Below are 72,089 nucleotides of genomic sequence, written 5' to 3'. Positions count from 1 at the left end.
ACGCATGTCCAAAAGTATGATGAGTCGTAGACATGATAATATGGACAAGAACACTCTTGTCATCCTTGAGACTGTGTCATGGGGAAAAAAGTGTTCTCCTCTGAGGACTGATGATGCTGATTCTGGGCCCTCGAGAACCTGGCTGGAAGCAAGGGTAGAGAAGAGAATCACGCCCTGCTGGCAAACGAGGTTTCTGTTTCTTAGCTTGTCAAGATCTGCTGAACGGCAGGTACTGTGAGCGAAGGGGCAGAGGTCAGGTGCAGAGGGGCACATCGGAAGGGGCTCACCATCACCAGGAGGGGAAGCTGGGAGCAGGGCAGGTGTGCCTGGCAGCCTCCCTGTTAGCGTGGTCTTGATGTGAAATAAACATGAGTGTGTTCGCGTGGCCCACTCTCTTTATTTTCAGGAAAGCGGATTAGGAAATGGTGTTCTTCAAACTCTACCAGCATATTGGTCTTCCCTTTGGAAAGAGTTGGCTCTCGATGAATTGGGCAGGGAGCGCCCAATGGCTTCTTCGTTCTGTGTTAATCAGGAGCTTTGCATTTGCCAGGCCTTTCTGCAGAAGAGTTTTAATTGCATTTCCTTTTATTCTTCAGAGGGAGTTTTCTAGTTCTCTGATTTACACTAAGGTCGAGAGAAGGTTTGCGAGTGGCTGCAGAAGTGACACAGCCCCTGACGTCATTGCGGGGCCAGAAAAGTAATGTGGAATGGATTAATATGCCTTTAAGTGCTAATTTATTTCTCAAATGTGCAGCTTGAAGTCTCTCTCTCTTACTGCTCATTAGGCCCGAGGCCGAGCTTTTCCATCTTCATCACCAGGCTGAGCAGCAGATCTAGCATGGGGGGGGGCATGGTGCCTTGGCAGGGGGTGTTGCACTATGGGTGAATTCTGCAGCAGGCAGGAGTCGGAGCCAGTATCAAGGGCACCCATGCGGAGCATGAAGCCCGCTCGCCCAGCCTTCCCCGGTGTGTTTTGTGCTATGAGGAGTGCACACATCTCCAGGGTTGGCCATCCTGCTGGGAGAGGAGGCTCTGACATCAGCAGGAGGCAGTCAGTCCGTGGCTGACGGCCTGCTGGAGGGAGAAAGGCCCTGGGTGTGAGATTGTTCTAGAAGGGGCGTCTCAAGCCAGACCCTGACGGAGGAAGCCCATGGTGGCTGGCAGGATGGGGAAGAGTCGGGGAAGGAGCACTAGGAATGAAGGGTGGCTGACGGCGCGTGCAGAGTCTGGGGTAGAGTGAGCTCCACGGGGATGTGGTGGGTGCCAGGGGTGGGGACAGCGCGGGGACGGACAGTGGGTGCTGCCCGGGTCTCCTCTCCCTGAGGGGCCTGGATCCTCACTGCAGTTCCATGCTCCACCCTCTGCACCCGCACCGCTCCTGTCAGGGCTTGCACTCCCAGGGGCAGCACGCACGGATGTCACACCTCTCTAGAGTCGTGGTGGCCACAGCACAGACCCCAGGAACGGAGAGCAATGTAGCAACATTGTGATTAACAGCTCTTACCTCGGCTTTTCTGGGCCCATGGGACTAAGTAATGGAGATTCAGAGGCATGAACCCCAGTTAGCCTCATGAACTTGCGGTCTAGTTGGAAAGAGAACCACATGCAAGGGTTTGGGCTACAGGTCAGAGAGCTTCAGAGGAGGGAGGGGTGAGGACATGGAGCTGGACCGCGCAGGCTAATGAAAGCATCAAGGCCTACCAGGCTCGCAGAGCACCTGCGCACCTTTGTTCCTTGGTTCATCTACCCAACAAAGAGTGAGCCAGCAAGTGCACTCTGCTGGGTGCTAGGTGGACGGCAGCGAGGGACGAGGGATGCAGTAAGAAGCCAATCTCAGGAAATCCCAAGTCCACAAGTATTTAAAGAATGACTGATTTCAGATGCTAATGAAGAAAATAGTGCCATGTAGTGGGATGAGGAGTGGTGGGAGAGGGGAAGAGCCAGACTGGACCATCCGAGAAGCTCTGTCAGGGGCACAGCCTTTGAGAGGAGATCCGCATGGTCAGATGGGGTCAGGCTGCCAAGAGATTTCTCCAGAGATGATGGGTACATGCGTGGGAATGCAGACGGTGTGCGGAAGAAGCGAGAGCAGTTTGCTGGGTGCCCTGTGCCATTCTAAGCCTTCCACGTGCTGGGTGGGAGCAGGGATGTATTACAGGTTGGGAAACTGAGGCTCAGAGAGATACCACTACCACTCCCAGATCATGGCCAGGAGTTAGTGAGGCTGGAACACGAGCGTCCATGCCCTGACCAGGGCTGATTTGCTCTCCGCTTGCTCAATGTATGCCTCAAAACGGCCTCATCAGGGAGCCAGCTGGTCCTGGAGAAGTTAGCTCCATGGCCACACTGAGCCCCAAGCACAGCCATCAAAGAGAAGAGCCAAGAACAGAAGCCAGGGTGTACAAAGCCCGTGGACTTCCTACAATAGCCATTCTTCCTGGAGCAGCTGGCAAGGTCACGGGCGGGAACTGGAGATGCCAGGGCTGAGGCGTTGGCTTATTCTTAATGTCTTAAGAACCACCCAAGCTTTCTGATGGGGACTCACGTGTACAGAGTGGAATCAGACAGCAGGGGCTGAGGGTGTGAAGTGATCCCACAGAGAGGGCCAGTCTCAAGGTCATGGTGCTATGGGTTGAATGGGGTCCCCCTGAATTCGAATGTTGCAGTTCTAATCCCCAGCACCTCAAAATGCAATCTTATGTGGAATAGGGCCTTTGCAGATGATCGTGTTACAATGAGGTCATTGGGACAGGCCCTAATCCAACGTGGCTGGCGTCCATAGAAGAAGAAAGAACTTGGGATACAGACACAAGGAGCACGCCCTGTGAACAGGGAGGCAGAGGTCGCAGTATGCTGACACAGGCAAGGAAGGCCCAAGACTACCAATCGATATGGGCTGAATTGGGTCGCCTCCAAATTCATGTATTGAAGCCCTAACCCCTAATGAGACTGTATTTGGAGACGGAGCCTGGAAGGAGGGAATAAAGTCTAATGAGCTCATAAGAGTTGACCTTCCTCTGAAAGCACAGCTGTTCTCATAAGATGAGCAAGAGACACAAGGCTCTCTCTGCCACGCAAGCCCACAGCGGGAAGGCCACGCTCCACCGTCTGGGAAGAATGATCTGGCCAGAAACTGCCTTTGCAATCACCTCATCGCGGCTCTCCAGCCCCTAGGACCGTGAGAAATTACGTCTGCTGGGGAAGCCCCCCAGTCTGTGGCATTTTGCTATGGCCACCTGAGCTGGCCAAGTCACCCACAAACCACAAGAAAGGAGGGCAGAGCGGCTAGAGCAGGGGAGCCCACCCTGCCCACACCTCGGGCTAGGACAGCCAGCCCCCAGGTCTGTGAGCCGGTGACGTTCTGCTGTGACATGCAGGTGTGGGTCTTTGCCACGGCGGTCCCGGTGACCTCAGACAGACAGACAGCCAGGAAACGAGATCCTTTCCGGGCGGGAAAATGCCAAGCCATTTCAGGAGTAACACATGGAAGACTCCTTATTTTTTTTCCCTCAAAACTTACTGAAAATACCAGTTTCGGAACTAATGTGATAAATAAAGAACCTTTGAATTTCTACCAATGGTGAGAGTGCGAGGCCAGATTATGGTGCAGTACTCACCCCACTTCTTTGGGATTTCCTGCGGAAAAGCTCAAACACGAGGAAGTTTTAGGTTTTACAATCGCACATATTTTAGAAATTAAATTCCAAAAGTTATGAAACAGATCTCTGAATATTTGTTAAAACATAGCACAGCTTGTTTAAAATAGGCCGTGAGACCTATATTTACGCATCTTAGAATAAATCAGTTTGCCTAAGAAAGAGAATATTCTTCACTTCCGTCTACTGTCACCATGTCCATTTTGGGTCTAAAAATAGTTCTTTCTCTGTATCTTATGTAAATTTGTTTGGTTTCGTCCTGGACGTGCCAGCCTTCGGGGAGCCCTGCAGAGCTTCACCTGTGAGCTCCCAGACACTGACACTTGCCTTCCCCTCTCCTTGTTCTTGCTCCTTGCCTCTGGTGAGAAGGAGGTCACTCTGCTGGGGCCTCGCATCTAGAAGGGCCTGTCTGTTGCACCCTCCGGAGCTCCCAGGGTGTATTTGGAATTTCAGGAGCAGTCTGTTTTATCCTGCATGCTCTTTCCCAGCAGCAGGGGCTTTGTTTGGAAATGAGATAGATCTTAAAGTCATGGAAATGAACAGAGACAGGCTACTTCTCCTGTGTTTCCATCCGAATGCCAACTCGAAATCGTGCTGCGGGGGTGGTGATGTGCTTTGCCTGGGCTGGCTTGTGTGGAGAGCCGGCCCCGGACCGGCAGATCATTTCCTTCTGTAGAGCCGCTGGAGGCCCGTGTCCTGTGAGTGGAGCCCCCAGCGTCCCATCCCGCACACAAGGGAACGTTTGCTGTGGGAGGCGCAGAGACACGAGGGTGGAAGAGGGAACAGAGTCAGGCCCTGGAGGTGATAGGCGGGAGGAGCCCTGGGGCTTTGCTTCTTTGCTAGCCTTGCTCCCCTACCACGGATTCCCCAGGATTCATTCATTCATTCAGTGGGTCACTATTTCCATGGTGCCCTGCGGTTTTAGCCAGCTCTGCAGGTGATTCTTCTGCACCCACAGTCTGTGAGTGGCCGGCTGACGAGTTTTAGAAACCCTCCCTCGTTGCTGCTTGTCGCAATCTTAATGTCACCCCAGCTCGGCAGTGCTCCCACTGGCCCCTTCGAGTGAGGTGCCGACACCGCTGTGGGAGGGTCCTGGGGCGCTTGCCTCCTCTGCTGCCCAGCCCCTTCCTGGGTGCTGAGGCTGGAAAGCTAGCCACGTTCCCCTCAAACCCTTCCTTCCAGAACCTGCCTGTCACCTGGTTCTGCCTCGCCATCCTTTGAGCTCGGACTTGGTTGGTCGTGCTAGGGACAGATGGGAAGGGCCTCCGTGCTGCTGGTGTGGCCCAAGGCAGCTGCCATGGAAGTTTCTGGAATCTGCAGGTGACTCCCTGGTCCTGCAGCCTCCCGGTCATAACAGGGCAGGGCTCTCCTGGTGACCGGGTTCCCTGCAGCTCTGGGAGCTTTTCCCCGGAATTGCATCCCAGAATCTGATTCTTGACTCTTACCAGTCAGCATTTAATAATTGATAAACATTCTAACAAGTGTAGTGGGTTGAATGTCTCTCTTCCCAAAAGATGTCACCTGTGGGTGTGACTATTTGGTAAGAGGTCTTTGCAGATGTGATTAAGTTAGGATTTTGAGATGAGGAGGTCATCCTGAATTATCGGGTCAGATCTCCACCCATGGGAGGTTCTTATAAGAGGAGAGACGACTCAGACAAGAGGAGGAGGCACTTGAGGGCCGAGGCAGACCTAGCAGCCATGTGGCCACAAGTCCGGGAAATCTGGGAGGCCCCGGGAGCTGGAAAGGGTGAGGATGAAGGGCACTCTGGAGACTGCAGGGAGCGTGGCCCTGCTGGCACCTTGATCTTGGACTTGCAGCCTACAGAATGATGAGAGAATAGGCCCTCCTTGTTTAAAGCAAAATGTTCAGCCAAAATGAACAGTCCCCCACTCCACCCAAACTAATGGCTCAGCATTTCTCCCAAAATAAATTCCCATCCCTTCCTTAAAGCCATAGGCAATAAGCAGGCAACTTGAAAAAAACAGTGCTGTCTTTTCTTTTTTGTTAAAGATTTTATTTACTTATTTGAGAGAGAGAGAGAGAGAGAGAGAGAGGGAGAGAGAACACAAGCAGGGGGAGGAGCAGAGGGAGAGGGAGAAGCAGATTCCTCACTGAGCAGGGAGCCCGACCCTCAGATCATGACCTGAGCAAAAGGCAGATGCTTAACCGGCTGAGCCACTCAGGCACCCCAAAATAGTACTTTCCCACCTTGTGTCCATTATTGTTCTTCAAGGTTTCAAAAGGAGGAGACTCTGGGGATGCTGGTTGTCCTTTCTGCTCCCCCACCCCTGCCACCCCACCTCTCACTCTAGCCAGGCAGACCCTCCCTGGCTCCTTCCCCGGATTCCTTGTGTGTGCTCCCAAACCTTTTGCCTAAAGTCCTTTTGTACAGCAAGCAAATGAGTGCCCCAGGTTTGATAATGTTTGAAAAAAGACCTCTCTAGAAGATCCTCAAGTGTCTTAAAATGCGTGATGCTTTGCTCAGACCTGTGGGAGTATAGGCCGCGAAGCCCTTCGTCTTTCCTCGCGAATTCCATCTTTAACGACAGATTCTTAATTTTGTGCAGGGTCTCTCTTTTCTGAGCAGAGTCTGTGCACAGCCTGGTCACGCTACGTCAGCCTAAATCATCGAAGGCAGTGCCAGCTTTTTCCACTTACATGATCTGTTTTATTAGTTTGCCAATATGCCATCTGGTAGAAATTGCTGCTGACGATGGTGCAAAGCGTACCCAGGCAAGCAGCACGGCTAGCAGGACAGCAGCCGTAGCCAAGGGTGCCTGGTGAGCCTGCCTCCAGCATTTTGTCCTTTTGGGCTTGTGTTCTGTTTGCATCAAGAAACCGAGAAGACCCCCACTTGGCCGAGGCTCAAAGGGCTACAGGAGGCGTAGTCACCTCTGGAGACAGATGAGAGAAGCAGGTCACCTTACTGTCACAAGGACATGAGCAAGCAACAGAGAGTCCCAGTGAGCGTCCTGGGCACAGAGGTGGTGGGGGGTAGATGGGGGGGAGGTGCGGAGACAAGCACCCTCCCCTTTTTTGGACTTTCTCCTCTGCCTGTCCTCAAACCCAAGTTGGCCAACCAGACAGAAATTCTGGAAGGCGGAAGCCCAGTTCTTGTTGGGGTGAGCCATGGCTAGGAGAGCCCACGAGTACGGGGGTGACAGTAGTGCGGGGTTTCAGATGGCAGCATGAAGCAGGTTCTCAGAGCCTGCCCAGAGCTGCCTGCCTGGAGACAGACCCCATGATAATCATGTTATCAATTCAGCAAATGTTTACCTTGGGCCAGCCACGTACTGAACGCTCTTCTGTACAGTTCATAGGTTGTAACCCACCTGGTGCTTGACAATCCCAAGAGATATGTGTGCTTATCACTCCATTTTGCAGATGGGACAACTGAGGCACGGAAAAGTTAGGTACCTGTCCCGGGTCAGGCTAGTGAGCTGCAGACCCAGGCAGTCTGACCCCGGAATCCTAGTCTCCACTGAGATACTTGCGGCTCGGGGTTGCTCTGGACTGCTCCCGGGTGCGTTTGTGATGCTTGTTCGAGTTCAGCCTGAGGACCGTTTGGGAAGCTAAATTCTCAAGCGATGCAAGAAAGCCCACTACTTGATTCATTAACCTTGGTCTGAAAGCTCTGAGGCTGAATTAGCTGTCTTGATCCTGTTCGAGCTCTAGGTGAAAGAGCAGGAGACACACAGATGGCCCGTGTCTCCGGCGGGACGTGAGGACTCTCCCTGCAGCGGGCGCTGCCCTCCGCCGGGTAACCACGCTCCACGAGGGCAGAGCTCACCATCAGCGGAGAGGCCGCATAGGGAGTGAGGCAAGGGGCTTTGCGGTCACGGTGGAGCTCTGAGGGCAGGTCACTCCAGGTGCCTTGATCTTCTCGGTGAAATGGAAATAATAACAGTTTTCACCCTATAATGTTGTAATGAGTGTCATGAAATGAGCCAATATCTGTAACCCTGGTAGGAGAGAGTCAGGCCCATAGTTAGTGCTTCACTAAATAAAAATCCCTGCCGGTCCCGTCGGTACACTTGGGACTGTTTTGGCTTTCTTCTCCAATGATGACGTTTGTTTGTGTTAGACATCTTTTGGCCAAACAAATGCATAATCAAGTTGCCCACGGACACACAGAGATTCTGAAATGTACAGGTGTCCGCACTGTATTATCGTGTGTCAGCCTCTGCCTGTCCCCAGATCGGCTTGGCCTCCCTGTGTCCTGGGCCCAGACCCTTGCTCGTGGAGCATCCCCATGACTCCCGGGCTATGGTCACCCTGCAGCTGCCACCAAGGACCGCAGGCCTTCTGTCGGCCCGCCCTTCTGTGGACTCCCCTAGGTGAGCAGGGCTCCATCCATCACTTCCTGACTTTGGGGAGGCCTCGCACCCTGGTAAAGGCTCTTGTGTTTGCACAGCTGCCTGGAAGCTGGGCAGCCCCATCCCCTGGGTACACCTGACCAGCGAGAGGCTGGAGGAGGCAGGAACCTGCAGACAAACTCCTCTCCTGTGGGGCCCCCGGGACTGCGCGGAGGATGGCTGCTCTATCCCTCAAGGTCCCTGATGGCTGTGCCTCTGTGCCATGGCAGGGCCAGCCCCATCGTGTGCCATCCTGGGGGAGCTCCTCCTCTCACCTGGCCTCTCCTCCCTTTCCTGTGCTCTAACCACCCTGGGTTTTGACCCCCCAAAGCCAGTCTGGCTTCGGGGTGGCCTTGGTTCTGTTTCCTGGGAAACCTGATCTAACACCTCTCTAACTGCAGTAGTCTCCTTTCCTTGTTTTGCCAAACTTGATCTGTGCTTCCAGACCCTGGGATCCCCTATGGACATGTCCTCCCTCCTCCCTCCGCCATCCAGCCTGGTCCGGGGTATCATCCCAAAGATGATCCTTAATTTATTGACATTTGCAAAGACCCTATTTCCAATCAGGTCACGTTCACAGCTACCAGGGTTTAGGACTTGGACTTATCTTTTTGGAGGGGACACAATTCAACCCTCTGCAGGCAGAATATGACTTTCAGTTCGCTGTCCCCATCCTGCCCCACAGCTGGAAGGGTACTTCCCCTCTGACCCCTGCAGTCCGTCAAGGCACAGGTCACGTACTGTCCCCTCCACAAAGGCCCGCCACCCGGGTCATTCCCTTCTCTGCTTGTGGACATCAGGAGTGCTCTAGGGATGCCTGCCTGAGATTTCACTCCCGGGACCTGCTTCAGGACGCGGGTGTCTGTGGCACAGCCTCTCTTAGCTGGCAGGTGCTCAGCGCATGCTGAATGGAATGGGGACTCTGTCTTGAGGGCGATGCTCTTTGAAGTTCTTCCATGTAGATTTTTCTCCCCCTAAAAATGAAGTCTAGATGTTGGTTAAAAATAGTTGCATGAATGATACTCACTTTCTCAACCCTGAAGCTTTTGGAGAAAGATAAAGTCCTATTATAGTTTGTTACTAAGTAACAGATCAGGTTTCCATTTTAAAGCTAATCCATCTGTGATCTTAAATATCCAACTTCATCCATTAATAAAGTTTTGAATGCAATACATCCTAAATGTTTCTTCTTTCTTCAGCTTAATAACGTTGATGAAGAACAGCCCCGAAGGGAATATAAATGAAAATATATTCTGGTTCATGCTTCTCGCTGCCTGGTTTCTATTTATTTAAAGGAACCCTCTGCAGGTGTAATGACCCACATGTTATCATGATGTGCAAACACAGGCAGCAGTTTACCCCATAATTTTTTATATATCGAGAAAGTTTCCTGCTGTCTTGTAAGTTGCACCTGTTGCTACAAATTTTACTGAAGCATTTATTGCTTCTTTCATGGGTTACTAAGTCCTTGGCGTGGTTAGCACGGCTGTGCTCACTTATGGATAGCTCCCCTGTGCCTCTGTCTGGAGAAACAGCCAGAGATCTCCCCGCCTTCCAGCTGTCCACGGGGCGCTGAGCTCAGTGGGTGTCACCTCCCCGGCCCCGAGACAAGCAGAAGGGAAGCAAGAGCTCACGTGATTGCTCTTTGTAGAAGCAATTGAAGGTTGAAATTGAAAATACCTCAAGTGTGTTATCTTTGATGCATATCGTCTTTTGGGGGTTACTGAATGCAGGTGGCACAACATCGCTGTTACTGAATTCTCTTCTATCCTTCTGGAGATATTCTGTCTCACAACTAAATTGGTGGCACACAACCTTGTATTTAGACTTTGCTGTATTCTCTGAGCGTACTTCTTGAGCCTTTTCGAAGTTCTACGCAAATACAGAACTGCCACATTATCTTTTAAACCTGTCTGGGTCTCTTACCTTTATTTAACAGCGACATACTGAAGAACATCTGGGTTTGAATCTTCTGTTCATACAGAGGGGTGCTGCTGTGAATATCTTTGTAGAGACACTCACCATTGCACATACGCATGGGCAGTTCTGTAGGCTATATTCTCAAGTAACGGATTTGCTGGGTCCGAGTTGATGTGCACCTTAAGTTTTAGATCACGTTGCCGATTGTTCCCCGAAGAATTTGCCAGTTTATACTCCCGCCAGCCAGTGACGGTGCCTGTTTTTCCCACGTGCTCACCAGCACAGTGCTTTACCAAACGGTTGGTTTTGCCAATCTGATAGAGAAAGAAAAATCACGTCACTGAAATTTTAATTGGCAGCTCTCTTTGGGTGAGGTTTGTTCATTCATTCATGTGCTTATCCATGTGTTACTATTCGTTGAGCACCTACTGTGTGTGGGCAGCGTTCTCGGTGCTGGTGATGCAGCACTGAACAGAGCAAACCCCACACCCCAGTTCTCACGGAGTGGATGTTCTGGTCAGAGGAGGCAGGCGAGGATAAGTAAGCAAGGAAGCGACATGCCCCAGGATGGTGGTTAAGTTCTATGAAGACACAGAGAGCAGGGGAGGGAGCTATAGTAAGCGGGGCAGAGGCTGTAGTTTTATGGGGGTGAGGACAGGCTCCTGAGTGGTTGGCACCCACACAAAGACCTGCTGGGGGTGAGGGAGAGAGCCGTGCATGTGCCCAGGAGGGATCTCCAGGATGGCATCGCGGGCATAACGACCTGGAGACGTGGCTGGCACTGTGCTGCTTATCAGCTGCTGTGTAACCAGCCCCAGACGAAGTGCAGGGAAGCAGCAATCACTCTAGTATGCTTGCGGATCCTGTGAGTCAGGAATTCGGACAGACGCAGGGGGAACATTCCTGTCACTGCTTGGGGTTTGGGGCCTCAGACTTGAGGATCTCAATAGCTAGGCTGCCTTGAGGTCAGGTCAGAGATCACCCAGAGGCTTCTTTGCTCACATGCTGACACCTGGGCTGGGATGACCTGACCACTGGGCTCCGCTGGGATGCCCCAGCAGAGTGTCTGCACGTGGCCCTGGCATGGCACTTGGGCTTCTTTCAGCCTGGCAGGCAGTTTCTCAGGGAGAGCATTCTGAGAGCAAATGTTCCTAGAGCACCAGGTGGAAGCTGCAGACCTTTTATGACCCAATCTCAGAAATCGTACTCTGTTGGTGAAAGTAGGGACACCCCCAGGGGAGGGACATGGATGCTACTTCTTCATGGGAGGGATGAGAAGGTCACACTGTTGGGTGATGCGTTAGGGTTCTCCAGAGAAACCGAACCAACAGATGTGTAGATAGGTAGGTCACTAGGTATCTATCTACCTATCTATCTATATCTATCTATCTATCTATCTATCTATCTATCTATCTATCTATCACCTATCTATCTATCATCATCTATCTATATATAGTGAGAGAGAGAGAGGGAGAGACAAATTCATTTTCAGGAATTGGCTCACACAATTTTGAGATTGGGAAGTCTGAAATCCACAAGATACGTTGGCAGGCTAGAGACCCAGGAAAGAGCTGATGTTTTAGCTTGAGTCTAAAGGCAGTCTGGAAGCAGAACTCCTTCTTCCTTAGGAGAACCTCAGTCTTTTTTCTTTGAAGGCCCTCGACTGATTAGATGAGGCCCACCCACTAATAGAGGATAATCTGCTTTACTCAAAGTCCACTGATTTAAACATTAATCTTATCGAAAAAATACATTCACAGCAACATGTAGACAGGTATATCAGTAAACATCTGGGTACTGTGGCCTAGTCAAGTTGACACACATAATTAACCATCCCAGGTGAGAATGTTGCTGTCATCTTTGGGAAATAGAATCTTCCACATAGTGGAAGGGGGAACAAGGAGGCCAGGATCATTGGAGTGGGGAGTGAGGAGGGAATGTGATAGGAAAGGAAGCTAGAGAGGCCGTGGGGACCAGAGGCATGGGCTTTGGAGCCCCTGGGCTTTGGTTTTGACTCTGAGAGGGAAGCCAATGTAGGGTTGCATATGGAAAGAGTCACCCTGGAAGTCCTGCGGAGAGCAGTGGAGAAGAGCCAGTACAGGAAGAGGGAGCTCAGGTGAACGTCGCAATAATCCAGGCAAGAGGCAACAGTCGTGAGCAGCCAGTGGTTCCGGACCTTTCAGAAGACGGAGCCAGCAGGATGCATTAACCTGCTAGATTCGAGAGGAAAGAGAGAGACAAGTCAGGAAGATTTCAAGTTTCGGGAAAGAAGTGGAAGGTCCAATTCAAGAATCTTTCCCCACAGGGGTACCTGGGTGGCGCAGTCGTTAAGCGTCTGCCTTCAGCTCAGGGCGTGATCCCAGCATTCTGGGATCGAGCCCCACATCAGGCTCCTCCGCTATAAGCCTGCTTCTTCCTCTCCCACTCCCCCTGCTGTGTTCCCTCTCTCGCTGGCTGTCTCTCTCTCTCTGTCAAATAAATAAATAAAATCTTTAAAAAAAAAAAAAGAATCTTTCCCCACATTTCAGAGTCATTTTTACTTCTTATTCTGCAAATTTCCTTACTATATACTGTCTATTTTTTTCTATTGCATTGTTGGGCTTCTTCTTATGGATTTACTGGAGCTCATTATGTGTTAAGAAGATAAGCTCTTGTCTGTGAAAGGAATTGCAAACATTTTTTCTAGTTCTCCATTTGTTTTATAACTTTGGCTTTTTTTACTTCTTAGAATTAATTTCTTTGCTCTCTGCAGTCGAATGTATTTATCTTTTTTTTATGTCTTCTGGGTTGAAGTTCTCTTATTTTTTATGGGAATGAACAAATGAACAAGGCAGGTGGCCAATTTCTTTGCACAAAAACATTTTTTTTTTTTCCAACAGGCTTGGAAAACAAGCCAGTGGTCATGATTATCAATTCACAAGTTTATAAACACAGTTTAAACCTGTATCTTCACCGTGTCTTCTGAAACCCCATAAACGAAAAAACTCTGATTCTTAGCTTCCCTATCACTGGCTTGGCTATCACTTCTGAGAGCGATTTTGGCCAGAAAATGAAGCAGGCCGCGGAGCAGTGGGCTGACGGAGAAGGCGGTCTGGAAGTGGTTGGTTGGTTCTTCAACAGTTAGGTCGAAATCGCTTTTCTCTCTTTATTTTGTGATTCTCAATATTCTAACCTTAGCCTCCAGCATCATTTGATTGGCCTGTAGTCAGTGCTACTTGACATGAACTACCCACTGCTGAGAATTTGTGAATTCAGCTTTAGGAGACAAAACATTCACTTGGGAACATACACTCTTCAAAACCAAACACTGCCTGGGCCTTTACTTTGGAAGAACCAGGTGTTATTTACCTGCCGATTGCTTATTTCTCTCTGGTTCTGCATTGTATAAAAACAGATCTGCTTTTTTTTTTTTTTTTTTTTATCGGTTTGGTAAGGATTAAGTGCCACTCTTATTCATAATACGTGACATTCAGGATTTCCATGAGCAGCTCGTAAGGCACACGATCCCGAGTCGTGGAAGCTGGGAAATGCTTCTTAGGCACAGTGTTCCAACTCGATACGACAGGTTCGAGTTTGACGGGTAATAAACACACGCTTACCTGTACCACGGTCTTCACAACTGCAGTCCTTAGCGCTAGACTCCCTGTCTCTCTCAGCCATTCTCCAGGGTAAGTAGAAGCTTCCTGCTGTTTCCACATTAGGGCTGACCGTGCAGCAGCTCACAACCCTTTCCTATTTCCTCTGGGAACGACCTCCTGACCGAAGGCTGGATTCCCAAGGGACCATGACTTCCATCTTGCTGTCTCAGGCTCTGGCTACTTGCTTTGACCAAGCCAGCTGCCATGTTGTGAGCTGCCCACTGCAAGGGCCTGGGGGATGAGAGCCTGAGAGCAGCCTCTGCTCCACGGCCAACGAGGAAATGAATCAGGCCAACAGTCCTGTGAGGGGCAGACCCCTTGACCCTGTGGCTGCAGCCTTTGAGACCCTGAAGCACAGGACTCAGCCAAGCTGCACCTGGACTCCCGACCCATAAAAACTGGGAGACAATAAATGTTTTTGCGTTAAGTTGCTAAGTTTGGGGCAGTTTGTTATGCAGCAATAGGTAGCTAATACACCTTCACCACCCAACATACAACTCGTGCATCCTTCTGCTGGGCGACTCTTCCTGCTCCGTCAAGCACAGTCTAGCCATTACCTTCCCAGGAAGCTTCATGTCTGGGGCTCGGTTGCGTGTGGCTCTCCGTGCTCCCCAGCACCCTGGCGGAGTGTTTCGGGATGCACATCGCAGTGTAGATGCCTGAGTACTTGTATGTCCCAGGGCCAAGGGCTTCATGAAGGGGGTCTCTTCTCTGCTGTGGCTTATTCCTCTCCCTCCCCTTCATGGGCCCAAATAGTAAAAGCAGATGTCTGCTTAATAAAGAAAACACCACACTGTGTTCTGGGTGTATAGCTGTTGTTCCAAGACGGGACAATGACAGTGGAGCTTCCCTGAGGTGTGGCCGGGGTGGGAATGAGGGGCATTGTCAGTGTAAATCCTCAAAATAACCTTCCCCAAACGCGAGACTTCTCACCGGGGTCTTGGGGAAGCATAACATGGAACTGTGGTCACGGCTGCCATGGGGTGACCTTAGGGAAGTAATGGGACAGAGCCTGCAGAAACACCAATGGTTCATCACAAGAAGGTGGCTAAGGGTGGCCCTTTCTAACTTTCTGTGTGTCCCCCCCACCCCCTGCTGGTGCGGGCTCTGTGTCCACGGCCTCCACACCCCACCTTCCGGCCACAACGTCCACCCGTGGTCTGTGATAGATGACCTTGGCCAGCAGCCATAGCTGATTTACCAGAGACTGACAGCAGTGCTAATGAGATTCTCTCAAGAGGGAGCTTGTAATTTCGGGTGTAAAGGCTCAAGCCCTGGGGCTGAGTCGGTGTGTGATACTGACACAGGGCCCGTCTCCTCCTTTTGGCTGGAGTATAGAGCAGACGCCAGTAAGTTCTTCTACGAGAAGCAATTTCCTGAGATTTGGGTGTGAGAATATGCTAGAGACATTTGAAATGGATGAATGCAGCCAGGAAGTACACACGGAATCTAAGCTGTGTGTTGAATTCCGCCCTCGAGTGCAGCGACGCCAGAATGGGATTAATCCACTTGCAGTGTGGATGCCTTAATGAAGCCTATAGCATGGTTTCTGCTCCTGGAAATCTTCTGAACCCCTTAGACCTCCTCTGTCTGTTTCTCTAGGATGTTCTTGGCTGTTGTAAGTTTCTCTGCATTCTCCCTGTCACCAGGCTGGTTCCACGCCTCCAGGAGGAATTATTTATTGGGTAGCAGGTGGATTTCACTGGACCTTTTCCATCTTGATGGGGTAATTCTGTCTCCTGATTGGATGGACACTTATTCTGAATTTGAAATTTGTTCTCTGCTCGGTCTGGCTCCGTTAGCATGAGCGCAGGTGGAATCAGTGAATACCTTCTAGGTGGTCGTGCAAGCCTACAAGATGACTGCATCTATCAGAGATTGCTTGGGCTGCAGGAGGCAGACCACTGAGTACAACGGCTTAACCAAATTGGGGTTTATTTTTTCTCCATGTAGCAAGAAGCCTGAGCCAGCCAGGGCTAGTGCCAGGTGTCATGGCCTCAGTGGCCCCAGCTCCTTCTGTGTTTCTTCTCCTCCACCCTTAGTATGTAGCTTGCTTTCTCTGATCTCAGATGATACTACAGTCGTACTCCAGGCAGGGAGAAGGCGAAAGGCTAAAGGCCTTTGCCAGCTGAGTCTGTCCCTTTTTTTTTTTGGGAAAACAGTTGGTTTGCTAGATGTCCTGGGTTTACGTGATTATTTAGTGATGTCTGTGTCCTCTGCCGGAAGTTATGTGACACTGGGCCAGGGACACTGTGTGCTCAGAGCCTTCCAGAGGGACTGGGGCACCGAAGGCATTCAGTACATGCATTAAAGGTAGAAGAGGTCAGTGGTTCCTCATCATTATGCTTCTGCGGTTTGTGCCGGAGCCGTGGCCTGGGAGGCTGGAAACGTGGGCTGTCATCCTGATTCCTCGGATTCACCCTCATTCAGTCAATTGCTGGAAACTTCCTGGCTTCAGTCTTCTCGCGCACGTGCGTGTGTGTGTGTGTGTGTGTGCTCGTGCGTGCATGTGAGAGTGTGTGCACGTGAGTGTGTGTGAATTTGTGTGAGCGTGTGTGTTCCATGTGTATACGTGTCTGAGTGTGAGTGTGTGTGTGCACACATGCATGTGCGTGGGCTGTGTGTGCACGTGTACCAGTGAGTGTGTGAGTGTGTGTCTGCACTCTGACTCTGCCTGAGTTGGAAAGTGCTGGGAAGTGACTCACCCTTCCAGGTAGCTTATGCGGGGTCTGGCACAGGCGGCTTGGTGCTCAGAAGCTTCGTGGGGTCGTGAGTGGAGGCTTTGCCCGCATCGCTGGAGTGGGCAGAGTGCTGGCTCGGATGCTGCGGCCCAGCCGGCTCTCTCCCTGACCCTGTGCCCAGCGCTGCTGGCCCTGGCTGTGGGCGGAGGTGGCCGCCGGGGGCCTGCCCCACTTGCAGGCACTGCTCTTTGCTGGGGTGCGAGGCTGGCTCAGAGCCTCTGCCTGGGCTGAGCTGCCCATTGCTGACCGTGGTTTCCCACGTAGGCGGAGGGTGGCTTCCTCCCCTGTGTGCGGCCCTGGCCCCTTCTTGTCCGGCGGCAAACACAGGGCAGCTGCTGTGGACTTGCTAAGTGTCGGATTTCAGGGATCACAGCAGGACTGGCCTAAGTCGGCTCCAGGGTGTGCGCGTGCGTGTGTGTGTGTGAGTGTGTGTGTGTGTGTGTGTGTGTGTGTGTGTTACTATTTTTTATTTTAGGAGCCTTGCCGGTCACCTCCCTGTAGCCTATAGGGGCAGGGTGGAGGGTGTATGTCTTCCTTGCACAGGTCATGACCACCGCCCCCAGTCCTGGTGCTGGTGCCACATGCTACAGGGAGGCTGCCAGGAGGGCTGGACAGCCCAGGGGGTCAGCTGTGGTGGGAGACGGGGGACGGACGCTTGCTAGGTCTGCAGAAGGTCACCGATGTGTCTCCTGCTGGTGGTCTGGATCCGGAGGAAGGGCCATTCTTTTATCCAGCGCTCGGGAGACACTTGGCCTGTCATTAGTTCCTGCCAATGAGTTCATTTTGTCTTATGTCATATTTTGAAATAAAAAAACGTTCTGATGCCCAGTTTTGGGGAAAAAGTGCAGGAAGCTGGGAGGCTCCATTGGTGACTTTCCAAGTCACCTGCTGGTCACAGGAAGTGTTTTGGACGTTTATCTGACGTGGACCCAAGTGCAGAGGTTTTGCTTCTTTCCCTTATCAGTTTTAAGCTTAATACAGAGTATCTGCAGTGTTTTCCTTGGACCGGGACACAAAATATCATTCTAAAAATAAAAATAATGTGTATACTTCAAGTGGGAGATGAAGCAAGATTGTGTGGGACAGTCTGGATTGACGCGAGCAAGCAGACTGTCCCAGCCCCTCCACTCGGGTGACCGCAGCTGACCTAAGTCCTAGGATCCGAAACTCCGGGGCTGCGAGCCCGACCTGCCAAAGTGGCTCTGGTCCCTCAGACGCCCATGTTGGGGGTCCTCAGAGTCGTAGAAGACCCCGCAGAGGTGAGCAAAGCTGGCTGGTGTCCTCTGGTGACCACATCTGGGCTCTAATGCAGGAGGACTTGGAGACACCAGTGTCAGAACCCACCCGGGGGGCCTTCTCCCGGCTCAGGCACCTGCAGCCCATGGCAGTGTGGGCATTGCCCCAGACACCTTCTGTATTCAAAGTCATGGGGTCATCTGGGGTTCTGGCTCCTCGTCCCCCACACCCAGATTGCCACAAACGTTCTCTTCCCAGTTCCCTGGAATGGTCTCCTTGCTGTCAGCCCGTCCCCAGCCTGTTCGCAGCCACCTCATGCAGACATTCCAGAGACTTCCTTTCTCCTTGGAAGGCTCCACTAGCTCGAGTTCTGTCAGATTCTCCTGTCACCTTCAACTTCTCCCTCAAGCTTCTAGTTCACTTTTGCTGAAACCCATTAAGTTCTCAGTGTGACGCTAGAACTTTCCACATCATTTTTTTTTTTTAATCCTCAGAACCCCTGGGGGCCCGCAGTGGTATTTTTATTGAAGGAAGGCGAGGAGCTGAGACCGGTTGGTGGGAGGCAACACTGGGTGTGGGGACCAAGCGCCCCCCCAGCCACTGGGGCTGCTCCCCACTGTCGTCGCGGCCCGCCTTCCCCCTCGGCGGACTGCCTGCTCTTTCTGGTGGAGTGTCAGTGCTTTCTACGTGCAAGGCGCTGGGGGCAACTTTCATCTGCCTTCACTTGTCTGAATTACCTTGGTTTCTATCTCCGGGGGCAAAATGACTGCATTTTACAACTTTGGAAGAAGTCGGCTTTTTTTGCAATAAAGTTAGATTTTGGTAAAATATTTACATCATAAAAAGCTACAAATGTGAGGGAGGAAAACAATTCACAGAAACTTCGGCTATCTTCTAGATAATTGGGCACTGAATATTCACACTGTTTCGTATGTACGCCTTTCCCCTGCTTCTAAAAATAGTTTAAAACACTTTTCTTCTAGAGATTCATGTCTTTACTACTTTGCTGTGAAGTGGGTGGGCAGGTTGGCGATACTTACATTTCCTAATTATGTAGTAATTTACCATTATGAACTATTTTCACACACATTCTAATGTTGAGAATGTGAGATCAAGAGGGATCAGGCACTGAAGTGACTCACTCAGGAGAAATGAATCTCAGGTGTCTTAATGTTCCTTACAACAGTATTCATTTGTTATGTTTTTAAATTAGCTATCATTTTTACCATATAAATGACTCAAACCTAAAACAAAGGGGGTAGATTCTGTCTGTTCTCAACAACTTGCACACGTTACACGCATGTGATTCTCTGTATATCAGTTATACCTCAAAACTGCCAAAAGTATCAGAAATAATTCCCGAGGTTAGTGATTGCAAAGACGATCCTTTGACCTGAAGTTTGTTTGTGGTCTAGATTCCTTCTTTTTGTAAGTGTGTTAATGGTTCAGTAACTATTTCTCAATTCTTGGAATTTGGAACTGAACGAGCACTACTTATATTGAAATAGATCACTGTCTATGCCTTTATTTTGGTGAAGTCTTGACTGCTGGTTTTTGGAGTAAGTCAGATTTCAGAAAAAGAAATTGATTCCTTGAAATCATTAGCTGAGGTCCATGTCGGCAGGGAGACTGCTGCTAATGGAATATTGAACACATCAGAAAAAGGGTGAAGAAGTTGTTTTTTCTTGCAACAAACTTTCCAGACTGCCTATTCTTTCCTGATCTTGAGTGATCCGTCACACTTACAGGCTGTGCTTTCCCAGGGCATTGATTTCATACTTTCGGGAGAGTTGAATGGTCACATCAAAGTGGTCAAAACTGTTAGAATGTCTGAGACTTACACCTGCCTTTGGATAGAAGAAATCCTCAAAGGTTTTGTGTTTCTTTGTTTCCTCAAGGTCACGTGCACACGCGTGATCAGAGGTTGCCGTGAGCCCGGGTCGTCGTGCAGGGTTAACAGACAAATCTGGTTGGTCCCTCTCTCACTACCCCTATGATATTCCTGCAACATACGGTCGTTCATAATTCTTTTTTGGCGTGGCTTCTCCCATAAGACCCTCCCCTGCTCTGTTTCTGTCTTCTGCTGTTGCCTGAATTCTTCTGTCTCTCTTTGGCCCTTGGCCATCTTCATAGTGTCTATCTGGTATCACTCATTTCTTTGTAAACAGGTATTTTGTATTTTCTGTTGATTTTTTTCCTAGTATATTTTCTAACAGGTTATGGGCAATACAAAGTAAAGTTGTAGCATTTCATATTGATGTTGACCCTGAAAAACGTCCCACACTGTATTGATTCTGATGCATTTTTCAGAATAGGTCCTTTTGTTTTTTTCCCTAGAAGGACAATGATGTCTTTTTAAAAATATGATGCTTTTGCCTCTTCTCCCTTGGGGTTCCTCTTCTTCCTAATGCTCACCTTATAATAGGTTATGCTCAACTTCCAGAAACACAATAAACACTAGTGAACTTATGAGGCATCATGGTCTTATTTCTCACTTCACTGGGAATGCCACTTGTGTTTTAGATATGATGTTGCCCATTAATTAAAATAGCCATTTTTTTAATCCTGCTAACCAACTATAATTTTTTAAATTTGTTTTGTTAAAAATGTTAATCTGTATTACATATTGAATTATATCAAGAGCCATTTAAAGTGTCTATTGAAATATTTGTTTGCTTATTTGGTCTTTTGAAGTGATAGATTGATACTGAAGTAATGTAGTTCAATATTAAACTCCATATTTATTTGGAATGTTCTCTTGATACATGTTTAATTCAATTAGCCAACATTTTAGACTTTCCTATGTGTCTATATCATGCAACCTCTGTCGAATTTGGTATCAGATTATTTTAGCTACTTCAAGTGAATAAAAGCTTTGCATGTTCTCCTGTGCTTTCTGGCATTGCCATCGACGATCATTTCCTTAAAGCGATAACAAATTACCTGAATATTTATTAACATATATTTGTAGAACAGTTTCAGATTTACAGAAGAAAGTCAAGGGCTAACACAGTGTCCCAGTACACCTCACGCCCACCTTCCCCTTATTGTTAACGTGTTGCATGGAAATAGTACCCTTGTTACAAGGGATGAACCAATATTGTACGCTGCTGTTAACAATGCTCCATTCTTGGTTCCAGTTTCTTCAGTTCTCACCTGTCCTTTCTCTGTCCCAGGACCCCATTCTGGACACCACGTTACATCTGGGCATCATATCTCCTGAGGCTCCTCTTGGCTGTGGCACGTACTCAGATTGTCCTTGTTTTCGATGATCTTGGTAGTTTTGAGGGGTACTGCTCAGGTATTTTGTTGAATGTCCCGTTGGGATTTGCCAGAAGTTTTTCTCATGCTTTGACAAGGATCAGGGGTTTTGGAAAGAAGGAGCACAGGGGTAAAGTGCATCTCTCACCACATCCTATCAAGAATACACACTTATCTACAGGACATCCCTACTGACGCCGGCCTTGGTTATCTGGCTGAGGCCTTGCTCATTCAGTTTCTTCACCATAAAACTACCCCCTCCTTCCATTCTTCAGTCTTCAGAAGGAAGTCACTCTGCAGCTCCCACTTAATGGGTGGGGAGCCATGGCCATCTCCTCGAGGGCAGAGTACCTACATAATTTATTTGGAATTCTACATGGGAGATTTGTCTCTTCTCCCCCTTTTATTTAGTTATTCAATTATTTATTTATATCTATATGGACTTGTAGATATCGATCTTTTATTTTGGGTTGTGGTCCAATAGTACCTTATTTCTTTTGTTGTTCAAATTGTCCCAGTTTCTGGCCATTGGGAGTGATTTTAGTTGGCTTCCATATCCCTTGACATTGTGGGTTGCCTTCTCCGCCCCCCTCCCCCCCCCCTCCCGGAGCATTTCCTTACTTTCTGGCCTTATAAGATGCGCCAGGCTCATTCTGTCCTTGAATTTGTCATTTCTCTAGGGAGCCTTGATTCCTTTTACAGGAGAAAAATACTGGCAACCAAGATATGGGTTTCAGATTTGTGGTCTTTTTTGGAGGAAACTTTTGACCACAAATATTTTGTATTTTTTCTCAAGTTGATTTTGATGATTTAATTTTTTTTTTTGAAAACCATCTTTTTTTCCTGACATTTTAAATTTGGTAGCTTTCCTTATATAAAGTATTTAAAAATTATTTTTAAAGTGTTATTTCTAGCTGTTTCAAAAATCAGCTTTGGGATTATTTTAGCTATTCTACTGATTTCTTCCTTTTCATTCATTAGCTTCTGATTTGCTCTTCACTACTGCATTCCTCCAGCTTCCTCGGGACCATATTTTTTCAACTTCTAAAGTTTATAACTGTTTTGAGTAAATGCTTAGTTCATGTAGACTTATGCTTCTTCTTCTAATAGTGAAAGCATTTAAAGAAAAAGATTTGCTTTTAAATACAGGTTTAACCATATGCGCTAAGACGGATGTCCTATAGCCCTAATGAAAAGGACATTTTTTTTTTAAAGATTTTTTTTTTTTTAATTTGACAGAAAGAGAGACACAGTGAGAGAAGGAGCACAAGCAGGGGGAGTGGGAGAGGGAGAAGCAGGCATCCCGCTGAGCAGGGAACCCAATGCGGGGCTCGATCCCAGGACCCTGGGATCATGCCCTGAGCCGAAGGCAGACGCTTAAGGGCTGAGCCACCCAGGCGCCCCAAAAGGGCAGACATTTTTAAGAAAGTGTATTCGTGTTTACATTTTAATCAAAAGTTATTTGTGGGGATGTTTTAAAATCTCTGGAAGGAAGTATTTTATTGAAGCTGTTATTAATAAGTAACTTCTTCCTGTCTTTAGTTAAGGTCATGTTTTTGGTAGTAACCCTGTGGACACACGTCAGCAGATCACCTTCCCCGTGAGTCCGCCAGATAGGGTGTACTCCTAAGTTCCCCGTGATGTTGTTCACACTTCCTGTTCCGTGTCCGGGCTTCACGTGCGTGGTCTGGTTCACACTGAATCTCACGTTCGACTCCATTTCTGTTGTTTTCAGTCAAATGTTCTTTTTATTTCAATCTCCTCTGCTTTACCGATTTTGAGGATATGTTTTTGTCTGTTGAGGATTTCATGACTGTTTGCCTTTTAGTTTGAATTACCCCTTAAATTGATATCAGTGCTCCTCATTGTCGCATGGAATTCATTTTGTCTTGAATTCTGCTTGGTCTGGTATTCATTGTGCTCTGATTTCCTTTTTGCATGTGTTTCCCTGACTGATCTTCATTCATCTTTTTATTTGTAACCTGGCTGCATGATTTTATTTTTTCGTCTGTCTTTTGCAAGCAGCACATAGGCTGATAGAGTTTATTAACGCAATTGGAGAGTTTTTGTCCTATAAGTAGGGGGGTTTGCCTGATTAAATATGTCGTTGCTAAGAGTATGTTTAAATTATCTTCGGTCTTCTGCTTCTCCTTCTCCTTCTTCTCCTTTGAAAGAGGAGGTGCTCCCACAAAGGAAGTGTGATCGTTATTTGCCATTTTCTGTTCCAACTCCCCATGCTAGAAGCCAGAAAAACACATTCCCAGCGGCCCTTGGGCCAGGATGCAGAAACATGACCTGGGCCTGCTGACCGGATGTGTCTGTGTGACTCTGCTTCTGAGGACATGGGGGTCTGGTAAGTGTGCTTTCTGTAAGGGGAGCAGCCGAGCGTTCTTGTTTGGGCGTGACAGTGGTGGAGGGCTGGTCTGAGGCACCGGGGCTCAGCAGCTGGGGTCTGCGTCCTGTGGCTAGTGCTAGGATCTTCATAGGGCCTGACCCTCAGGGTGGCCTCAGCCATCGTTCCTGCTCTCAAGTCCATGCGTGGGTGTCTATCTGGACCCCTGACATCCTCTCACAAATCCCTTTCTAGCTTAAACTGGCTAGCGGGGCAGGTGGTCTGTTATAAGTAAGAGCAGGCTGATAGCAGGTACAAAGAGTTAAAGCTCTTCAAGCCTGTAACCCATGGCCTGTGAACTGAGCAGGGAAGGAAGCAGGTTGTCCTGCTGGGGGCCACCCTGGGATCTCAGGAGGTACAGTGGCATCAGCACGGGACAGGTAGGAAGGTGTGAAGCCTTTGTGACTTCAGAAGCTCTCTACTGGCCATCCACCGGTCCCTTAGAAATAGAATACAAAATGCCAATGACACATTTACATTTTCAATGTGACACTCAAGTCCAGGGGCCCCAGCCTGTCTTTCACATAAGGCCTTCAGGCTCCAGTGAGGTTCTGGGACTGCGTGGTGAGCACAGGGTGAAGGTCTCCCTCCAAAGTGTCAAGATTGGCATGAGAACACTTTCCTGGGGACAGTCACCCACGTGCACTGGAGCTGGGTGGCTGCCCATTTCTGGTCGGTGCAAATGCCTGCATTCCAGAACAAGGCCGTCGGTACTCTGGAACTCTATCTGCTTCTGCTACAGAGGGTCCAACATGTGGTGTGTTCTCTAAGAATATCCTCTAAAATCCGTTCCCATATTTGCTGTAGGTAGAGGAAATTTTCCCCAGACGTTAACATATGGTTTGTGCTACTGTTGCCAACTTTGGTCGCTGTTTTTCTTGTATCTACAGTGTCACACAATTCTAGGGCACCATGGTCCTTCGTGCGGTTCCCCATGGCCATCCTAACAAACGACCACAGATGTGAGTGTCTTAAAACAACACTTTTTTATCCTCCCAATCTGTAGGTCAGAAGTCTGATGTGGGTCTCACTGGGCCAAACTCAGGTGTTGGCAGGGCTGTGTTCCTTTCTGAACAATCCTTGCCTAACAAGACAAGCGTCCAGAGGCTGCCCAGGTTCTCAGGGTCCCCAGGCCCCTCCTCCATCCTCAAAGCTGGGAACTTTGGACTGAGTCCCTCTTACCCGGCCATCTGTCCTCTCCTCTTTTCTGACTCCCTCCTCCTCTTCTGGTCCTTGTGATTCCACCGGCTCTGTCTGGATAACACACGATCATCTCCTCAGCTAAGAGTCAGGGCATCAGCAGGCTTAATTCCATCTACAGCCTAAATGCCCCCTTTCCATGTAACCTACCATATTTGAGGTTCTGGGCATTGGGACGTGGACACGTTTGCTTGGGGGGCATTATTCTCCCTACCACGTCCTTGGTGCTTTACGCAGTTGTGAACCACGGCAGCCCTGCTGCTGTTGGGAGGGGCTCTCCTGATCATGGCCAGCATGTTACTGCATGAAGACAGCATCTTCCAATCTGATTTTGAAGTGGAATCTGTGCTTGGTACTACAGACTGCCAGTAACTGCAGTGCTGGAAGCAGCTAGGGCTGCAGGGGCTCCCGGCTGCAATGTTATTTGCTTGAGAATAGAATTCGTGTAGAAGGCTTCATCATGGACCAGATGAGATGGCTTAAGAGGGGAAGAGCCAGCAGTATTTGTAGTTCCCTCGGACAAATGGGCAGCTTGCTTCACACCCATCTTTCTTTTAATGTTAAATTTAAAATAATTTTAAACGTACAGAAAAGTTGCAAAGAGAACACCGAGTTCCCATGTAATCTTCACCCAGCACCTCCTCAGGCACGGCCGCAGTCCGATCATGAAAACTACTAACGCTGGTCCATTCCTGTTAGCTCGATTGTGGACTCTGTCAGATTTCATGCGTGTTTCTGCAAACGTCCTACCGTTCCCACAGTTGAACCCAGGGCTTGTGCTAGAGGTCCCTGTCGTATCTCCCTGGTCTAGTCAATCTGTAACAGGTCCTCTGTCTGTCTTTGTCTTTATGCTCTTGACCCATTCAGAGAGTGCTGGTCAGGAATTTTGTAGAACATTCCTCAGATTGGGGTTGTCTGACATTTCCTTGTGATCAGATTGAAGGTATGCGCTTCGAGGAACACCACACCTTTCAATCGGGGTTTTGTGAATATTTAGATGTTTGCTTAGCTTTTGTCACAACCTCCCACAAGTTACACGTCCCTTTGGATTATCTCCCAACTTTTGCCTCTCGTAGGACCTCACTGTTCCTAATCTGCCAGCTCCGATGACCCTTTCCTCCAGCGCATTTCACAAGCCCACACAGGGCATGGCTGCAACTCCACACTCACGTCGAAAACCACAGCTGCTGAAGGTACCTTTTCCCAATGAAACTTCTCGTGCTGACACGTCTAGGCTCTGATTCGTTCCACTCTTGATTTTCCCTCTGGTTTCATGCCTTCCCATTTGCTGAGCCTGGCAAGTGACCCCAGGATGTGAGTGATGGTTGGTGTTACCAGCCTGTCTCTGGCTTTGCTCACCACCTTTCAGCCGACTTGTCAATCACCTGTCACGCATGCCGTCTCTGGCGAAGACCCGGCCTTCTCGCTGCCACCCTCACGTCCCCTGGGGGAACTCAATCAGGCTTTTGCTTTTTGTTCATTAGATGCCTAAATAAATAAATAAATAAATTACCAACCTTGCTACTTGCCCTGCTGACGTCAGAAACGTCTCTCTTGGCTCTAGTTCCGTATATGCTACTGCCTTTTATCCATCTTTAGACAGCTTTAATTCCGAAAACTTTGCCCTCACTCGGGTCTCTAAATGGATCTCTGGAACACAACCCACAGAGAGGTCAAGCAGCATCTTTAACTTGCTCCCCACGTCCTGCGTCCTCCTCACTGTTTCTCTGGGGCCCGCCACACGTGGCTTCTTCCTCCTCACTGTCCTTCGCTCTGCCGCCACCCCCGCTGCCCAGAGGCTCCGTCCCACTCTGCACCTTCCTCGGGGCCCCACCTGAATCAGCAGTCTCCTCCTCTGTCCCTTGTAAGTTGTTTCTCTGTCGTTCGTGCAAATTTCCTCTCAACAACAAAGATGCTAACATCTGCTCTGTCCCACAGAACATCTTTAGTCCATCAGACCCCCCCTTCTTCTTGCTGAGGGTCTCCAAATCATGAAATCACACGAGCCTTCAGGCCCCCACTTCTCTTCCTTGCTTGTATTAAAATCTGACGTTATTCCCTCCAGGCCATCAGGGCTCTTCAGCCCAATTGCTACAAGTAATGACTCTTCCCGTTTTGCTTGGGATGACCATGGCATCTGTCCCCCACTCCAGTTCTGTCTTCTCTTCTCGCCCAACTGTTCTGCAAACGCCAGAGAGAGATTTCTAAACGAGAACCTGCCAGGTCCCTTCCCTGACTCAAATCTTTCAGCTGGGCTCCCCATCTCCTTCGGGGTCAAGTCTAAGTTTCCTAGGATGGAGCGTATTTCTTAGCTATGGCCACAATAATGCTTCATGACAAAACATCACCAAACATAGTGGCCTTTGCACAGGTGTCGTGGGAGAAATCTCTGTTGGTCAGCTACCCGCCCAGATCCATCTTTGCCTGGCCTCAATAGCCTTTCTCTACCCTGAATCCTGTTCACCAAATGACGTCTGCATCCTGGATAAGTCATCGGCTCTGTTCCCCTGTGTTATATACATACCCTTTCTGCTGCATGGAGAGACTTCTGAAAGCACCCTGTTTGCTTCCCGAGATCCAGCACTGACGTCTCTACCTCCGAACGCACCCTTACCTTCAGGCTGGGGTAGGCGCTCAGCACCCGCATTCATCATACCACTTCCTCCACTCTCTGAACACTCTTCTTGGGTAAATATTTATTTATTCTTATTCTATCTCTTCCAGCAGCTTGTAAGCTCCTTGAATTCAAGATGTTTATTCTCGGGGCACCTGGGTGGCTCAGTCATTAAGCGTCTTCGTTGATCCCAGGGTTCTGGGATCGAGCCCCGCATCAGGCTTCCTCTTTCTCTGTCGAATAAATAAATAAATAAAATCTTAAAAAAAAAAGATGTTTATTCTCGACTCTTGTGTAGAACCAAGTTCATCCTATATGCTCCATAAATACTTGTTGAATCAATGAACGGATGTTTGTACGGATGGCTGCCTCTGAGCAGCATTTCACTATCCAGTTCCTGCTGCGAAAGTCTAGAACTTTACATAATCATGTCTTAAAACCTATTAAAAAAATCACACACATTCAAAGACAACATTGATTTTCTTTAATCTGCCTTTTATGACCATCCTTGCTTCCTTTAATAGCTAAGCTAATCTAGAATAGAATGCTGTATTTCTTCCCACATTTTCGATCAATCTAATTTATTTTCTTTCAACAATGTCTGCCTTAGGTGACAATTACATGGAAGTCTTGTTATTCTTGGATTTTTTTGCCTCAGGCACGGAGCAACTATATCACCTATAAAACATGAGCTCAGAACAGATTACTTATTGCAACTCCCAAATTAATTCAAATACCACCCGATTTTGACTTAGTGTACTTCAGAACCTATGTGAGTTATTTTATTATTCTGAAGAATGAAGAATAAACTATTCCTTCATCTGATCCCAGCTAGTGCTAACTGAGTCATGTAAACTCTGATCTAGCAAACTCTGAAATTTGCTCGTGTCCAGATGAAGGCCTTTAGGAATGAAAAATTAACAAAAAATATTCTCGAACAAATGTGGACTTTGAACATGACCGGAAGTCCGAGTTGTATTAGCAACTTATTCATTCATGTTCAACTAGAAATTTAAATCTGCATTTGTCAAATATGAAAGAACGACATTACATTTTAGGGTTTTTTTCTTACATTATATTCATTCAACACCCAATTTTGTAGTATCAACTTTCTGTTGGCACAAAAGCCAAACCCTGTAGGTCCTTTCTCATATCTCATCTGCCTGGATAACCTCCCTTTGATTAACTCAAAGCCAACTGATTAGGAACCTGCGTTACATCTGCAAAATCCCTTTTGCCAAGGAACCACCACGATTGCGGACACCACAGCTCACTGTCCTCTGGATGAGGGGGAAGCTTGAGGAGGAACAGCTTAGAATTTTCTCACATACATACAAATTATGAAAGTAGTGTCTCCTCTTTGAAGAAAATTTGGAAAACCAGACATCTACACAAAGGAAAATAAAAATCACTCACGATTTCATTCAATTAATATATTTCCTTTGAGTTTCTTTACTGTCCATTTTCACAGTTAAAAATGTAATTTGCTCACAGTTGTGTGTCCTTTCGAATTTCATAAGAAACCTCCATATTATTATAAATTCTTTTTTTTGAAAGAAGATTTTATTTATTTATTTGACAGAGAGAGAGAGAGAATGCAACAGCCCAAGCAGGGGGAGCTGCAGAGGGGGAGGGAGAAGTAGGCTCCCTGCTCAGCAAGACTCGATCCCAGGATCCTGGGATCATGACCTGAGCTGAAGGCAGAGACTTAACTGACTGAACCACCTAGGCGCCCCTATTATAAATTCTTTACAATAATTGCTGGCAACTGCAAAGTAAACATGTACTAACTATCCCCTTAATATTGGATATTTAGGTGATTTCAAAGCTTAATATTTATGACTATTTCCTTAGGAGAAATTCCTAGAAATAATATTACTGGAGCAGAAGGTATGAACATTTTAAGTCTCCTGACTTACACTCCCAACAACAGAATCTGATCCCTATGTATAGATATGTAAAACTCTTTCCTTCCTTCCTGTCTCCCTCTTTTTCCTTCCCCCTCTCTTTCAGGATTTATGTTTTCAACAGTATAATATGAAAATAGAAAATATATTCTGGTCTCACTTCTCTTACTTCGAAAGAGATAAAAACTCATTCTTCATCATTTGCACATCACCACTTGGTTATGACATTTCCTGGAAACCGGTTGGAATAGTTCTCATCGACGGACTTAGTGTGGAATCATCAGAGATGGAGGCCCTCTACATGCCTGCATTTCTAGTGGTCCAAGGAAGGCTTAGAGCACTGGTTTGGCTTCTAACATCCTTTTCTCTGGTCCCCAGGATCCCTCTGTACATCCAGCAAGGTTCACTGTGGAATCTGACACAAGTCAGCTCTGAGAGCAATGTTCCCACTGTTGCTTCACTAACCCCCATCTCTCCATTGTCCATTCCTTTGCCAGCCAGCTTGTAATTTTCCAAGGAAACCACCAGATGAATTAAGAAAGTCTTATCCGCAATATTGACAAGGCAAGAAACAACAAATGTTGGAGAGGATGTGGAGAAAGGGGTTTCCTCCTACATTGTTGGTGGGAATGCAAGTTGGTACAGCCACTCTGGAAAACAGTGTGGAGGTCCCTTAAAAAGTTAAAAATTGAGCTACCCTATGATCCAGCCATTGCACTACTGGGTATTTACCCCAAAGATACAGACGTAGGGAAGAGAAGGGCCATATGCACCCCAATGTTCATAGCAGCATTGTCCACAATAGCTAAATAGTGGAAGGAGCCGAGATGCCCTTCAACAGATGACTGGATTAAGAAGATGTGGTCCATATATACAATGGAATATTACCCAGCTATCAGAAAGAATGATTTCTCAACATTTGCTGCAACATGGACAGCACTGGAGGAGATAATGCTAAGTGAAATAAGTCAAGCAGAGAAAGACAATTATCATATGGTTTCTCTCATCTATGGAACATAAGAACTAGGAAGATCGGTAGGAGAAGAAAGGGATAAAGAAAGGGGGGTAATCAGAAGGGGGAATGAAGCATGAGAGACTATGGACTATGAGAAACAAACTGAGGACTTCAGAGGGGAGGGGGGTGGGGGAATGGGATAGGCTGGTGATGGGTAGTAAGGAGGGCACGTATTGCATGGTGCACTGGGTGTTATACGCAACTAATGAATCATGGAACTTTACATCAAAACCAGGGATGTACTGTATGGTGACTAACATAATATAATAAAAAAAAACATTATTATAAAAAAAAACAAAAAGAAAGCCTTATCCGAACAGGTGTGTGGATAAGAGTTGGTTTCCGCCCCGATTCTGGCAGCATTCAACTGTTGTAGGAGTCTTGGTTGCTGTTCCTACTCTATTTAGACAGGATTTAATAGAAGGGCCCTTTAAATCAATGATCCACAGACTCTTAGGATCAGAGAAGACAGTAAAGGTCTTTGAACTATTTAACAGGTATTTCCAACAACTAGAACACATTTGCTTGGATAGACGTATAGAAATCACTACAGTGTGAAGTTTCGCTGTTGGCTAGAATTATAGCAATTTGATGTGCCTAACTGGTTTTTCTAAATAGATGGATGACTCTCTATGATATTTATACAATATTTATCTACAATACACACAAGGGGAAAAACAATTTTTCATTACTTTACAAAGTTTTGTTCAAAGTCTCTGGATGTGCCGCTTCCTAGAAGGTAAGAAGGTTGGCTCCGATGAGGAAAGCCCCTCTGCACAGAGTCAGCCTGAGATGTTCCAGAAGAACCTTCTTAGAAAACATTCTCACTGCGTGGAGACGTACCTCCCGCAGGCTTCGTTATGTGGGAGCTGCAAGGTGTCGCCAGAGATGAAAACCTGGTGAAAGCCTAGAAAATTGGTAGTAACAACCAGCAATTCATTCATTAAGCTCTTCCCCCCTGCAATTGTCAACTGTTTTCATGGGTCTTTTCAGAAACTTCTGTGGCTCATTACTGTTATTAGTCCTCTCAGCAAGAGGCTGTGTTTCGAATTCACCATGTATGTCTGAACGGCACACATGGTTTTTTTTTTCCATCTCTGGCAGAAGTTCAGTCCCATTAACTGTTGAGAACTATTGACAGCTCTTTTCAAGGTTCCAGCTGTTATTTTTGCTAAGATTGATCAGTGCTCCAACACAGAAGGATGAATGGCCACACGTTTAATTGACTTAAGGTAGTTTTGTATAGCTTAGCCTGTTTCAGATCCTACCCTGGAAATCTACTCTCTCTAAGGGTCTTTGAGCCGTAGGCTCCATGCTGGTCCAAGGTGGGTGGTGCGCCTCTTTCTTACCCCTTAAGGTGTTGATCTTCGATTCAAACCCAGTACTCTCCTCCTTCCCAGACATAATTTTTATATTGTTCTAAATTGTGTCACAGTAAATTATTTTAGGTTAAAAATCTTAGAGGACCAGTAATTAATATCCCTGTCTTTCCTCCCTGACTGGGGAACCAGTTGAGAAATAATATAGGTGTCCAACCACTGGGCACCAATAACCCTTTTTGAATTTTTTATGAATTATGCTTTTTTGAAGATGGAATAATTTAAAGGGTTTTGCTACATTACATCATTGTAACTGGTGTAAATTTACAATGTGTCCCTTTTTTCAAAATGGACTAAATCAATCAAGTTTCAATGAGATTAAATGGTGAAAGGCTGTTTATGAATCTTTGAAGTGGTCGGGTTTTTGTTTTTGTTTTTATTTCTGGTGTTGCTCAGTAATGTACCATATTCATTTTTTTCTTTTTACTTTTGGGCACCTTATAGCATTTTTTAAATAGAATATGGTTTTTATTGAATGTAACACCCTTTAATTCTACTTATCATTTCACCTAGTCACTAAGTTTTCTTTCCCAGGGGAGACCCCTTACAGCAGGGTAGAGAACGGACCAGATCAGACCTTGTGCAGGTGTGCAGAAAGTAAACAAAGGAGAAAAAGGGGCCTTCTTCGAGCACCCGATTTCTCCTCTCAATTTCACTGATAACAGAAATCAGTTCACCTCCCCTGGGGGTAGAATGAGGACCCTTGGGTCTGGGGGCAGGACTGGTGGGTCTGGGGGCAGGACTGGAACTCCCATGGAGCTCCCTCTATGTAAACATAAGGACAGGAGGAAACAAGGTCTTCCCGACAGTCTCCAGGGGGGGATTTGTGGATCAGCCAGTTAGGGGTGTGTTTTTAGGAAAGCAAATGTGGAAGTTTTGTCTATAAACACAGCTTTCACTAAAAGCTGACTTAGTCTGTGAATTGTCTAAGGTCTTAGCATTTCCTCTTTCCCTTATCCTGTAAGCCTTAAGGCTCTATTTTACTCCTTACTGGTCACAGGTCGGCACATGGGAGCGTGGATTTTCAGGCTTCGCTGTGATAATGCTATACATCAGAGAAGCCCAAATATCAGTGCTTCTGGGAGCAAACACTTTTTCTTGCTTAAGGAAGTGTGAGTTGGCTGATGTTTGCGGGGCTTGAATGCACTTGGCTCCAGACTGCTGGGTTCAGCTCTGCCCTGGTGTTTTCTCATTCTGGGCCAGTGGCCCCCTGGGACACGTGTTTTTCTCATGGGGGAGGACAGGATCGCAAGAGCCGAGCACAAAGTCACGTGGTGGCCTGTGGAGCTCCCACTTGCATCGGGCCTTCTCACCTTCCCTCCCCCAAAACTACTGCTGTGTCTGTGCCACACATGGAGAGGGGACAGGAGAATGAATATTTGCTAACAGCAATGCCATTGGCCACACCAAAGCTTCAGCAGGCAAAAAAGGAAGTAGGCAGGGAGCCTGTTTGGTGACCCCTTCCTTAGTTGGGTGTTGCTTCTCTTGCTCTGGAGTCAGGCGGAACCGTGCTTGACTCCTGGCTGAGGACCTGTGAGCTGGGCTACATGACTCATGCGCTGTGGCTGAGAACAGCCGCATAAAGTCACAGGGGAAGAAAACGTTGCATGCAGACAAGGCATGCATTTGGGATAGTGAAGGTCCACCAGCTCAAGGAAGGAGAGGAGCCTGGAGAAGTTGTAAGGAGGAGAGTGTGTATGCTTGTCGGCATTGATCTATTGCGATTAGAGGAAGCAGAACCTGTGTATTAACTTATGCAAATGATCCCAGAAGAGGGAGAAGTTCACACACTGAAGAGAGCAAGAGGGGGCACCCAGGTGTGCTGCCCAGTGAAGATGCCGTTAATGAGTGCAGTGGGGTTGTCCCCATGTCCCCACACCTCTGTGGCTTCCCCCCCAAAGGAGACAATGACAGGTGGGGGGACGAGGGAGAAGATGGAAGGACGTTTCTGAATGAAGGAGGAAGGGATATGTCCTAGTGTGGGTCTGGGGGCGGCAGGTAAAATGGGATGGCAGGGCTGGCGGGCAAAGCAGCCGTGGAGATGGAACCGCTCAGGACACGTGGACGGCCAGGCGCTGCCTGAGATGCGGATGGTGACTTTCCTGAGACCCCAGTATCCATCTCTCTGCATTTCACCTCTGCACTGGCCTGTGGTGTAGAAGCTGGGAGGCTAGACCGGAGACCTAGGGGCCCCCAGAGCAGAAGGTGAGTGTGTGGGTCTAGACAGTCGATCAGCGCAGCCTTTGACCCGGGCGTGGAGGGTAGGAGGCCAGTGGGAGTCACAACCAAAGGGGGAGCTTTGGGTGGGTGCACTGACTGTGTTCCTGAAGCCCCCAGTGTAGAGGGCTGGCCACAGTGCATCTCTCCAGCTTTTAGCGTTTCCTGATGTACCCCTCTTCGGGGCTGTGTAATTTGCGGGGCTCAGTACAAAATGAACGTGCAGGACCACTTGTCAAGATGATGACAGCAGAACCTTAAACCAGGGACAGGGGCCTTCTGTGCCCCAAGCCTGGTAGCTGCAGAGGTCATGTGTCCCCGCTCCGTATCCCCAGCATTCTGGTCTCAGCCCACACTCGTCCCTCTCCCTTCTGCAGATGCCACCTCCTCCCTCCTGTGTTGTTCCTCACCACTGTCCACTCTGGAATCAAAATCCTTTTCTAAGCCAATTCTTTCTGCTTTCCCAGGACTCGGTTCCAATTTCTGGGAGGACACTTTTCTTTTCACGTTTAGAGTATACATTATGTAAGGTTGTTAAATGAAGAAATTAACAAATGAATGAATAATGAGCTTTGAAGAGTCAGATCTGATGAAATCAACCCGAAGAACCCCGCCCACAGGACACCCACGTGGGAATGCGGCTCTTTTCTGGAACCAGAGGAAGCATCCACATTCCTCTCACGTTGAGAAAGCCAGAGAGCTCGGATGTGCTGCTGCAGTTCAGTCATTAACTCATTCGCGCCCGACACACGGGGCTAAACTGTCATTTCCTTTAAATCTTGAGAAAGTAAGGGACTTGATATTTATTTAATTTTTTTCCGTTGGTTTCTTTTCTCAAAGACTTGATTCTGTTTATAAGAAAAGATAAATGAGGGGCGCCTGCATGGCGAAGTCGTTGAAGCATCTGACTCTTGGTTTTGGCTCAGGTCTGATCTCAGGGTCAGGGGATTGATCCCCACCTTGTGGTCTATATTCAGCCCCACATGGGGCTTTGCACTCAGTGTGGAGTCTGCTTGGGTTTCTCCTCCCCCCCCCCCGCTCCTCATCGCCCCCATCTCAAGTAAATAAATAAATCTTAAAAAAAGAAAGAAAGAAAGAAAGAAAGAAAGAAAGAAAGAAAGAAAGAAAGAAAGAAAGAAAACAGATAAATGAAGCTGAGTCACTCAGATGAAGACAAAAGTTCAAGATCATACCGCAGGAGGGGGAGAGCGAGGATACTACAAATAAAGGATCACGGAGTTTCTATTGAACATTAAATTTGGTTCAGGATTTCTTGGTAGCAAAAGCAAAGCCTGGGTCTGTACTTTTTAATGGATTTCTTTTTTTTTATAATAATATTTTTTTATTATATTATGTTAGTCACCATACAGTACATCCCTGGCTTTTGATGTAAAGTTCCATGATTCATTAGTTGCATATAACACCCAGTGCACCATGCAATACGTGCCCTCCTCACTACCCATCACCAGCCTATCCCATTCCCCCTCCCCCCTCCCCTCTGAAGCCCTCAATTTGTTTCTCAGAGTCCTTATGGATTTCTAACTCTTAGGTCATGTTCAGAGTACGACTGCCTCATAGAGGTGCCGTGGGGGGGGGGTGCACCTGCTCTCGTCTGGACAGTCCAGGCCTCTCCACAAGGATCCCAAGGGAAGCATGAGCACCCAGCACCCAGCTCGGCAAAGAGACCCTTTCCTTCCTCGATGTGTCAGCCCAGACTATTAAGGGGCATTCCTGAGAGCAGGTCTGGCCCAGAGGAGAGCCTCCTTCATCGAGGGCATGTGGGCACCACAGCCCAGAGCCAAGCACAGAGGACGCTGTGACAGCCTGTGCCCAGCAAGAGCCCATGCCTGAAGCTTGGGCTTCTGGCTTCCAGTTGGGAGAACAACGCCCTTCTGGAGGACAGACAGAACAGGAGAGAATCTGCCTGAACCCTGAGTAGGGCAGGTCTACACCAACCATGAGGGCCTTTTCCTGCTGATGCCATGGAAGCTCACACCGGCCAATCTCTCCTTGCTAGTTTTCGGTAGGCAGACAGGGGGAGGGGGAGTCTGGCTCAGGAGAGACAGCGTTTGTTTTTTAATGAATAAAAGCGGACAGCATATTACTAAACTGTAGTCTGCAGTCTGTGAGGCTTATCTCTGGGGAGATGAGCTAATGTCGTCCGGCAGTGCTGCTTCTCAGCCTTCTAGGTCAGTGCAAAGCCAGAGCTTCCAGAGCCTCGTGGGATGAATGGGCAGCGTGTCCCTGTGTACCCTTCTTTCTTTCTCACATTAGCAAGTGACAGACACAGTGCGGCTTTGTCAGGAGTGAGGCAGGGGCTTATTTAGAAGCTCCGAGGGGTGATGTTCCGAGGTGTCAACTGAAGAGCATCCAAGGGCTTGGGCTTCAGAAGCATGAGTACCGGTGTTTTATTGTTACATAAATTAAATGGATACATCCGCCCCCCCCCCCATGGAGTGTCAGTCCACTAGATATACTTGCTAATATGAGGAAGGGGGTAGGGAAAATGGCGTTTCCAAGTAAGACACCCAAAGGATGAAGATAAAACTGTTTTCATTACGCCCAGGACAGTTAAGTGCTTTCCCTTCAAATACAGAGAGGGATCTAGAATAAAATAAAGATCTAAACAAAGTCATGCATCACACTTCAGAAGACGGATGAGGTTAATAATAAAATTGTTTATGACCAAAGCAAAACAGAATAAACAAATGAAAGTAGTACGCATAATGGGACTTTCTTTGATCACGTTGAAACCATTGAAAATAAAAATAATATATTTATATGTGATGTAAAAAATAGCAACATAATATATTCTCTAATATGTAATACATTATAACATATAATATCATTATAGTTATAATATACAATGTAATATTTAAAAAAATAAATACCTTTAGGAGGTGAAGCCCTAGTGGATTTTAAAAACTCCAAGTAAATCATAGACTGTTCAAGAACTTGCAGGCAGTCATAATCTATCTGCCAAGAACAGTCCATGCAGCCAGGCAGCACCGACGGGTGGTGGACAGCACTTCAAAGTTAGCCTTCCTCCCTCCTCCCACTCACTGGCCTGGTGACCTTGAGCAAACGACTTCAGTGTGCCCCATCACTGTTAAGGGTGAAGTGGGGATTATAATGTCATCTGCCTAACGGGACCGGTGTGAAAATCCAGTGAGAACCTGGCTGCTAGTCATCTCTCCTGAATATAAGCCGCCGAAGCTAAAATTAAACTGGTTCCCGAATCTGTCTACATGCTTAGAGACAAGGTTGTCTGAGGAATCCACTGGTTTAAAATACACCTCTGCTTTATAACCTTCTGGCCAGAAACACATGGTCGCATTTGGATTTTGAGCTCTACCTTGAAATAGGCATCGTCTGCCGCCTTCTAACGTTCTTCTAATAGCAGAACGGAGTTTGCTATTATTGGAGAGCAAATTGTGGAGAATTATTATATGTGCACGTTTGGGAAGAAATGTCCTGGGTCCTTTTTAGTGTAATCAGGTAAAAAAAAAAAAAGTCGGGAAATAAAATATCGAGTGTTGCCTTGATGGCTTTTGAAATTGAGGACTCAGCCCTGAAGGCGGCCGCCCGGCCTCCGCTGCGAGCTGCCACCTCGACAGACGTCTCTTTCCGATGCTGAGCACCGTCTGCTAATTTGGAGGCTAGAGAATAAATTATCAATTGAACTGGAAGTAAAATTCAGTGCAATTTAATAGGCTCACGTCTTACTGGTGTTGATTTTCTTCCTTTCGTTTGTTTTTCCATAAAAAACATTCCATGCAGCTGGTTTTACAGCCGTCTGTTCACGGCAGTTCGCGGAGACGCTAAGTGAGGGGAGAAAGATTTGTCATCTTACGGAATGCTGACAACTCTCGCGGTTCTCGGGGGAACAAACCTGGTTAGGAAACCGTCTTCTTTTTATTTGATGTTGAATTTGTTCTTTTTTTGATGTGCAAGCAAGATCCTGGCTTATTCCGGCAAAGGGTGCATACCTTTCTCAGAGGGAGCAACAGTTTCTGAGAGTTTTTGCTTTTTCACTTCTTGTAAATTTCTCATTTTGCTCAATTGGCCGTCCTATTGCTTGGCCTACTTTTTAAGAACATCTTTATTGTAGTTATGTTTATATATATATAATCATATATAATATTATAATTGTATACCATAACTATATATGATATATAATACTATATAGCATACTGTATGTTCACATATAATTTACATATTATGAATAATAATATCTATGATATATAATATTATTTATATGCTATATTATATACAATTTATATATTCTATATGGTATAATGCATATATGTCATTTCATTGTGGCTTTATATATACATATATGATCTGGCATCCTAACCGTTGTTAAGCATACAGATCAGGGACACAAATTCCACGCACAGCGTTGTGCACCCATCACAACCCTCTGCTTCGGAAACTTTTTATCGCCCTAGCCTGGGCCTGTTTTTGTCCGAGACAAAATTCACCATGATTGGGTACCCCAGGCCTCCTCCGAGCATTTTCGGGATAGAGTGACCAATGGGAAGCAGAAGAGGAGGTCCTCGTCCTGGGAGAGCAGGAGAGCGCCCCAGACCGGTGGGCAACAGAGCTGTCTGGGGCAGTGCCGGGGCACAGGCTCCCTCGGACGTCAGCCCTTGCACCCTGCTCCTAGCCAGAGCAGGACCCTCCCGTCTGCAGCGCAGGGCCCTCGGGGGAAACAGTGCTTTTCCTTGGCTCTTTTTTCCGAAAAACAGGTCAGCTTTGTGACCTACAACAACCTTTTCTCTTCTCAGGTGCCGTCTCTCCCCCCAACAGCGGAACAGGTAAAACCAAAGGGCTTCCCCTCGCTGGTCTGGCAGCGGGGACGCAAGAGCGGGCGCTAGAGCCTCGGCCCCAGGTGCGGCCTCCGGGGAGCACCCGGGGTTCACCTGCCTGCGTGTTGTGGGCCTTTCCGAGTGACAGCAGGAGGCCCGAGGAAGCCGCCTTCCTCTGTAAGGCCGATTGTTTGCTTTTCATCCCAATGTGGGTAAATTATAACCTCCCCTTCCTCAGGGTGCTCCGTAAAGTTTCCGACAGAAACTGTAGGAGACCCTCTGCCTTTTCTTTCCTCAGTAAACAAAGCTGTTAAAAGTGCATTTCCCCCCTCTTGAAATGAACACTGAATCAGTTAAAATCTAAATTATTTAAAAAATAATTTAACCTTCTCTGGACTCTTTGAATTCATTTAGTTCATATAAAAATAAAAACAAGGCTTCAGTAAGTATTTGGACATAACTGCCGCTCAACTATGAGTACATTTGATACTAGTAAGAACAGAGCCTATGGATCTCTTGCCAGGAGTTTTTTCTTCCCAGAAATTGTCTACATTTAGAAATTTTATGTTATGTAATATATTATACATCATTAATATACTATTATATATTATATTAAATTTATTATTATTATTACTATATTATTACTAAATATTATTAATATGTTAATACTATTTGTTTAACTCAATCTTTAATTAAAGTCAATTTTGTAAAAAAAAAAAAAAGCAAGAAAGATATTTCCTGCTCACAGAGAATGGATTTTCTGGGCTCCACACATCAGCTCAGGTAACCGGCTGGGGCAGGTAACCGGCTGGGGCATAACTCCAGGGAGAAACTCACCAAGCGTGTCCATGAGTCTGCAAAGCTGATATTCACGAACTCTTATGGCTGGGGTGCCAAATCTGAAATCACTGGTCAAGTTAAGATAAACTTCAGATGTATAAACTCTAAAGAGAAGAAGATACACCTGAAAAGATCATGCTGTATTGTTTTGGCTTCTGTTGTTATTTAGTGTCTTCTCTCCAGTATCACTAAGATGGGCAGAGGGGCCAGGGGTGTAGAGAAGGGTGTCTTGGACTCAGGCATCTAGAGAAGATACTGATAAAATCAGGAGAAAAACAGGAGCAAAGAGGCACAAAGGCGCAAGGTGGTCCCACGCTGGAAAGGGAGAAGGTTGGCACACAGGGGGAGCTGTCATCCATAGAGGGGCCCCTGAGTGCTGTCAGTCTTCATCATGTTCCCCAGATATGACCACACCACCTCTTGGGAACAAAGGCCATCATACTGGGCCCTTCAGATCCTTCTCTGGCTGATTCATGGTCATGAGCTATCCTGTCCATCACCTGACGTAGGTGATGAGGAAACAGGGAAGGACAAAGGTGAACACACACCTGTCCAGGGCGATAGTAAGGCAAAGACACCAAAACCTGAAACAGAACTTTTTCCCAAAGAATACTGTATTTGGCATTAGAAAAAAAAATCAGTGAGTTTTTATCACTGAAGGAATCAATCAGTGTTGGTTTTCTTTAGCTCATGGTTTAGTATTATTTTTATCATCATGCGTGTTAGTCAAAATAAAAATAACACTCAACCACCAGTTAAAGATCACCATTCTGGTGTCGGTGTCCCAGGGGTCTGCAGGTTGTAACCTGGCATTAGAAGGACAGCCTGTGCCAGGCCGATCTTCACACTTCGTAAAGGGCAGTGCGTTTGATGCAATGTTACAACAGTTCCAACCGCCAGTGTGGCCAATCAGCTGGCCCGGGGAGAGTCTCTTTGCTTGTCTATCTTCAGCAGCGGTGGGGGACATCGGCCATGCCACTCTCTTATATGGCTGCTCACACTGTGGATGGCATCCCAAGAGTGCACAGTGCCCCCTGTGTGTCCTCAGGAGCCTGCTGGAGGGGCTCGTCTGTGCTGTCACTCAACACCAGTGATGGTGTGAAAACTAGCCCCCGCATCAGGGCTCAGTGCAGGGAGATGGCTGAGGACTGTGGGGTCTGCGTGGATGCCATTGCCCGGGCCTCTGCAAGCCAACCTTGTGCCAACCGTGGCAGCGGATGGTGCAAGACAGCAGAGGTTGTGCAGTGTTGGCGGGACTAGAAGGGCTGCCAACCAGAGACAAGGAGCTGGGCTCCCAGGTTTTCCTAGAGGGAAAGTTCCACAAGGATGGTGTCGTTCTGTGATTGTCCATTGACCACATCCCACTGGCATGGCCTGGGCGCCTCACCTCAGTGGGGAACGAAAGTGTATTCCAAGGCTGAGATCCTCTAGGGCTTGTCTGGTTTTACGATGTTGTGTCTTTCATATGAAGTCATTTAGAGATATGTACCTAAATTTTCAAAACACCCAAATAAGCAACTTTGTGTCTTTACTGATCCCAGATCCCCTTAGCTAATGTGTGCATTATACCAAAATGGAATTTTTAGCCAGGCTGTAATAACCCAACATCTTTGTTAACAAAGACCTTCGAGATTGGCCAGAGACCTCTTTCACTTGGTACAAAAGAAGAAATATTTCCCCGCAGAAGTCAGATCGCAGTGAGTAGGCTTGACTGCTCTGAACATTTGGGTGTTGTTCTGTGTGTGGTGTGTGAGCGTGTGATGGGCAGGGCCTAGTCTGGGGGAGAGGGTGTCCCACGGGGGTTAATAATTGACACCAAGCTATGCCCACAAACCCGAACACTTCGTATTTTGGGGGACAGTGAGTAAGCTAACTCTCGCTCGAAGCCTTCAAGGAAGAAAGTGGGATAAAAATGAATAGGCCACAATACTTACTTTTCCCTGAAGCCTTTCCAGCTGTCAAAGAAAATCATCCAACAAAAGTTCCTTAAAGAAATATACAGCCAACATTTCATAACTGAAAGAGACAGATTGAATTGATTCAGTTTCTTCCGACACAGAATTCAGTAGGAATTGAATAGTGTTTGGATTTTAAGTCATGCGTTGGTTTCAAAGTGTAACAGACCCATTCCTCTGTTCACCTCATTCTGTTTCTCTGTCTCCAGTTGGGTGTGGCCAAGATAAGGTCACAGGCTCCTGGGAACAGGCCACCAGAAAGTTCTGGGAGGCTCGTTTCTGACAGACACTGGGCCGTGTTGTCTTGGTTTTCATTTAATTTCTGTGCCTAGACCTGGCCTTCCGACTAGGATGGTGTGTTAAGGGGCACCCTGGACAGTTCAGTGGGTGCCAGACCCACAACACCCTGAGCAGCCCACTAGGGAGGAGGGGTGGTCGTCCCGTTGCCTGATTCCAAGGTGACCCAGCACTGACTCTCAGGCAGGCCACGTGCCCCAGCCTTCAGAACTCATGGACCACACTGGGTCTTTTCTGGAAGGAGCCAGGAGGCAAGGCATAGATGCTCAGTGTGCCCACTGCAGAGACCATAACGCACAGGTTTTGTCTCTACTGGATTTTGCATAGAGTTTGCCCTCCATCTCAGGAAGGGCCATCCTCTGTGTGATGCAGAGAGCAGCCCTCCTGACAAGCACAGCGAGGTAACCGTGGTGCTTCTGGAATGTGTCCAAGCAGCTGTGCAGCACGGCTCGGGGACGGACCTGTCGCACGGGCACTATGGCTGCTGCATTTCATGGGCAGATGAAGCCAACATGGCAGGCGCATAGCTGTGGTAACAGAGAGGAGCAGACCCTGTTGTCAGTGCCTGGGGCCACGGCCCTCCTCGCTTGCCTCTCGCCTCTGGGTGACAGGTAGACCCCACACTGGGCAAGGGGATTGAATAAGCGTGACCCATTGGGCTCAGTCTCGTCTTGAACCACATATTTCCATGTCAGAGCATGTTCCCCGGATCTCCCAGTCTCCGCAGCTTGGCAGTTATTTGGGGACACCCTGTCCAAGCTGCATGGATGTCCTAGGCTAGGTAACTTGTGAAGGTAAAGGATCACAAGGAAATCACCTATTACCCTCCTCTTGATACAATAACTGCAGTAACCACTGAGTAATAATAGCCAACATCGGCCGAGCATTCCCCCACGCTGAGCACTTCCCCAGGTTGGCCTCAATCCATCCTCACGGCATCCACGGGAGGGTCCCTATGAGTGTCCTCGCTTTGAGATGAGGCTATGGGGGCGGGAGAGGGGGTAGCTTCCCCGAGTTCACAGCTCGAGAAGAGCAGATGAGGGGCCACCCGAAGTCAACCCTCTGCTTGTCCAGCTGCTCACCTTTTTCTCTCTTTGATCGAAGCATCTCGAATGCTGGGAAATCTACAGTAGACACACAAAGGGACCTTTGTTTCAGATTTTTGTCATACTTCTGCTCATCTTTATTTCTCCAGGCCATTTCCCTGTTGTCTGTCTCTCCCCGCCCCCCACAAGTTTCCCTTCATGGAAAGATTTAGGAATCCTGTGTGTAAGGGAGATGTTCCTTCAAAACTAGATATCTCCTCCTCAGAAACAAAACTCACCCCTCTGCCCTAAGTTACACTTCCCTTCCAAGCCCATGTCCCTTCTTGAAGGAATTTACAGCATGTTTGCCCTGTGTTCCAAGTATTCATTTCAGTGACTACCTCTGCTTACACGGAGAGGGCTGGATTACGTGTGGCTTTATCTCCAGTGGTAACGCAGGGCCTGGTACATGCTGTGCGCCCGCGAAGAAGCGCCGAATCGAACCAGACCACCAGCTTGCACATCGGCACGTCTCCCACTGTATTCGAAGCGTTCTACCATGAGGAGAAGTCCTGAATGATCTCTCATGACCTGGATTTTCATATAGTTGAGGTTTTACTGTATTGTAGCTCTCTGGCTCTGGAAAATACCCAAACTAAGGCAATTTTGAATACCTGTGAATCAAATTGAGTAACTAGGAATCAAAAGATACGTGGCTCTGCTCCTGGTTCAGGCAATGGGGACATCTCACTCTTGGGCATCTTTGGAAGATGCCACCAGGCCACTTGCTAGGTCAGGTAGGAGAACGCCCACGTAATGGCGTCATGGCGGGTCAACTCTGATATCAAGGGATTTCTCTTGAAGAGACTTCACACTCAAGAGTTCAGAGCAGGTCACTTGGTAGGGCTTGGGAAAGGCTGCGAAGGCAGAGGATATGAATGTGCAGGCAGCTGGCTTTGCCCACGTAACCGCATCTTGAGGGTATCTGTCTAACGTGCACGCATGGGAAGTGCAGCTCTGGGGACTGCCTGCTGAGCCCAGGGCTGGGGTCCTTTTCTGGTTTCCCCAGGAGCACCGCAGCACTGCATCTGATACAATGCTGGGCACCGCCCACCTCCCACCTATTCTCTCCTGATCGAGACCCTGGGGCTGCAGGGCTACAGGTGAGTAGGAAGTGACACCTCGCAAATTCTCCACTGGATTCTTCTGGATGGCTTCCCTGGACAAACAATTTTGGGTTTCTAGGGCTCAGTTAAGCAAGTGCCTGAGTCTGTTAGGTCCGGGGACATTTCTTTAGTACTTCTGCCACTCGCCAAACTGCCAGATGAAACCTGGGAAGGCAGCAGCGCCGGGGACCCTGTGGGTGCCTCCTGCCCTGTGACTCAGTCTCTGCTCCCTCCTGCAGCCCCGAGAGAAGCCCTCTGCTCTGAGAGGCTCCTGGGCACCTGGCGGCCTGGTCCTTGTCGCAGGGTTACACATCTCAGTGCCTCTGCCTTGGTCTCTGGGAGAAACTTACCACATGTCATCTCGCACCCTCTTCCCAGTGAATTGTGAGTTTGGTTAGTTTCCTCTTTCCTTTTTACTTTTCCCTCTTTTTAAAATGACAAGCAGGAGGCAGCAATTTAGAAGGCCCGTGAAAAATGTTGTTCAATCAAAGTTATTCAAAAGCAGAAACGTGTTTGAAATACACGTTTGTATTTGGTTTTACAGAAACGTTTGTACAAAAAGGAAGAAAATACACCGTTCCTGGAACCAGGCACAGACATTGATTAGAACTTGGCTGAAACCGGAGAATCGGAGTCAAGGAGGGACATGTGCCAAATACACAGCTACCTCCCTGGCCGTGCGAACGTACCTGCAGTATTTCCTGCCTGATTGAAATGCAGAGCAGCTCTGTGTGCTACTGTGGGCTGGCACCAGGAAGTCTGGGTTTGCGTCCCCTGGTTTCTATGCTGCCAAATGGAAGGGTCCTCCAATGGCTCCTACCTCCCTGACCTGCAGACCTTGTCCCAAGTTCATCTCTCAGAGCACGACCTCACTCTCTGAAGGGTCCTGCTCACTGTCCTTGCTAGTGTGTCTAATTCTAATCAGTTTGGTATTTAAAAAACTCATCTTGGGGCGCCTGGGTGGCGCAGTCGTTAAGCGTCTGCCTTCGGCTCAGGGCGTGATCCCAGCGTTCCGGGATCGAGTCCCACATCGGGCTCCTCGGCTGGGAGCCTGCTTCTTCCTCTCCCACTCCCCCTGCTGTGTTCCCTCTCTCGCTGGCTGTCTCTCTGTCACATAAATAAATAAAATCTTTAAAAAAAAAAATAAAAAATAAAAATAAAAAAAATAAATAAAAAACTCATCTTGATCAACACTGCCTTTAGAGCATGCATTCTTTTTTTTTTTTAAGTAGGCTTCATGCTCCAACACAGGGCTTGAACTCATGACTCTGAGATCAAGACCTGAGCTGAGATCAAAAGTAGGATGCTTAATTGACTGAGCCACCCAGGCGCCCCTAGAGCAGTTGTTCTTAAAGTGTTTTTGGAGCATGACACATTTGAAAATTTTGTGAAGCCTAGGCGCCTTCTCCCCAGGACAAGTGCACAAACTTTCCAAGAACAGTGGTCACCTCCCTGATTGAGAGGAAGAGCCCTCATCTGCTGGGATCCCCATTCCGGGATGCCGCAGCAATGTCAAGATGCTTCTGGAAGTCAGTATGAGGTTGAATTCGGGAGTTAACCCCCAGGAGCACTCAGGCCTGGGTCTTAGGTCTGGGCCCCAGGCTAAGCTTGCTCTTGCTCGGGGCAGTTTCATCTCAGGGTTTCCTGCTTTTCCTCCTACTGGCCCTTGTTAGGAACATGTCTTGTTCACTCTGCTTGTGAAGTCAGATTTGGGGGAGCAAACGTGGGGTATTCAATGCCCTCCTTACCCACAAGCGCTAGAATTTTTTATGCAAAGTGGTAACTCACCAATTCCTGGTGAATAGCGCTGCTTAGCACAGAGTGAGGTGTGAAACCCCTAAGAAAAGTGTTGGATTACTCATAACCGTTCCTTCGGAGAATGAATTCTCCCTCACCAGACATTTGTACAACTAAGGCTACTTAGAGACTCAAAAGAGGCAACATGACGAAGATCTACTTCTCTTCGACAACGAAGATGTCCTTGCTTCCCCAGAAGTGATGGGTGGGCATTTGTACTGTCAAATTACCATGATTAGGCGCCATGGTTTTGCTTGAGAATTATTAAAATGCCACAGTGAACCCGTCTCGGTGTAATACGATTTAGCAGACTGTGGGAAGGCTGCATCATGTGTTCCGTACCCTGCTTTAACCCTGTAGTGCGTGCCCATTCCTTTTGGACTGTGGTAAGTTAAAGACGAGCAGGTTCCTGGGGGGACGGTCAGCCTCTCGGAGCCCAGCGTGTGACATTTGTAGTTGGCTATTTGGATGCAGCCATTTTGCCGTGTTTGAGTTTTGTAGGTATTTTGACTCAGATCAGAAAGTGTCTCATTGAATCTTTAAACCGTAATGTGATGTGTGGCCCCAGAGTCATCTGCTCCCTGCAGAGCTAGATCATTAGCTTGATGGGTGTGGGCAATGGCGTGGTGCTTGAGATGAGGGCTGGGATAGATGCTCTCTGGTAGATCGAATGCATAAAACCCAACGTAAATGTTCCACATTTGCTCATCTTAGCCGGTGTCATCTATCATTCCAGCCAATGGCTTAGGATTTGGAGAGCATTGGATGAACAACGTCTCATATGCTCAGATCTTGCCTGCAAAGTTACAATTGTCAGAATCATTCCTTTCCCCCTCAGCAGCAAGCACATGCTACCCTCTAAAATCTTTGCAGTAGTCGCCTTTGTCACAGCCTCTCCAGCACCCTAATTCTTCCTGGGACTGTTATGAAATTAAACAGCTTGCTAATCGCATAAAATCCCTGGTTGAAATGGAGTGTATCACACTGGATCATTTCTCTCCCAGAAAATGCTTAATTCCATCCAAATTCCCATTATTCTCAGAACAGTAAACACTTCCCAGAGCTCAGAGAGGTTGTGTGTTTTTAGAGATTTTGTGTTGGAAAGTGAAGAACATGAGCACGATTTTTAAAAATGCGGTCAATCTTGTGGTGTGCCTGAGACAGAGTTCTGAAGTTTGGGCGTAGAGCATCAGGAAAAAGCCAACCTCGTGTTCACTGTTGTTTCAAGCAAGAGGCACTTGGCTTATTCGTTTGCCCAGTATTCCTCCAGCATTTGCCACCTGCCACATGTGATGCTAAGTGTTACATTCAAATAAGACACAGACTGCTGTTGAAAACACATGGATATGAAGGAGCTGACAAGCTCAGGGACAATCATAATGCAAAGAAGAACACGGGAACGCCATGAGCGAGGCGAAGAATACAAGCGAGAGTCACAGCAGGGAGATCAGCTGGATGAAGGGATGAGGCATTCTCTCCGTAAGGGTCATTTTGGAGATGGACAGTGGGCACCAGGTCGGATTTTGATAGACAGACTTTGCAAAGAGATGTTGCAGCCAGAGAGAAAGTTCTAAGGCTGTTCCAAGGAAAGGCAGTGGGGGAACGTTCAGGAGGTGATGAATGGTCTGGTTGTGTTTCAGGTGAAGGTTTGCCCTGGGAGATGCTGGGAGAGAATCTAGAAGGATAAGCTGACAGCTCAGTGGTCATATGTCTGATTTGTTCAAGACAGCCCTCATTTGTACCTATTGTCCCAACACATTTATTAATCATCATTCCTTTTTCCCAGAAATGCTTCCCCTTTCTCCGAAATATCCTGATTCAGACAGACAATGAATTATATGGATGGGCTGGCATTCTTTGGCTACTATTGTTAATATGGCAATTTCCTTCCATCCTAAAAAGAACAATTTTCTTAATAACTCCTGATGAACTGTGACATGTATTTTTCTGGCCATTTCATGTTAATGGAGCAGAGTAGGAAATTTTATGAGATATGACTTGAAATTTTGAAAGTGGCCCAAGATGCAAAAATCTCTCCTGCAGAAATGTCTGAAATTCAGTAGTAGGAAGAACAATAATGATGAAAGCCACCGTGTGCAGATAATCTGATTGCCTAGGCACGGTAGTGCTCACTGGTTTATTTAAATTACTTCGTCTTGATAACAGCCCAAGAAGTAGAGATTATTGTTATCTCTATCTTATAGATGGGGAAACTGAGGCTCACAGAGGTTGACTCATTTCCCAAAATGGTAGAGTTACTGAGCAATGGGACAGGATGTGAGTGCAGACAAGCTGACTCTGGAGCCAGGCTTTAGTATAGTAAGAAACATCAGACTACTTCTGGGAATGCAACTCTTCAAGAGCTTTGACCGTGATTATAATGAAAATGACAAAGCTTTTCAATTTAGAAACTACTTTACATATTTTCTTTTTGCTCCACACAGCAAACCTATGCTTTGTAGATATCTATCCCTGTAGAAACTCAGAGAAGTTAAATATCTTCAAAAAGGCTTACACGCCTGAGCAACTATTGTACCGAGTGCTGAGTTCAGATCATTGGTTTCCTACTCTGTCCCTGTACTGTCGTGCCTCAGTTATGTGTTCTTTGAGTGAATGAATTTAATGAATGCTTACAGGAGAGATGACCACCGGCTGCAGTGGAGCAGGGTCAAAAGTAGAATGTATTTTCAATGTGTGCCGTAAGGTAAGTTCTAGAGATGTTCTGGACACATAGCACCTATAGTTAACAGTATTGTATACTTTAAAACATGGTAAGAGGATAGATTTTATGCTAAATACTCTTACAAAAAAAAAAGAACACAAGGAAACTTTTGGAAATGATGAATAATGTGGTTACTTGGTTGTGATGACCGTATCATGAATGAACGCACATCTCCATACTTTTCAAGATGTATACATTAAATGTGTACAATATCTTGGTACACGTGACACCTCAGTAAAGCTGAGGTAATACGATTTAGCGGACTGTGAGAAGATGATACCTCAGTAAAGCTAAAAACTTCAAAGTGGTTATGAATATTTGTACAAAAATAAGAAAAAGCTAAAGGTGTTAAGTCTGAGAAGTGAGGGGGAAGGGGCCAAGGAAAACAAGTGGGGATGGTTGGAGACCTTCTCACTTTTTTTTTAAAGATTTTTTATTTATGTATTGGACAGAGAGAGAGACAGCCAGTAGAGAGGGAACACAAGCAGGGGGAGTGGGAGAGGAAGAAGGAAGCTCCCAGCGGAGGAGCCTGATGTGGGGCTCGATCCCAGAACGCCGGGATCACGCCCTGAGCCGAAGGCAGACGCTTAACGACTGAGCCACCCAGGCGCCCCAAGGAAACCTTCTCACTTAACACATTTTCCCAAGGCTGGCCAAGACTGGTGATATGGAAATCAATTCCATAGTAGGGTTTTAGTTTAGATAAATTGATGATTGGGAAGTGGACAAATTTCACTATTAGGGAGGAAAACCTGGTAGATCTCATGTCTAGATTTTACGGATTTGATAAATGGAATAAACAAAGCGTGACAGGGCTACATTTTACATCCTCGCATTCCTAAAATTTGGGGGATAAGTCAAGTTTTGGAGAAAATTCACGTGAGCTATTGTGCTTTCTTTTTCTTTTTAATTGTGCTTTCTATTTAAACTTTACACAATATTAAAATAAAAACAGTCATCATTATCTCTATAATGAACGCCATCACTGTGTCCATAGCACGTTTGCTTTGTGGATATTGAGTGCATCTCTAGGCTCCATCCATAGGTCTCTTTTCCTTTCTCGGGGCACCTTCACGATCATCTCACAATTGTATGCATTTCGTTTTTAAATCATCCCCTCTTCTGGAATTACAAAATGACACAATACTCCAGAGAGTTCAAACAGATTTTCTTTAAGGGAGTTTGATTTTAATATAACAAGAGAAATGAAACAAAACAAGAGAAATGAGCTCCTTGGAGGTAAGTCTCCTGGAAGGACACTGGAAACCCATTCAGTGCTGGTATTTGTGAAGGTCAGGTTACAGAGGATTTTAAAACATTTTTTTGGAATGTCTTTGCTTCAAATTCTAACTTAGGTTAAGTACCCAGAGCAATCTACACTTTCAATGCTATCCCAATCAAAATACCGAGGACATTTTTCAAAGAACTGGAACAAACAGCCCTTACATTTGTGTGGAACCAGAAAAGGCCCCGAATCACCAAGGAACTGTTGAAAAGGAAAAACAAAGCTGGGGGCATCACAATGCCGGATTTTAAGTTGTACTACAAAGCTGTGATCACAAAGACAGCATGGTACTGGCACAAAAACAGACACATAGACCAATGGAACAGAATAGAGAACCCAGAAATGGACCCTTGGCTCTTTGAGCAAGTAATCTTTGATAAAGCAAGAAAAAACATCCAGTGGAAAAAAGACAGTCTCTTCAATAAATGGTGCTGGGAAAATTGGACAGCTACATGCAAAAGAATGAAACTTGACCACTCTCTCACACCATACACAAAGATATACTCCAAATGGATGAAAGACCTCGATGTGAGACAGGAATCCATCAAAATCCCAGAGGAGAACATAGGCAGCAACCTCTACGACATCAGCCACAGCAAACTTTTTCATGACACATCTCCAAAGGCAAGAGAAACAAAAGATAAAATGAACTTGTGGGACTTCATCGAAACAAAAAGCTTCTGCACAGCCAAGGAAACAGTCAAAAAAACTAAGAGGCAGCCCACAGAATGGGAGAATATATTTGCAAATAACACTACAGATAAAAGACTGGTATCCAAGATCTACAAAGAACTTCTCAAACTCAATACACAAGAAACAAATAAACAAATCATAAAATGGGCAAAAGATATGAACAGACACTTTTCCAGTGAAGACATACAAATGGCTAACAGACGCATGAAAAAATGTTCAAAATCATTAGCCATCAGGAAAATTCAAATCAAAACCACACTAAGATGCCACCTTACTCCAGTTAGAATGGCAAAAATTGACAAGGCAAGAAACAACAAATGTTGGAGAGGATGTGGAGAAAGGGGATCCCTCCTACATTGTTGGTGGGAATGCAGGTTGGTACAGCCACTCTGGAAAACAGTGCGGAGGTCCCTTAAAAAGTTAAAAATTGAGCTACCCTATGATCCAGCCATTGCACTACTGGGTATTTACCCCAAGGATACAGACGTAGGGAAGAGAAGGGCCATATGCACCCCGATGTTCATAGCAGCATTGTCCACAATAGCTAAATAGTGGAAGGAACCGAGATGCCCTTCAACAGATGACTGGATTAAGAAGATGTGGTCCATATATACAATGGAATATTACTCAGCTATCAAAAAGAACAATTTTTCAACATTTGCTGCAACATGGACGGCACTGGAGGAGATAATGCTAAGTGAAATAAGTCAAGCAGAGAAAGACAATTATCATATGATTTCTCTCATCTATGGAACATAAGAACTAGGAAGATCAGTAGGAGAAGAAAGGGATAAAGAAAGGGGGGGTAATCAGAAGGGGGAATGAAGCATGAGAGACTATAAACTCTGAGAAACAAACTGAGGGCTTCAGAGGGGAGGGGGTGGGGGAATGGGATAGGCTGGTGATGGGTAGTAAGGAGGGCACGTATTGCATGGTGCACTGGGTGTTATACGCAACTAATGAATCATGGAACTTTACATCAAAACCAGGGATGTACTGTATGGTGACTAACATAATGTAATAGAAAATATTATTATAATAAAAAAATAATAATAATAAAAAAAGAAGGCAATCATACATCCAATCTGAATCCATATTTTTGGAACAAGATGCAATGATATGACCCATTGGGTCAACTTTTACAGAAGCATCTATAGAAATTCCAGTAGAGAAAATTCTGCTTCAGTGTCTCTTTCTGTTTCTGACTCAGGCTGGAGTCGTTATTTCCATGTTTGGGAAGTGGTTACCAGTCCATTTTGTACCTATTAATTTGACAAAAGTCCTAAAAGAGTAAGGACTAATTTTGATGAAAAGCTAGTGAACTTACTCCCCATACATGGCCACTGTCAGTAAATTCGTAAAGTCTGTGGAAGGAAACTGGGTAGTTTATCTAAAACCTGCCTCAGGGATTAATCCATGGAAAGAGAAAAAAATGATCTTTTTTAAGAGGTAATCTTTGAAATGCTATTAAAATTGTATAAACAAAATATATATGAAAATGGTGCAGTAGAAAATAAAATATAGTATGTTAACTTGATAGAATATTAAACAATTATGAAAAAAAATTATGAAGTCCAAGTAGTAATACATATGAAAACATTTTATTTTATGATATTACAGTGAAAAAAGATACAGAATTCTCTCTGCCGTATTCATAGTAATAGAAGTTAGTTCATTAGTGTCACTACTATAATATTTATGCTACAGATAATTATAATAACAGGAGAGTAAGAAGTGACTAAGGCATGCCCAAGATTAAGGAAAGCCCAAAACCCACCCAGGAATCAGACACAATTCCCAGAGGTCATACAAGGCAGAAACCCTCCAACCATGGGAATGCCCCTTAGCTTGCCCTCTGATGTTTCAGGACTTTGATTCATATTTTTTTCCTCTCATTTTTAAAGACGATTTGAGGAGAGAAATAAAACTGCTGATGGTAGATTGTAAGGGAAAAAAAAAGAATTTGACAAGTATATATTCAGAAACTCGATAGCGTTAAAAACAAGACAACAGGCCCCAAATGGAGTTACCTTTGTTAAGCCTCATGTCATCATACTGAGACTTAACTTAATTAGAATTTCTACTCTCCCAGAAAGGAAATCTTAAACCAGTCGATCAAGAATCACCTAATCACTATTTATGTAACCTTCTAATGGACCCTGTTATCCCCTAAAGGAAAGTGATCTTGCAAAAATTAACCTAGTTTTTGGGTTAGTATAACTTCCTTGTTTCTGCCTCCTTTTTCCTATAAAAGTTTTTCATTTTATACAGCTCCTTGGAGATCCTTTCTGTCTGCTGGATTGGTTGTTGCCCAATTTATGATTGTTGATAAAGTCAAGAAGATCTTCAAAATTTACTCTGTTGAATTTCATTTTTAACAATAGGATGAAGCACATTTTCTCAAATTTAGCAGACTGAAATGTCTGTGTTCTCACTCTGCATGATGAGACCCAGCCCATACAGAGGTCCTGGGGACAAATGCCGAGGCAGTCATACTGAGATACCAACATAAGTGCGCATTGCACTTGGCGCTCAAACACAGATTATCGGCAATTTAGTAAGTGGATATATTTATGTTTAAACAAATCAATTCAGTAGTTCTACAGCTTAAATCTATGGTTATTAAATCACCAGCACTATTTTTTCTTGGACATGAAAATCAATATTTGCTTAATTTTCTAGTAGATTCTTTATATAGACTGTGGAAAAAGAAGGTCAGCTAGGCATAGATTGTGTGCTTCTTCTCAGACACCCATCACAGGAGCCACAAGAAGAGAAATAGGTTGAAAGAATAGAAATCACAGTTGAGAAAATGAGACACAGTCTCTTCATTAAAAGAGCTTGGAAAAACTGGATATCCAGTTGCAAAATAATTAAATTGGACCCTTATCATACACCATACACAAAAATCAACTCAAAATTACAGATTTAAAAAATTAAATATTTAAATAGAAGAGCTGGGACTGTGACATTCCTGGAAGAAAACATAGAGGAAAATCTTCGTGACATTGGTCTCGGCAATGATTTCATGGATCTGACACCAAAAGCACAGGCAACAAAAGCAAATACAGACAAATGGGATGACATCAAACTAAAAAGCTTCTGCACAGCAAAGGAAACTTCCACAGAGTGAGAAGGCAATCTACAGAATGGGTGAAAATATTTGCAAACCATATATCCGATAAGGGATTAATATCCAAAGTATACAAGCAAAACTATTACAACTCAATAGCAAAAAATAAATTAAAAATTAGGCAAAGGACTTGAATATGTGTTTCACCAAATTGATATAAATGTCTGAAAGGTACGTAAAAAATGTTCAATGTCACTAATAATCAGGAAAATGCAAAGCCAAGCAGCAATCAGATGTCACCTCACACTGTTGAGATGGTTATTATTAAAAAGTTGGTAACTATGTGGAGAACTGGAACCCTTATACACTGTTGGTGAAATTGTAAAATGGTGTGGCCTCTATGAAAAATGGTAGGATCCTGTAAGAAAATTTAAAATAGAATTACCCTACGATGCAGCAATCCCACTTCTAGGTGTCTACCCAAAAGTTGAAATCGGGATCTTGAAAAGGTATCTGTACTCCCATGTTCATTGCAGCATCATATACAATAGCCAGGCTATGGAAACAACCTAAATATCCGTTGGATGAATGGATGAAGCAAATGTGATACATACATACACGGGAATGTTATAAGAAAGACATTCTGATTTATGGGACAAGATGGATGAACCTTGAGGACATCATGCTACATGCAGTAAGTCAGTCGCAGGACAAATACTGCATCATTCCACTTCGATGAAGTCTCTGAAGTAGTCAGATTCATAGAAACAGAGTAGAATAGTGGTTGCCAGGGGCTGGGGGAGGGGAAATGGGGAGTTGTTCTTCAATAAATAAATAAATAAATAAATAAATAAATAAATAAATAAATAAATAAAGCTTCCATTTTGCCAGATAAATATGTTCTAGAGATCTGGTGTATAACACTGAACCTTTAGTTAACAACACTGTATTGTGAACTTAGAAATTTTTTAAGAGGGTAGATATCATGTTACGTGTTCTTACAATAATAATAATAATAATAGTAATAATAGACTAGAAGATGACTCGATGGGGTCAGATTTAGGAGGGAATCCCTGTTTTGAGGAGTACTGCTCCCACTTCTCAAGCCCAGCAAGAAGGCCAAGCTGCTGGGCCTTTCCCAGTCAACAGCACTAGCTGACGCAGTGGATTGTCCCAAGGAATAAAGATGAGCTCACAGGTAAAATTACGAGACAAATGTCAAACAAGCAACCATGGGAACAACATCTAATAGGTAAAATAAAAACTAATTTGCCATGAAGAACACATATTTAAAAGAGGCATAATAACTATCGTTGGAGAGATGAAGGGGAACATTGGCAACCTTCAGTTTTCTGCAGCTAACCTCTAGGTAATACCGCTGTGTTAGTCGAAGGTAGCTGAGATAGGATATCTGGAGGGGAATGAGTGCACCTGAGGGTTCTTTTCTGGTGTGAGAAGGTGCAGACTTTGATGATCTTTAGACATTTGTATGGGGGAAATAACTAAGTATGGATTCATTTATTTAAGGTCAGGGAATGGGATTGGGATGGGGTTGAAAAGGGAACAATTTATACTAAAAGTAAGCCAGTGTTCTCTCCACTGATGCTAATGTTCAGGGATCAGGGCATAGGATCAACTCAATTCTTGCTCCTCGGGGCCACCCTTCAAAAGAAAAAGAAGGGGAAGGGGAAGGAGAAGAAGGAGAAAGCACTCCTTCCCTCAAATACATAACTGTCGCTCTGCCTTACTGCCACGCTGGGTTCAACCCTCACAATCTAAAATAGGAGGAATGCCATCTCCCTGATTTGTCCTCCCTGCGCATTGATGGATAAAGTCCCAATGCTAAGAACTAACATTTGTACAGTGCACCTTATTTTTAAAAGTCTCATAGATTATGTCATTGGATCCATGCTATAATTTTGCAAGGCAGGCAAGCAAGCTGGCATTAGTGGTAGGCTCATTTGATAGAGGCCGTTGGTTTTCTGGGGGGGGGGGGGTTAGGGACTGACCCAAACCCACACAGCTGGCTTGAAGATGCACCCACCTGCTTTTCTTCTCCCACGTTGCCTCCTTGTATCCTGGCAGGCTGGGGCAACTAGCAGATTCAGTGGTTGTCCTTTGACTTGTCCAAGATCTCAGACTTCAGTTCTTTGCTGCAGTTGAACCAATTCTCATTTTTATACTACTCTGCTCCTCGTTCACCTCTTACACATTTATTTGCAAAATATTTACCTGTGGGTAGTATTTTTGAGGTGTCTGAGTTGTATTCAAATGGGAATGGCTCAAGAAATAACTTCCAGGGTGACAATTTGCAAGTCAGTGAATCCCCTGGGACTCTGTTTTTCATCTGCCTCATCTTCATCTTTTTCACTCCGTGAAAAAGCTTTTAGTTCTTTCATTCCACAAATCTAGGAATGTAGTTTTAAAGATGCAACAAAATCAGCCTCTTTCTTGATTTTCTAGCCTGCAAACTTTTTCAGAGTTCTCCAGTCTCCCTCCATTGCTTCTGTATCGTTACCATTTAATGTAAAAACAGTATGTTCCAGTAAAAACAAAAAACCCAATACCTTGAAAAGAATCCTCAAATCATATTGCAATTTTCTCTTACTCAAACAATTCCTCTTGCACCTGCCTTCTGAGCCTGGGGACCTGCAGACACGACTACACGAAGGGCAGTAAGGCACCTTGTGACAGTTTGGAGGTGGCGCTTTCTCCCTTGCTCTTGCGCTCAAGGAGCTGGGACGTGGGCCCATGGGCCCAGGTCCCCCACTTGGCCTCACTGCTGACTCTATGGACAGTTGTAGCACCTGCTGGTTTGGGACGCAGGCCATTTCTTTTTCGCAGTTTCACTGAAGATTCTACTTGACACAGAACGAAACAAGTTTAGAGCCAATCTCCACCTCTCCCTCCGTCACCGTGTCTGTTTATTGGGTGATCTGCAGCACAATGGAATATTCGTCTGGGAACCTGTGAGCTATGCTGTAAAGGCAAGCTAGTATTTCTGAAGGAAACGAAAACCATAATGGCAATCCGTAATAAATAAACTGTAATTTATGCAAACCCAGAAGCACTCATGTCAGATTGGCATGCGTTTTCCTCTCCCTCCTAGAGGATATCATATCTGTCTGTTACAACATGATTTAGCATTTAGCAAGGAATTCTGTCCCACCAAGGAAAACGTAGAAAGTTCAGTAAAAGTCAAGCTCTTATAAGAAGCACAGACTTCCAGTGGACGAGGACTTTAGATGATGCCAGTAGGGGCTTGAATCCTGGTTGTGCCACTTATTGGCCGTGTGGCCTTGGGCAAGTCAATGACTGTTTCTTTTCTTGGATTTGCTCATCTAAAAAATGAAGATCATCACAGGACCTACTTCATGGAGACTTAAAGTGAAGCGAGTGAGTATACGTAAGCACTTAGAAGAACCCTCGGCATACAACAAGCACGGGGTTCCTATGACGTGATTCTGTGTCATTACTATTTTTATGATTATTCACCAAGAGACATCAGTCTATGTTTGGGCACAGACGGGTGAACAATGGAATCAGTTCTATGAAACAGGCTACATTCCCATTTACATGCATGTATCAGTTTGTTCATTTTTATTGCTGTGTACGATCCCATTGTAGGAATGAGCCACAATTTGCTTGTCCTTTCATCAGTTGCAAGATACTTGAGTTCTTTGCATTTTTGGCAATTATGAATCAGAAACCCCACATTTCAGGGTTTATACAATAGACTAACCAAGACTGTTCATAAGTTTCCCTATGAAAAAAATCAGTAGGAACTATTGAACTTGACCTTGATGTAAGCATTCCCTTGGTCTACGTTTTCCATCCTGGTCACCCCTCCATGAACTTTACACTCATCTCACTAACCAATATTTAAAGCGATCCAATTGATTGTCTGTAGAAGTTTCTTTTTTGTTCACCTAAATGGAAATAAGGACAAAAAGGAAAGAGGTGGATTAGACTATAGCAATATAGATAATTTCTCAAGTTTCCAGCTCATAATGAATGTTTACTGCTATGATTTCTCTTCTCTTGCTTCATTTTCTCACTTTGCTGAAATTCAGTACCTTGTGTGGGTTATAAAGTGCCTTTCCCATTTTCATTTGTAATGTAGATTTTTAAATTCTTTAATATTCTCCAGTTTTATATAACCGTGCTGTTTTGTGAATATTTTAGTAAGCGGTTCCTTTTCAAACTTAGTTTATAAAGATATGCATTTGCTTTCTCATTAACATTAATAGACTTTTGGTGGCAAAAACCATCCATTATACATAGCATTGCCAGTTTCTATGCATAGACTGAGAGATTTTAGCCTTATTAAAAAGTTCAGTGTAAAATGTTAGGTCTTTTTCCTTACTTTTTATCCATGATTATTCAACTAGACCTTAACAGGTCATTCTATTTCTGTGCTTGGGCCTCCAGTGTGTCTGTGGGATTGTAAGACACGTACTGAATGACTATGTGGGAGTTCTGATCACCAGAGGTGAGGCTGATGGGTGTGTGGGGTGTGGAGATCTTTAAAGTGGCCTCTGTCTGTCTTCACAAACACACTTCCTTGGGCTTCCTTTCACATTTGCTGAGATTTTCAAGAATCCAACATCATTTTGAGGCGTCCTTGTATCTCCTTCATAGGTAATATTGGGCATATGCACCCTTCCAGCTTCTAGGGAATGAATGCAGTTCGAGCCAATTCGAAGAGTAAGTTCAGAGGAAGACTTTCAGCCCCTGCTAGTGTGGACCAGTCAGCTACGCAAGAGCCCTGCGCATCTCCAGCTCGTTCATCTGCTAAGGATGGCAGCTTCCCTACGGAGTCCTCAGGAGCAGACAGAGGACGGGGCAGCCCTCCAAAGGATGTCCCTCTCTTGAGTGCTTTCACCCCCCCCCCACCCCACCGAGGGGACTGTGCTGTAGGAATGGTATTCTCCATAGAGCTGGCGCCCAGGGTACAGTATTATTGAATTGAATTGACTTAAGCTCCTTACTAAAAGGACCAGCATGAATGTTTTGGAATGGTTTTAATTCACTTCCTCTCCTCGGTTTACTGAGGAACTTTTGTTGTTCTCACTCCAGATTCTCCAACAATGGTTTCAAAACACAGGGCACCCTAATGAGATCTTATAATCCTTATACCTCTCCTTTATTGTACCACAGAGGGGTGCTTCCCTCCAGGCTCTCAACCTGTGTCTTTAGGGTCTGCCGCTCTCAGCCTTTCCACGGAAACGAGCCTTTTCACACCCGAGGTTTCCTGCCTTCACACTGTCCCCAGCCAGACGAATGAAGGCCCTTTTCGGGTTCTTTGTGCATTGCCACTCAGATGTGAGAACGCGTATTCTCTTGGACGTACGAATTAAAAGAAAACTTTCAAGTACTTTTTAAATTAAATCAATGATTGAGACATAGTTTATACACAGTAAACGTCACCCTTTTTAATGTATGATTCTGTCCACCAGCTTTTACAGTCATGTAGCCATCGACACAATTAAAATACCAGACAGTCCCATGACCCTGAAAAGCAGTTTGATGCCAGTTTGTAGCCAAGCCCTCCACCCAGCCTCACCCCTGACAATCACAGATTGGCTTTCTGTCCTAGTTTTTCATCATAAATCATATAAACTGAGTTATACAGCATTCGTCTTTTGAATCTTCTTTTCTTTTCTTTTAGCTTTTTTCATTGTTTTTGTTATGCACCACATTAGTACATGCTGTATGCTACATAACACACTGCATAACTTTCTAGCAGGAGCAGATGAGCATAACCCAGTGATTTTACATCAGTCAGTAAAATGTTTCCTTGATCGATGTTCTCCAAACGCTTTGACACCTAGTGATGATTAACTCCAGAGACACTCCTATCTCTTTCCATCACACCCCATGATATGAATCACGGACAACCCTTTTTTTCTTGTCCCCCATTAGTGAACCTAGGATGCGCAGAGTGGCCACTACGGGGATAAGCAAGCACAGGGCCAACCCCGGGCAGAATCTCCAACCACGGGGCACCTCGGTTGCCAAGAATCTTCTTTCTCTCATTTAACATCATCATGCATTGGAGATTCACCTATGAGGTTGCATGTATCAGTGATTAATTTTTTTAGTTATTGAGAGCTATTCCAAGTTGTGATTGTACTGGATTGCTAATCTATTTACTGGCTAAAGGTCATTTGGGTCATTTTCAGTTTTGGTGATTATGAATGAAGCCACTGTAAACATTCACTTGTTGTGGACCTCAGTGTTTATTTCGTTTGGATGAATGCCTAGATGTGCAATCATTGGGTCACATTGTAAATGCATGTTCTTCTTTATAAGAAATTGCCAAACTGTTTTCCAAAGTGGTTGCAACTTTTGCATGGTCACTGGCTGTGTATAAGCATTCCAGTTGCTCCATATTCCTGCTTGGTATTTCCAATTAACAATTCGTTGGTGTTGTTTAAGATTTAATTCTTCTAATAAGCATGTAGTGTTATCTCACTGTGGCTTTCATTTGCTTTTTTTCTACTGACTAATGATGATGAAACATCTTTTCATGTGCTTATTTTCCATCCATACATCTTCTTGGTTAAGTGTCTGTATAAACCCTTCTCCCATTTTTAATAAGGTTGTTCATTGATATTGAGTTTTGAGAGCTCTTTATATCTTTTATACACAAGTTCATTATCAAATATGCTCTTTGTAAGTATTTTCTTCTGGTCAGCAGCTCACTTTTTAAATTTTATTAATGGAGTCCTCCAATGCAAAGGGGATTTTACTTCTTTTTCAAAATTATCTTATTTTATTTAAACTTAATTAATTAATATATAGGGTATCATTAGTTTCAGAGGTAGAGTTCAGTAATTCATCAGTTGCATACAACACCCAGTGTTCATTACACATGTGCCCTTCGTAATGCCCATCACCCAGTTTCCCCATCCCCCACCCACCTCCCCTCCAGCAACCCTCAGTTTGTTTCCTACAGTTAAGAGTCTCTTAGGGTTTGTCTCTCTCTCTCTCTCTGGTTTTATCTTATTTTTCTTCTGATGTTGTTCAATTTATTGATTTTTTTTCTTTTATGGCTCATGGTTTTGGTGCTTAAGAATCCTTTGCCTAGGGGCGCCTGGGTGACTCAGTCGATTAAGCATCTGCCTTCAGCTTGGGTCATGATCCCAGGGTCCTGGGAAAGAGCCCCATGTTGGAGAGGGAGCTTGCAGCCCACTTCTCCCTCTCCCTCTGCTACTCCCCCTACTTGTGCTAGCGTGCTCTCTCTCTCTCTGTCAAATAAATTAAAAAAAAAAAAAAGAAAGAAAGAAAGAAACCTTTGCCTAATCAAGGTCACAAGTATTTTTCCTGTGTTTTCTAGTAGAAATGTGATCGTTTTAGATTTAGGTTGTGAGTTAGTGGTTGTAAATGGTGCAAGATATGGGGCAGCTTTATTTATTTATTTATTTATTTATTTATTTATTTATTTATTTATTTGCACACAAATGTCCAATGGTTCCAACACTATTTGTTGAGATTAGTCTTTCCCTCATTAAGTTACCTTTGCAATTTTGTTGGAAATAATTTGATCATTTACATGTGAGCCTATCTGTGTGCTCCCTATTCTGTTCAATTGATCTATGTGTCTATCCTTTTCATCCATACCAATTATCCTGATTACTAGAGCTTTATAAAAAGTCTTGAATTCAGGTCATGCTGAGTCCTTTAACTTGGTTCTTTTTTTAAAAAATTGTTTCGATTATTCTAGTTTCTTTGCCTTTTCATGTAAATTTTACAATCAACTTATTAGTTCAACAAAAATTTCTGCTGGGATTTTGATTGGGATTTCATTGCATCTATAGATCAATTTTGGGGAAAATTATCAATATTGAACCTTCTAATTAATGAATACTATGTAACTCTCTACTTATTCATTTTCTCCCCATATTTTTCCTCAGTGTTTTGTGGTTTTCAGCATAGAAATTTTGCATATCTTCCGTTATATTTAAAATTAAGTATTTCATTTCTTTGCTGCTCTGATAAAAAATAGGCATTTAGGATAATTGACTTACTTCATCATTTTCTGTTATCACAATTGTTTCTTGAATTTTTTTCTTTTGCTTTTTCTACTTTACTTTTCTGTTTATTTCCCTCCCTCCTTCCCTCTCTTTCTCACACCTTCATTAGAATCATGTGTGCATACTATTTCATAAGGTTTTTCATATAACATTTATTTTTAATGCCCACATCCTTTGAAAACTTGCAACTGTTTACTTACGCAGAACAATTAAGTTTTTTTTTTTAATGTTTTTGTATTACATTATGTTAGTCACCATACAGTACATCCCTGGTTTCTGATGTAAGGTATGATGATTCATTAGTTGCATATAACACCCAGTGCAATATGTGCCCTCCTTACTACCCATCACCCATTCCCCCATTCCCCCACCGCCCTCCCCTCTGAAGCCCTCAGTTTGTTTCTCAGAGTCCATAGTCTCTCATGCTTCATTCCTCCTTCTGATTACCCCCCTTTCTTTATCCCTTTTTTCCCCTACTGATCTTCCTAGTTCTTATGTTCCACAGATGAAAGAAATCATATGGTAATTGTCTTTCTCTGCTTGACTTGTTTCACTTAGCATTATCTCCTCCAGTGCCTTCCATGTTGCAGCAAATGTTGAGAACTCGTTCTTTCTGATAGCTGAGTAATATTCCATTGTATATATGGACCACAGCTTCTTAATCCAGTCATCTGTAGAAGGGCATCTTGGTTCCTTCCACAATTTAGCTATTGTGGATAATGCTGCTATGAACATTGGGGTGCATATGGCCCTTCTCTTCACTACGTCTGTATCCTTGGGGTAAATACCCAGTAGTGCAATGGCTGGATCATAGGGTAGCTCAATTTTTAACTTTTTAAGGGACCTCCACACTGTTTTCCAGAGTGGCTATGCCAACTTGCATTCCCACCAACAATGTAGGAGGGATCCCCTTTCTCCACATCCTCTCCAACATTTGTTGTTTCTTGCCTTGTCGATTTTTGCCATTCTAACTGGCGTAAGGTGGTATCTTAGTGTGGTTTTGATTTGAATTTCCCTGATGGCTAATGATTTTGAACGTTTTTTCATGTGTCTGTTAGCCATTTGTATCTCCTCATTGGAAAAGTGTCTGTTCATATCTTCTGCCCATTTTATGATTTGTTTATTTGTTTCTCACGTATTGAGTTTGAGAAGTTCTTTGTAGATCTTGGATACCAGTCTTTTATCTGTAGCATCATTTGCAAATATATTATCCCATTCCGTGGGCTGCCTCTTAGTTTTTTTGGCTGTTTCCTTGGCTGTGCAGAAGCTTTTATCTTGATGAAGTCCCACAAGTTCATTTTATCTTTTGTTTCTCTTGCCTTTGGAGATGTGTCATGAAAAAGGTTGCTTTGGCCAATGTTGTAGCGGTTGTTGCCTATGTTGTCCTCCAGGATTTTGATGGATTCCTGTCTCACATCGAGGTCTTTCATCCATTTGGAGTTTATTTTTGTGTATGGTGTGAGATAGTGGTCAAGTTTCATTCTTTTGCATGTAGCTGTCCAATTTTCCCAGCACCATTTATTGAAGAGACTGTCTTTTTTCCACTGGATGTTTTTTCCTGCTTTATCAAAGATTAGTTGCCCAAAGAGCCAAGGGTCCATTTCTGGGTTCTCTATTCTGTTCCATTGGTCTATGTGTCTGTTTTTGTGCCAGTACCATGCTGTCTTTGTGATCACAGCTTTGTAGTACAACTTAAAATCCGGCATTGTGATGCCCCCAGCTTTGTTTTTCTTTTTCAACAGTTCCTTGGTGATTCGGGGCCTTTTCTGGTTCCAGACAAATTTAAGGACTATTTGTTCCAGTTCCTTGAAAAATGTCATCGGTATTTTGATCGGGATAGCATTGAAAGTGTAGATTGCTCTGGGTAGCAAGGACATTTTAACTATGTTAATTCTTCCGATCCATGAGCATGGAATATTTTTCCATCTTTTTGTGTCTTCTTCAATGTCTTTCAAGAGTGATTTATAGTTTCTAGAATATAGGTCCTTTATGTCTCTGGTTAATTCCAAGGTAATGTATGGTTTTGGTGCTATTGTAAATGGGATGGATTCCCTAATTTCTCTTTCTTCAGTCTCATTATTCGTGTATAGAAATGCAACCGATTTCTGAGCATTGACTTTGTATCCCGCCACATTACTGAATTGCTCTATAACTTCTAATAGTTTGGGAGTGGCTTCTTTTGGGTTTTCCATATAGAGTATCATGTCATCTGCGAAGAGAGACAGTTTGACTTCTTCTTTGCCGATTAGGATACATTTGATCCCTTTTTGTTGTCTGATTGCTGTTGCAAGGACTTCTAGTACTATGTTGAATAATAGTGGCGAGAGTGGGCATCCTTGTCGTGTTCCTGATCTTAAGGGAAAGGCTTCCAGCTTTTCCCCGTTGAGAATAATATTTGCAGTAGGCTTTTCATAGATGGCTTTTATGAGCTTGAGAAATGAACCCTCTATTCCTACACTCTGAAGGGTTTTAATCAGAAAAGGATGCTGTATTTTGTCAAATGCTTTTTCTGCATCTATTGAGAGAATCATATGATTTCTGAATTTTTGTTTCTGAATAAAATTAAGACACCGATAGATTTGCGAATGTTGTACCACCCCTGCATCCCAGGGATAAATCCCACTTGGTCATGATGGATAATCCTTTTAATCTACAGTTGGATTCTATTTGCCAGGATCCTGTTGAGGATTTTGGCGTCCATATTCATTAGGGAAATCGGTCTGTAATTCTCCTTTTTGTTGGGGTCTTTGCCTGGTTTGGGGACCAAGGTAATATTGGCCTCATAGAATGAGTTTGGTAGCTTTCCTTCTGTTTCTATTTTTTGAAATAGCTTTAGGAGAATAGGTATTATTTCTTCTTTGAATGTTTGGTAGAACAATTAAGTTTTAACTATTAGTAAAACCAGTGAATGTCTTTCTGCATATGACTTTTCAAAGAGGGAATATCTTTGTTTAAAAGTCTTTGTTCTTTATTGAAAAACTTTTGATGGAAAATCAATTAAAGGGAAAGCTCATGATTACTCAATCATAAATTTTTGGCAATATTAAGAGTTCAAAAATGTTGAACTATACTAAAAGACAATTAAATTAGTGAAATATACTGGAATATAAGTGATCTGCAAACACGAACAGTGTTGCTAAGTCCTTCTGTTAACTAGATTATAGTGGCGCAGTGTTTTCACAGGATTTTCCCATTTGACTTTTATAGATGCCGTGCAGGGTTCCTTATGTGACTATAATCTATTTAGCTCTTCTCCTTTCGATGAACATAGGGTGTTTGATTTGTTGCCATTACAATCATTGTCCCAGCAAGCACCTTTGTGCCTGCTCTTATGCACAAGTGTGAAGATTTTTCTTCAGTACATTTTTTCATGCCTCATATTTTGAAACTGTCTTTTTAATTTTGTTGGGGGTGTCTTGTAAGCAACATGTGGCTATTTTTTCAAGCCAATCTGATCATCTCTCAAGTGGATGGTTTCAGTTCTATTACATATTGTGGCAGATGCTGTTGCTGCCACTTTCCACATCACCTCTGCCCTCCGGAGTCCTCCTGAGCTGAGGCATGTCCCTGCAGGTTGACCTCCTCAGCTCCCATGTTCGTGTCCTCCTTCCTCTTTGCTTGAGGGCCTTCTCAGGTGCTGCAGACACTTGCTCTGCCCAAGACAGGCTCAGTGCTGAAATGACGGGAAGTTGAGCCACAGGGAGGCAACTGTTGTCAACGGGGCCGTGCCTCAGTGCCTCCTCCGCACAATGGGTGATTTTACTTCTAGGTTCTCATAATTTGAGAGGGTCCTCCCTGCAACTGAACCCCAAGTGCCCAAAGCTCCCATCAGCTCACTAGCACAATTTTAACGGGTTTCTCACATTCCCTTTCTCACATACACTTGCTGGAATCATCTCCCGAAAAACTACCCATGTCCAAGTCTTTCTAGCGAGCTCTGCTTGGGAGACGTCCACACTCAGACCGTTTTGTCATGAATATGATGCCCTTATTTTTGTGTTTTCTGTTTATGTTACTTTTTATATTCTTCCTCTGTTTCCATCTTTCGCTGAGTGGATCTGGGTTTTGTTTTGTTTTTTTTTTTTTTTTTTGGTTCATGTTTTTCTTCTGGTCTGGGAATTACAGATTACATTTCTATTTTTTCAATGGTTGCTTTAACTTCTTAAGATATGTACACAGATATAAAAATTTCTGACAAAGCTTAAATTTATTCTCATTTGTTCTGTCTTCAAAAAGAAAAGAATGTTGTCTCTCTTTACCTTTCCTTCCACCACTTCTCTAATTATTTCTGCCCTCATTTCAATTGTTAATGGCCATCGATATGTTATCATTCTGATTTTGTCAACACTCCATAGTTGATGAAGTTAGTCAATGTGTTTCATCAATTTCTACACTCACCATGGTTTCTCAAGTACCACACATTCACGCTAGGTTTACTCCTCTGCTTTTTAAATATGTACTTTAATAGTTTTGGACTATTTTGCAGAACTGATCCAGGATTGGTGGTAAACTCTTATTTTTATGCTCTGAAAATACCTTTTCTTTCCCTATTACTTTAGAATGATAGTTTTTCATCTGATGTTATATCTGATGTTATATTTTCCCCTGAGCTTTTGGATGTCTTCTGGCATCAGTTGTCCTTCATTGTCATTGATGAAATGTTAACTTTCCAGCTAATTGCTGGTTTCTCTGTAGGTAATCAGCATTTTCAGTCTGGCAGCTTTGCAGATTCTCTTAATACCACTTAGGTTTTACCTTTATGTCATTATGTGTGGAGATCCTTCATGTCTTCTTCATATTTCAAATGTCTTATCTCTGTCTTCTGTATAATAGATACATTTCAAAAATATTCTTTTTTTTAAAGATTTTTATTTATTTATTTATTTATTTATTTGACAGAGATAGAGACAGCCAGCGAGAGAGGGAACACAAGCAGGGGGAGTGGGAGAGGAAGAAGCAGGCTCATAGCGGAGGAGCCTGATGTGGGGCTCGATCCCAGAACGCCGGGATCACGCCCTGAGCCGAAGGCAGACGCTTAACCGCTGTGCCACTCAGGCGCCCCTCAAAAATATTCTTTAATTCTTTAATTTTTAAAAATTTATTTTTAAAATAAAAGTACTTTATTTTATACTTTATTAAAGTATTTTTTTAAACTGGGTATTTTTTAATTCACAAACTATTTTGCATTAATTTTCAGGGATTTTAATCGGCTCTTTTTTATGTTATTACTCTCCATTTTGTTTCAGAACCTCTCATTTTTGTTGAATAGGTGTTATTTCTTACTTTAATCTCTGAGTTTCAAACATAACTTTTTTTAAAGCCATGTTTCACATTTTAAAATGATTTTTATTTCATCTGGGGTCATTTCATTTCCTGGTGGTTGATTTGTGGTGTGTTATTCTTAGCATTGTTGTTTCTCACTTTAGATTTGCAGGCTCATATAGTCACTCTCCCTGCCCCTGTCCATTCCCTTCATGCCCCTCCCCTTTCTCCACCTGCCCTAGCTAATCATTTTGTGCATGCCGGTGCCTTGTTTCCCTGGAGCTCAGAGTCCAGAACCAAGTGTTGTCCTGCTGCTTTGGGTGTTTCTGATCCGGTTACAAAACAGCCTTGGGTTGCTGAGATTCAGGTCCTGCCTGCAAGCCAGGGTCAACGTCCTTGTGCTTTTCTAGATAAACAGCTCACATTTCCCACCACATTTGTTCCTATTGTCCTTCCTTGGTAGAAAGAGGAGTCTGGTCCAACTCAGTTCAGATAGAGAGCTTGGCTTTGATCCCTAACTACCCAAGAGATGCACCCTCCTGTACACTTCTATCTTCCCTCAGTTCTGGAGAACAGCAGGTGCAGGTCAGCCTCAATTTCCCCTTTCTGTTTCTTTTCCTCTTCCAGTGACAAAGATGTTTGTCCTACTTCTCCACTCAGTTATGTTCTCCTAACCCTCTCAGTTGCATGTTCTGGGTTATTCCTATGTGTATGGTGATGATGGTGGTGGAGTGAAGAAAGATTTGACAGATACCACACCACCTGGGCCAGAAGTTCAATTTTCCCCTCACCAAGAGTTCAAATGTAAACTGAAGATCTGTTCTAATGGGCACACATTTCAAGTGAGAGAAATAAAAATTAATGAAAGAATATAGCATCAAAGCATAATGTTTTAGAATGATGTTTTCAAGACAGCTGATTTTTCACGATCAATAACAGGATGAGGAGAAGTCTGTAGGGACTAATGAGGGTGCAGTATTCTTAGAAATTCATGGTCTGTCTTACTTGCCAAGGCACCAAATGGCTTCAGGGGAATTTACACTCTGATTAGTGTAGAACTTTAAAAGATAAATCTGTAATGGCTGCAGAGAAGCAGCAAAATTAATGGCTGGCCATCTGGCTTGGTTTTATTAACCTATTTGTTCCAACTGTGCTTGTTGGCTTCTGTAGATAGGGCAGATGAAGATGAACTAGCTACAAGAAAATTTTAAAGCACTTCTGTGATTTTTCTCCCTCTTTTCTTGAAAGAATTTGTGTAAGACTATAGTTTCATGTAGGTGTTTATCCACTTAACGGACATCAATGGCATCTATCACATAGGAGGCCCTGCAGAAAACCAAGCAGGAAACATGAGAAAGGCACACAACCCTCATGTCCAAGGGCCCCTTGGAGACTGCTCTCCTTTGAGTGCTGGTCAACCTTCATGGTAGCCTGTTTGTTTTCAAATTCTTAACCGTGTGTTTGGAATTTTGTAAGAGTGAAACAAAAATATTTTCCAGGCAACTAGAAGGTTTTCTCTTTTCTTTCTTCCTTCCTTCTCTCCCTTCCTTCCTCTTTTCTATCTTCTCTTTCTCTGTTCTCTTTCCTTTCCTCGGCTTTCCTTTTTCCTCCTTCTTTTCCCTCCCTTCCCCCCTCTCTCCCTTCCTTCATAAGATACCAGATGCACTCTCTTTTATGGTTCCTTTGGTGAAAGAATTTAGGAAGGGGCTGCCTATCCAAATGCAGGGTCCCAAATGCAGGTCTAAAGCACCAAAAGGGAGGCACCATGACATCACCCACCCTGCACTCTGACTTAGTTGGCTGGCAAGATGCTCTTGAGAAAAAGGGGACCAACTAGTTATAAAGATAAGAAGAGAAAGAAGGGAATGAAGAGGAGGAAGGAAACAGCAATAGAAAGTGGACTATGCCTGCCACTCTTTTCACAAAATTTGAAATTCTTTCCCTAGTAAGGTCTTTGAGATCTGATACATGACCTCAAAGGATGTACATTAACACCCCCATCCCATTCTTGGCTTCAAAGGCACACTGGGCAGCCAGTGGGTGGAGAGCAGGAGGGATGGAATGGTGGTCAAAAAGGATCTGACAGCATTAAGAGCTATGACAGGCATGGGAACTACCTGTAGATATTAGGGCCAGGGTGTCCACAAGGCTGGGGTGTCCACAGGGCTGGGGTGCCCATGAGGCTGGGGTGTCCACAGGGCTAGGGTATCCATGGGGCCAGGCTATCCACAGGGCTGGGGTGTCTACAGGGCCAGGGTGTCCCATGGGGCCAGGGTGTCCATGGGGCCAGGGTGCCCATGGAGCCAGGGTGTTGTGGAGAGCCCTGGATTTGCATGTGTAAGTGCTGGATTTGAGTCTTCTTTCACTTACAAGATGCTTGATGGGGTGAGTCATAATGGATTTGAATCTGTTTCTTTGCCTACACAATGGATAGAGCTATTTAACTTATAGCATTGCATGTAGGTTAAACACTCAGGCTAAGTGAAAGATCTCTGCAAAGAATGAAGACAATCCAACCATGTAGGTTTGGCCTCACAGTTGTGACGGTTGATACCCAGGACCTACAATGGGACACTCATTCTGAAGAATTCTTCATTTCTTTAGAAATGAACAATGAAACTCTTTTCATTGATCTTCCTGCTTTTAACTGTTGTACTCATACTTACTGCTGTGGCCTGGTAGAAATATGGTGGCACCACAGGCTTCATCTCTAGGAGACTGGGAGTAAGATTTGGGATTTTCTTTGGAGTTCTTCAGCTCGCTCTCCCTCTCTCTTTTTATCCTCCCTCTTTCTAGCACTTGTCTTGAGAAGACAGACAAAAATGGAAGAAAGGTCAGCATGGACAGAGAGAAGTCATAAATCCAACAAGCATTTAATTTGCTTTCTCCTGTCTGTTAGGGATGTAATGATGGAGAAGGCATGGCTTTCAGGGAAGGCGGGGGTCGGGGGCGGGGAGGTATAAATGAGGAAACCAGTAAATAGGCAGGGAGTTGCAGATGGAGGTGCCTGGCATGAAGGATGGAATAGCCAAGTGTTTTCCTTTCTCTACCACCTCTATTGCTATGCCTTGTTTGTTTCTCAAGGAACATGACTTTGTGTAATGATACCAGTGACCACCATCCATCTGTACCATACATTCGCATGTGTCCAGTCCTGTACTTTCCTTTGATCCTCACCATAATTCTACCAGGTAGGTGGCATCTTTATCTTCATCATGAGATGGAAACATTAGTTACCTTGAATTATGCAGCTAGTGAGGAATGGAGCAAGAACTCACATCCAAACTTGTCCCTGTTGCCTGTGTTCCACACAGATGAGTTGCACAGATGTTTGTTTGAGAGGGTCCTAAAGTCAGTGCGCTGGGTGCGTGGGGTTCTCCTGGGATGCTATGATCATGGACAAGGTAGTTGCACCTACACATGCAGACTCTGATAGGCACCCCAGAGGGACTTGACTGCACATAGTACCAGACCTCCTCTCTGGTACCCATGTGTAACTTTCCCTTTGTGTACATAACTTATACTGTTGTTTTTGTCAGTCATGTCTTTGGTTACAATGCTAAAGGGATTGGAGGGATTCCAAATGACAGTCTGCAGTTCTGCTTCTGTATAACAACCACTCTTGTGTGCGTCTGTGCCTGCTACGCTGGACAGTAGCTTTGGGGGGTGCTCAGGGATCACTCACTTCTCCTCTGAGGCACAGACAGGGGAAGATTTTTTAGGCTTTGTTTTGGCGTAGCTGTCCATATTTCTGTGAGCACCCCTGTGTGTGTATGTGTTTACCAAGTTTACATCAGCTTGCCTCAAATAACCCTCTTCTGACTGTAATGAGGCCACATTTTGTTTTCTCTGTGAAGAAATGAGATCCAAAATTATCCAACATCTGCAGAGCTTGAGTTAACACGATGCTACCTCCCTCTCCCTATCCTTTCCAGAAGAAAAACCAGTTTGTCATTTGCTCTCTGGATTCTTTTTGAAATGTTTATAGCAATGCTTTTTCCTCGAGAGTGAGTTTCATGCTTTATAGTGTATTTTCCTCAAGCTTTTTAATGGTTTTTAGAAGAGCAATTGAATTCAATCCAATTTAACAACCATTCACTGGGACCTTAGTAGGTGCCAGGCTCTGAGTATGGAGGACAGAGCCAGTAGATACTGGCTTCCCAGGTTTCCCAGGGCCCTGCCTCTGTCCTGGATTCCTGCCATAGGTCCCATGCTCCTCCCTGTACTCACACCATAGACAAATCCCACAACATCTCTGGCTTCCAGCTTTGCCCTCCATAAAATTAAAGGGTAGGCAATGGCGAACCATCTATAAAAGTCCCAGGATTCTGGATCTGTTTGTAAATCTTGTGTTGAATCTCTTGTGAAATAGATAAAAATCCCCCCCACTCCTCAATTCAATAGGCTTATGGTGCCTTTGAGTGTGTGTAACAATTGAACAACCATTTAGATCATGTCAAGGTAGTGAAAGTTGGTCAAAAATATGCATGTGGCAAAATTCAGGGGTAAAGAGTCACTTTTTGTATGAATGAGCTCATAGATTTTTTTCCTAGGTATTTCAGCTATTGTCTCCTTATGATATAAACGATGTCAGCCAGTTTTGATAAGTTTGCAGTTAATGTTGTTAACATATATGGATTACATCTAGAGGTTGATTATATTTAGAAGTTTATAGTTTTATGATTATGTCAAACTCAGGTGTCAAATTGTTCTCATTATCCAGTAACAAAAGACCCACTAATTCATCAGAAGGCATAGGCTTTTTCTTGGTGCTAAATCTGGGGAAGGATTCAGACTGCAATTGGGAATAATAAAAAGTTTATTTAAACATTCAAGTGAATCATGCTTTGAGAAAACACAGCGTATGAAGTAAAATAATATTAAACCAGTTTAATAAGATGTGAAAATCAGTATTACTTTTGGATTTTAAATGAGCTTCTTATAAATATTTAAAGTATATTTTGATTAAAATATTTTTTGACTTTTAATTTGAGCTTTTCAAAAGTTTTCCCCATTTTTATTGAGATGTAATTGACAAATAGAAATTGTATATATCTTATGCTATTTAACTTCACAGGAAAGGAATGCACTTTGTGACAAAATGTAGACCTTACATTCTATAGGTTTTTACTAGGTCAAGGTAGTCCTCCACATTCTACATGCCAGATTAACAAATTTTTACAAAGAGCACCTCCATTCCTCCACAAATCCCTTGAAAGCGTGTCAGGGGTTTGTTGTATGAAAACAGCTCCAATTTATCCAGAACTTTTGTTTCCTCAGGATAGTGAGGATAATGCTGGCCTTATCATCAGCCAGCATTGGTTTTCTCAAGGCTCCCTAGCATAAAAGTAATCTGCAGGATTCCAGACCCAATGAATCAGAATATCCGGAGGAGGACTGGGAAGCTGAACTTATGGTAAGAACTCCAGTAAAGCTGATTATCCAGAAAGTTCAGAAATGTGGTTTTGGTGTGTTATCTGGGCTGCAGATGATCTGTAGCATGCAAACTTACATCCTGGCTTGGTTCTGGTTGCGGATGACTCACCCTAATTTCATGTTGACCCCAAGGGAGGGATATCAAAGTCAGTTA

Source organism: Ursus americanus, chromosome 15 (genome assembly GCF_024610735.1).
Source record: "Ursus americanus isolate L20-20 chromosome 15, mUrsAme1.1.p, whole genome shotgun sequence".
NCBI lineage: Eukaryota > Metazoa > Chordata > Mammalia > Carnivora > Ursidae > Ursus > Ursus americanus.
Note: the sequence above shows the minus strand (reverse complement) of the source record.